This window comes from Aythya ferina (assembly GCF_964211825.1).
Source record: "Aythya ferina genome assembly, chromosome: 1".
Taxonomy (NCBI): Eukaryota; Metazoa; Chordata; class Aves; order Anseriformes; family Anatidae; genus Aythya; species Aythya ferina.
Window position 1 is genome coordinate 125,421,683 of NC_140296.1, and position 70,943 is coordinate 125,492,625.

General features: G+C 39.6%; 1 protein-coding gene and 1 long non-coding RNA gene across 5 annotated transcripts; one reads left to right on the forward strand and one right to left on the reverse strand.

Annotated features, from left to right (window-relative positions):
- Positions 1-23,235: 23,235 nt before the first annotated feature.
- Positions 23,236-56,371, forward strand: LOC311437899 (transient receptor potential cation channel subfamily V member 6-like). 4 transcript variants are annotated; one of them, XM_084521728.1, is made up of 17 exons: positions 23,236-23,339; positions 23,692-23,874; positions 37,710-37,807; positions 38,234-38,356; positions 39,319-39,459; positions 39,980-40,078; positions 40,292-40,467; positions 41,324-41,470; positions 46,873-47,085; positions 47,384-47,470; positions 48,623-48,699; positions 49,013-49,178; positions 49,442-49,508; positions 50,114-50,382; positions 51,430-51,536; positions 53,061-53,319; positions 54,164-56,371. In XM_084521728.1, exons 2-17 carry the CDS (start codon positions 23,744-23,746, stop codon positions 54,227-54,229), a joined length of 2,226 nt encoding a protein of 741 aa, XP_084377854.1. In that variant the 5' UTR covers positions 23,236-23,339; positions 23,692-23,743; the 3' UTR covers positions 54,230-56,371. The 4 variants fall into 4 exon arrangements, with proteins under 4 accessions (XP_084377854.1, XP_084377855.1, XP_084377856.1 ...); XM_084521729.1 differs by having other exon boundaries at positions 23,236-23,874; positions 55,232-56,371; XM_084521730.1 differs by having other exon boundaries at positions 23,236-23,874; positions 46,873-46,911.
- LOC311437925 lies at positions 51,025-59,240 on the reverse strand. Its single transcript, XR_014693834.1, has 2 exons — positions 58,891-59,240; positions 51,025-51,942 (listed from the first exon to the last, which is right to left on the reverse strand). It is a non-coding gene; the product is annotated as an uncharacterized lncRNA (long non-coding RNA).
- Positions 59,241-70,943: the final 11,703 nt, after the last annotated feature.

Here is a 70,943-nt window from a genome sequence, read left to right on the forward strand (position 1 = left end):
AGCAAGTCCCATGGACTTCTGCATGTTCAGGTTCCTTAGTTGGTCTTGAACCTGTTGTTCTCCTACATCACATCGTTCATCATTCTCCCAGTCCCTGCCTTTGCCTTCTGGGACTTGGGCTACTCAGCTAGAGCTCTTGCTCATGAAGACTGAGGCCAAAAAGTCATTGAGTACTTCAGCCTTCTCCATATCGTGGGCAAGCAGGTCTCCCATTTCCTTCTGGAGGGGGCCCACAATTTCCCTAGTCTCCCTTCTATCACTGATGTACCTCTAGAAGCCTTTCTCACTGCCCCATGATGCAGATATTAATATTTTCCTTCACTGGTGAAGTGATTGATGGTCTATGAAGAAAAGATAAAAATTCATGTTTATTTAATTAAATACGTAGTAACTATTATTTAATAAATACAGTAACTTAATATATATCATGGCAATGGAATGAAGCCTCCAAATGGATGAAAGCTACGTATACCTAGGGTTCTTGGCAATGAGAAAGTGAGGCAACTCTTCATGTCCTTACAGAAAGTGAAGAAAACAGGAATGATATAGCTCCCATGGGAATGCAAAAACATTAGTTTCATTGTCAGGGCATTCCTTTCTCCTCAGGCAAAACATCAGTGACATTCTTCTGACATGTTTTCTTTATGAATGGGCAATTATACTAGATTCTGTCTTAATTTCTCTTGAACATGCTCCAGAGCTGACCTTATGATGTAGCTATTCATTTGATAAGGTACACAAATCACTGATGTAATCTTCCAGGCTGTAATTTAGTTTGGGGTAAACAAGGGTTGTACAATGATAAGACAGAGAGCCAAGGCAGTTAAGCTGTTTGGAAGAAAGACTGCGAAGGTTCACTGCTGTCAGAAGTGTTACTGTCCCTGAAGCTGCATGATCTCTACCATGCAATACATATCAGTTGTTCTTAATAGCAAAGAAGAATATTTAGTGTTCAAAGAGCTACATAAGCATGTAATTGTTTAAACAATTAAGATTATTAAGAAAATTATTTTTATTTCATTCTTATTATTCTAATAATGTTTTCTAAATAGCCATAGGACACTATATTTTAACCTCAGCGAATTTCACTTCTGAATTTGCCATGGGATAGATATAATTATATTCCCAGTCTATTCAGAGAAATTCCACTCTTCTCAGTTTCTTCCTAGGGTATTGCAAGCCTGTGTTTGCAATACTGACTTGCTGTAATGGACTAGGCAGATGTAGGGAACTGCATTTTGAATATAACCGTATTCTGATTTTAAAAAGAAGGAAGTTACGAAATATCAAAACCTTCATTTGGAGACAATATTTTGCTTAAATAGTATCTGCATGTGTAGTACCTACATGGGAGTATTACAATGTGTAGCTTTCAAAGTGTCTAACACAGGTAATCAGACAATACGCTGCTCTAGAAATTTTAGAGTTTTTTTTTTAATATATATTTTATTTTATTGTTTGCTTTTTTTTTCCTTTTTTTTTTTTTTTTTTTCAGTTTGCTAAGACAACAATAATTAACCCCAAATTTAATGTTTCAACATTATTGCTTGGTAGTTTCTTTGAATCATCTAAACAGAGCTGTCTGAGGAGGGAGAGACAAGTATTAGTGTCCCACTGTGAAACATTTTGAATGAGGTGACTGTGTGGCAGGATGGACTAGACCACTAGCAGATGCAACTCCAAAGATATGATTTCAGATGCTTTACCCTATCTATCTTCTGTAGATGTGCTTTACATTCTCTTTATTTACCTCTTTAAAGCTGGGGACATTCCCCTTTACAGCTATTTCGTCAAAAATGACCATAGATTTATGCTGCTGGCAAACTGTATTTACTGTTTATAAGGCAAGAGAAAGTGCTCTTAAAGTGCAGTTGTGGCAGAAATACTCCCTAGTAATAACCCTGTCATGCTTTCTCAGAATTGCAACAAAGGGCAGAATTTGCCAGAATGTACATTATCCTCATAATACCCTTGATAATGTGACACCCAATCTGTAATGCGATCTGTACATTTTGGAACCTGACCCACTACTGTAGCACCTGGTCTGAGCCCTATGTTGAGTTTATTTGTGTGTGTCTTGCTTTGTACTTTGTGTGTGTCTAGCCCTAGGCAACAAATAGCAGAAGTTGTTTTGAAGATTCTTTTTGTTATTCTTCCCTCATTCCAAAGATAGCAGATTCACAAGTGTATTTGAGATGAACCCCAAAGGTGGGGAAGTTCAAATGTCTCATATTTAGTAACTTATGCGACCGTCCTCTGAGCTTCATTTCACAGAATCATAGAATGGGTTGGGTTGGAATGGACCTTAAAGATCATCTCATTCCAAGACCCCTGCCATGGGCAGGGATGCATTTCACTAGACCAGGTTGCTTTAAAGTCCCTTCCAAGCTGTCCCTAAACATTTCCAGGGATGGGACATACGCAGCTTCTCTGGGCAACCTGTCCTGGTGCCTCACCAACCTCATAATAAAGAATTTCTTCCTTATATATAATCTAAATCTACCAGTTTTTAGTTTTAAACCATTACTCCTTGTCCTATCACTGCACTCCCTGACAAAGAGTCCCTCCCTATCTTTCCTGTAGGCCCCCTTTTAGTACTGGAAGTCTACTGAGAAGGTCTTCCCGGAACCTTCTCCTCTCCAGGCTGAAAAACCCCAGCTCTCTCAGCCTGTCTTCACAGGAGAGGTGCTCCAGCCCTGTGATCATTTTTGTTGCCCTCCTCTGGACTCATTCTAATACATCCACGTCTTTCTTGTACGGGGGGCTCCAGAGCTGAATGCAGTACACAAAGTGGCATGTCACTCAGGTGGGATACGCAGAGACAAGTAGAGGGGGAGAATCACCTCCCTCAACCTGCTGACCATGTTTCTTTCAATGCAGTCCAGGATACAATTGGCTTTCTGGGCTGTAAGCACACATTCCTGGTTCACATTGAGCTTCTTCTCCACCAACACCCCCAGGTCCTTCTCCTCAGGGCTGCTTTCAATCTATTCTCCACCCAGCCTGTATTTGTCCTTGAGATTGCCCCAACCCAGATGCAGGACCTTGTACTTGGCCTTGTTGAACTTCATGAGGTTCGCACAGGCCCACCTCTCAAGCCTGTCCAGGTCCCTCCAAATGTTATCCAGTCCCTCCAACATGTCAACCACACCACACAGCTTGGTGTCACTGTAAAACTTGCTGAGATTGCACTCAGTCTCACTGTCCATGTCACTGAAAAGATGGTAAACAGTGCTGTTCACAGTGTACTCCAGCTTTTCACAGACATAGGGGATGATGTCCCCTCCTCATCTCCCCTGCCTGTCCTTCCTAAAGAGCTGGTATCCTTCCATTTCAGCGCTCTAGTCGTGGAAGCCATCCCACCACATCTCCATAATGCTAAGGAGGCCACAGCTCTGCAGGCATGTGTACATCTCTAATTTCTCTTGTTTATTCCCCATGCTATATTTGTTAGCATAGAGACATTTAAATTGTGCCCCTGATGGAGCTGGCTTACAGGCTGGAGTGCCTGGAATTCCTTTGTGCTGGTCTTTTCATGTTAAACTACATAGTTAAGAGGTATATTCTTATGGTTCTCTCTCCATGACCTCCTAGTCATGGTGTGGAAAGTTTGTTGTTTCTACACAATACAATCGATATGCTATTAATATAAAGATATTTCATATAGTTTTATAGGAAAGACTAAAACTACAAAGAGCATAGACAATAGTAAAGAACTGATGCAAAAAATGAAAGCTGATTTTAAGATGGTAGAAATTATATTTTCTTAATGGTAGTGAGAAATATTCTTAAAACTGCAAAATGATTTATCTTTCCTTAGCCCTACAATAAGGGTTTTTTTAAAGTTATTTGTTCATTTGGGTAAGGTTTCAAAGTATATCTTTCCCCTAACATAGATAGTTGGGAAAAATTGTCTGGACATTTAGATTTTTTTGGATTTAAATTATAATTTATTATTTCTCTGTTTATAATAAGGAAATACTTCTCACAGAGGTAAGGCTAAAAAGAAACGGTAGCTGAATAATTGTCCCTGCTTCTTACTTCATACAATCAACACCACAGAATCTTTATGTAATACTCGCTGTTTGGCAGCATGTGAACTAAAATACAGCTAAAAGTTTGTGCTCATTATACCATGGCACAGAAGTCAGTATAGATAGTTGGAGACATAGTTGCAGTAGTTGAAGGAAACTACCAGTTCAGATATATTTAATGATACAGTTTAAATTTGTACTGTTAGAATCATTGCTTCCAGTTACATATATATATATATATATATATAAAATGAGAAAGTATCAATTCTAAACTTCTGCTTGATCATGATGTACTCCTTCAACACAACTTTAACTGAAAATGGTATGGAGCTAGAAATGTCCATGAAATAGCTGTAGAGCTGCACAGAGCTCACGGCTTTGCAAATCAGCAGTTTTGTGAGCTGTGGGAATGATCTGGCAAAGTGGTGCCTACAGGTTTTATAAGAATTAGTGTGGTGAGTATATATACATGCTTCCCACACTCCAAGTTCTGTTTACATTACTTCTGACAAAGAAGCAGGCATAAGATTTCCATTACATGAAGGTGGAAATGAAAATGTTTCAAACTGATGAAAAAAAGAAATCTCCAAATGGAAAAGGATTAAAAACACTACATTGCCTAAGGAAGAAGAGAGCAAGAGGTGACAGTATACTTTGTACAGACTGGAACCAAAACACTAAACCAATGAGTGGGTCTGTGATAGAAATAATTGGTTTTCAGATTAAGTTTGCATGTGGCATCAGGTGAGAATAGATCGGGAGTCGATATTTATAGTTGTCTTCAGAAGGGATTTAAGAGGCAGAGAAACTTGGATATTTAACATTTTCCCTGGCATTCCTACCTACAGGAGGAACTAAGTGAAATAGGTTTGTTCAGACAGTATTTCTTTTTCAGTAAACTTCATGACTCCAAATGGCAAATTATGGAAAAATGCCTTGGGTGCACAGAGGATGTTCACATGGAAAAATACTTTGTGGTCTTTTCCTCAGGGTTTGGATGAAGGTCAACCAGATACAGTGTTCTTAAAGTGGTTCTAGAGAAGTGACCTCTCATCTCATCACAGGCTTAAAATCAGAAGATGGGCAAAGCTGTGAGTCCTAATACTCATTACTCTGCTGTGGTAATGTAAAATCGGTTATCTAAGAGCTTTAGCTGACCTGATCCAGAATTTGTGAATGTCCTCCTCTAAGAGGGAGGTTTGACTGGATAGCACCAGAGGTCTCTTCCCAAAACTGTGATAAAGCTACATTTTATTTTCAGGAAAATTATGATCTTGGCTTCCAGCAACTTGACTCTGAAATCATGAGAAGTAGGGGGTAAGATGCTTCTTCCTAGTGAAAACTGCAGAGATCTCACACATTTCAAGAGATAGCAGAGTGAGAAATAGAATGGATCATAGGGAACTCTTGTGTACAGAGGAAGCTAAAAGGGTCTTTTTTGCAGTACATTTACACTTCAGTCTGTAGTGCTGAGATACATGAGCTATCACAAATCTTTTAGCTAATACACAGAGATATTGTGACTACAGTGTTGTTGCACCTTTGGTGTTTATATATTCCAAATAGATAAAGATTAAGATTATTTGGTAGCGAAACTGAGGTTGGATACCTCACTATCTTGTAGAATATATAGTAATATACAAGTTGAACTGTAGTTTTTCAGGTGCTATGGAAGTCAAACTCTTCCTTTTGCAACTCAAGACCTTGCCAGCTTATTTTAGCAAAATTCAGACCTCCCAAACCTCATATATTTCTTTGAAGAAAATAATTAAATAAACAAATGCTACAAATCTATATTTTTCTTGTTTCAGAAGGCCATTTTAAAAAAAATATTTTTCAGCAAAAACAGGAGATGCAGCTTTTGCTGTTTGTTACTCATAAATACAATCTGTTGATTTAGATATAACTTCACTCATGACCATATCACAAAATGAGTTAGTATTCAGGTCTTAAATGTTGAAAATACTAGCACAAATAAAGCTGGTTCGCAAACACGAAAAACTGAAGGACAAGAGAGTCACATTTCTTGGACGTTTATTCACTTCCAATAGCTACTTTGATTAATGTTTGAAAAAGATGCTAGTGATGTAATTTTCATGGCTCTACAGCTCTAGCATGCATTAATGTCAGTGAACAGGTAATGGTCAGATGCAGGAATTTCACATATTAATTAGCAAAAGATAATTTTTAAAGAGTAGTCAAACTTTTGGTCCTTAAAAACACTTCAGTAGAATTATAGCCTCTAAAAGGCTGTACTGTCTCCTTGTTCAAAACAGCACTAACAGCAAAATTAGATCAGGCTTATTTGCAGTTTGTTTAACTGAGTTTTGAAAATCTCAAAGAATTAAGATTTTACATCCTCTCTTTGGCAATCCATACAAGAACCACCTTCACTGCAGTGTTTAAACTTTTTGCTTCTTGTCCTTTGTACTTCTGAGAAGAGTCCGTCTCTGTCCTTTCTATATACTCATTTAAGGTAGTTAGAGATTGTGATTAGACATGTGTTCCCCTCCCCCAACTCCCTTAGCTAGCTCCATTGTAAATTAACTCAGCTCCTTCAGCCTCACCACACACAGTGTTGTCTGTCTTAGTGGATCTCTGCTTGACATGCTCCAGATGACCATCCTCTCTTCTGTACTGGGAGCCCCAGCACTGGACATATGATGTGGTATGAAACCTAACCCAACTGAAATGGATGGGAATAACAGTTCTATTGATAGACTGGCTAAGGTCTTGCTAATGCAGCCTAGTATGTGGTTGACCTTCACTGTTGCAAGGGCACACTGCTGGCTTATGTTCAACTTTCTTCCCACATGAACTCTCAGGTTCTTTTCTGCAGAGATACTCTCCAAATAATCTTTCCTGTAGCCTGTACCAACAAGTAGAGCTTTTTTTTTCTTTTTTTTTTTTTTTTTTTTTTTCCACCAGGTGTTAGTTGAACTCCATGAGTATCCTGTTGGCTTGTAACTTCATCTTACCAAGGACCCTCTGAGTGTCAGCCCTGTTATTCAGCATTTCAACCACTCTCCGTGATTTTGTAATCTGTAAAATTACTGAAGGTACCCTTTGTACTTTGAATGCATTCATAAGAAAACCATTAAATATTTGAGCAAACTTTCATCAATCCAGTAGAGAGCAGTCAGTCTCTGCGTATTAACACATGCAGGACAGAGGAATGTCAAAGCATACATACCACCTCTATGTCAGCTCTCATTATGTTGAAAAGATAAGTATTTTAAATACTAGTGCACCCACTACAGGGACTGTTGGGAATACCTAAAGTAAAACATGCACTTATGTTTGTTATTCAGTTGTTGGATGTTACGTTGAGCCTTGAGCTTGTGTTTAATGATAGTTGATGTACAGTAAACATAGCTCTGTACTGGGACAGATGGACTGAACAGGGAGAAATGAGGTGCCTACTGAGTCATCTCCTAATGTCATTTTATGGTATCAAATTTGTACTGCTTTGTTAAATTGCAATGTTTGAGTCATATCACCTATACTCTTCTCAGAGCAGGAGAGATATTTTTGTTGATCATTCAAGAAAAAATGTTATTTTGGATCATCTAAACAAAAAGTAAATCCTTAGTTAAGAGGAGTTTAAGGAAAATGTAAACACATTTAATTGTTTGGTCCATGACCACTGACAATAGGAAGCTTCACATGAGCCTCTGCCTGCAATGTGTCATGAATCATGCTTGTAAAGGGAAAAGTAACTTTTTATTTCAAGTTCTATTCACAGAAACCTTCAGAAAAACAGAATGTTTGTTCGAAATTTTTGTTTGTTTGTTTGTTTGTTTTTCTTTTCTAAAATTCTGTCCTATTCAGAGTTATATAAGTGAATGGAACTTCTTTCCTCTTAAGAGCTCAGTTACTGATCACTACCAAGATATATTTCAAAGTGCTTCAGGACAATCTTCATAATAGAAAAATTCAACTGTTCCTGGTGGAAAAACAAACAAACAAACAAAAAATCCAGAGACAACAATTCAGCCCAGGCAGTGCCTAGAGTATGTGCATGTACCTGGAGATTTAACTTTTGAGAATAACTTCTGTTCTGTACTCATTTTTTAATCAGTGCAGACCTATTTCAGAGAACAGCTTTCTCATATTCTTCATTTTCTGGGGAGGAGAGCATAATGTTAAATTGTGGTGATTCATCTTGGTCTTAATTATGTGTCTGTAGTGACTATTTTTCTGTTATAGAGTAAAATTTTCAACTACATAGGAAAAGAAAAACAAACAAACAACAAAAACAACAACAAAAACAATGCAAATACAAGACTTTACAATACAATACAATACAAACACAAGTTTTTTTGATGTCACGGTATATCAAGTTCAAAACTTGTTAGCTAATGAAGTCTAATTGGATAACATGAACATGAAGAAAACCTCAATATATTACAAAAAGTGCAAAAGAATGACAATGAAATAAAACCTTCTGATCCAGCACAGTGCTAAAGAAGTTAAAAGATCTCAAGCTTTTCATTGTGACAAGGCACACAGAGAAACTGCAGCTAAAGACTCTGAAAGTTCTTGCTGTTATCATGCACTCATAGACCGTTTTCTTCATAAGACAAATTCTGCATTATTAAATAGGGTAAAACTGAGAGAATCCATGGAAAAACAAAATTAGAAACAAACAAACAAAAAATCTCAACCAGCAACTTTTTCAGTGGACTGGGGAAATAACTAGTTAATAGCTAATTTTAAAAATATGTTATCTTAGTTTTAGTAGCTACTTGAATGTATTAAATAGAAAATAACTAGTTCTGTTCTACAGGAGGCCTGTCACTTTTTTTCTCAGTGTTGTCAAAATTTCATTAAAAATTTATCTCATTGCCTTCTTGAATAATTCTACTTTGTGTACAGCAGCCTTCATTATCTACTTTTTTTTTTTTTTTTTTTTTTTCTACTCTGACTGCTTGGAATCAAGCTCTGATATATTCACTTAATCAAAGGCCTTCCAATGATTAATGCAATAAACCACTGCTCCTTTGTCATTTCTCTACTATGCAAATTCTGTATTTGCTTAAATTCTATAAGCAGCCTTTCAGGTACTATAAGAGGACGCTACAATTTTTCAATTTCTTTTTTACTCTGTTGTTGAAAGCAACAAGTTCACATAGGCAGATATATTTATTTCTACTCTAAGAATCCTTCTGGAATAGTGAGTTGACCAAGATAATTTTGCAAAACAACCAGTCAGATCTGGCCTCTTCTGGTGGTCTCTTACTACTGCCAAAGTTTTCAGGAGAAGTCAAGACTTCACTGGGACAATGTTCAATACTACAATTTCAATACTAATAAGTGCAGTGGTTTTTTTATAGGACATCTCTCAAATTGTGAAGGAAATCTAAGGGAGCAGCAAGGGCTGGTCACACAGTAAGGGGCAGGGAGCTAAGCATTATCACACGCCAAGAAGTACAGGGGTCTCATGACTCAGGGTCCAGCCCCACAGTACCTTTGTGAAGTGAGCAGACCTGATGATAGTATCCAGGTTCAAGTCCAGATCATCAAGTAATTTTGTGGTGATGATGCACTTCTTAGATAAAGCTATAAAGTTAGTCCATTGATCAGAATGATGTCTAGTGATGGTAACCAAGGTCCACTTATCATTTGGAAGGCCCATGGTGACAAAGCAAGTTTGAGGTCAAGTTGGAAATCTGACTAATTGGTCCAGATAATTGGAACCCATGGTCAAACATTAACATAACTGTGACGGTGGGAATGATAAACTCCCAACCAACCCTGAATGTGTGTGGGATTTGCAGTGCCACGTGGACCCATACAAGTCCATGGGTCTGGATGGGATTCATCCCCGGGTGCTTAGAGATCTGTCTGACTTAACTGCAGGGTCTCTCTCAATTATTTTTCAAAGTTCTTGGAAATCTGGTGATTCCAGATGACTGGAAGATGGAAAATGTTGCACCAATTTTCAAGTAGGGCAAGAAAGAAGACCCTGGCAATTACAAGCCTGTCAGTCTCATCTCAGTGCCAGGTAAAATTATGGAGAAGATTATCCTTGAAGTTATTGAAGCACACCTGGGGGACAATGCAGTCATTGGTCCCAGACAACATGAGTTCACGAGCGGTAGGTCTTGTTTGACTAACCTGATTTCCTTTTATGATAAGATCTCCCATCTAGTCAATCAAGGGAAATCAGCTGATGTGATCTTTTGGGATTTCAGTAAAGCTTTTGACACCATTTCCCATAGGATCCCCCATAGGATCCTACTGGACAAAATGTCCAGCATATAGCTAAACAAAAACTTAACATGATGGGTGAACAATTGTCTGAGGGGTAGAGCTCAAAGTGTTGTGGTAAATGGTTCAGCATCAGGCTGGTGGCCAGTCACCAGTGGGGTACCCCAAGGCTCCATTTTAGGGCCAGTTATCTTCAATGTTTTTATAAATGTATGGAGGTAGGGCTAGATGGTGTTTTGAGCAAATTTGCTGATGATATTAAACTTGGAGGAATTGTTGACTCTGTTGAGGGTGGAAAGGCCTCTCAGAGAGATCTGGACAGATTGGAGAGCTGGGCAATCACCATCCGCATGAAGTTTAACAAGAGGAAGTGCTGGGTCCTGCATATGGGACAGGGCAGCCCTGGCTATATGTACAGACCGGGTAATAAGATGCTGGAATGCAGCCCTGCAGAGAGAGATCTGGGGGCTGTGGTTGATAGCAAGCTGAATATGAGCCAGCAGTGTGACCTGGCAACCAGGAGGGCCAACTGTATCCTGGGGTGCATCAAGCACAGCATTGCTAGTCGATCGAGGGAAGTGATTGTCCCACTCTACTCTGAGCTGGTGCAGCCTCACCTCGAGTACTGTATGCAGTTCTGGGCACCACAGTACAAAAAGGATGTGAAACTGTTGGAGAGTGTCCAGAAATTGGCTACAAAGATGGTGAAGGGCCTAGAGGGGAAGACGTATGAGGAGCGGCTGAGGTCACTTGATCTGTTCAGCCTGGAAAAGAGAAGGCTGAGGGGAGACCTCACTGTGGTCTACAGCTTCCTCACTAGGGAGAGTGGAGGGGCAGGCACTGATCTATTCTTTTTAGTGACCAGCGATAGGACCTGAGGGAAAGGTGTCAAGCTGTGATAGGGGAGGTTCAGGCTGGATATCAGGAAGAGGTTCTTCACTGAGAAGGTTGTCACACACCGGAACAGGATCCCCAGGGGTGTAGTCACTGCACCAAGCCTGTTGGAGTTTAAGAAGCTTTTGCTCTTAAGCATATAGTCTGAATTTTTTGTGCTCTTAAGTCATATCATCTGAATTTTTGGGTAGACCTGTATGGTGTCAGGAGTTGGACTCGACGATCCTTATGGGCCCCTTCCAACTCAGGATATTCTATGATTCTGTGATAACTGTAGATAAACTAAAAATGTATACTTCTATAGCATAGCTCAGGCAGAAACTGAAGGCCTGAGACAGAGCTTAAATAGAGCTCTTCTGCCCATGGGCAGGGCATGTGTGTTCACCTGTGAAGTACCTGGGTAAGACAGGTTAAAGCCATCAAAGCCTATTAGGGCACTCAGGGACCTGACAGTAGCCTTCCATCCTAGCAATGTGTGTACTCTCACCTTATGGGGATCTGAAGTTAGAAAGAAAATTCTGTAGAGTGAAAGTAGAATAAAAATAAGCAAAATATTTTGACTCTGCCCTCAGATTTCACAAATCACAGGATGTTTGTACCATACAGTGTGACCTGTGATGTATAGATGAATGAGTCTACTAAGCCATCAGCAAGCATTGGTTCTTACTGACAAAATTTTAATAGGGCCCAGATTTCCCATGTTAGCTAGGACCAGAGCTGAACCCATGCCGTCAAGAGCTACCTTTAAAATTGTCATTTCTCTATCAAAAACTCATACTAGGGAGATTGCTAATGATGCTTTGGAACACAGAGTAACTCAGAGGTGTGTGTGCTCCAAGTATTGTGTCCTCTGCTGTCACCCAAAATAAAACACTCACCATTTCAGTTTAATTCTCTGTCTGCTATCCTGACAGAGTAGAAAAACTATTACAGGCTAATAAACAAAATGTGCAGGATGTATTCACATAGTGGGTTTATGTGACAAGGTTTTGGTAACAGGAACCATAGGGGTGTCTTCTGAGAGAAAAATTCAGAAGCTGCCCCTTGTTAGATAGGGGCCATCTCTGCTGGCCAGTGCTGTATCAATAAGTGAAGTTGTTTGTGTCTCTCTGAGAGCATATTTAAGAAAGAAAAAAAAAAATGCTGTGAAAGAGCAGCTGGGAGAGAAAGGAGTGAGAAGCAGCCTTGCAGATGCGAAGACCAGTGAAGAAGGAGGGGGAGGAGGTGCTTCAGGCACTGGAGCCAAAGTTCCCCTGTGGCCTGTGGAGAGGACCATGGTGAAGCGGGTTGTCCCCCTGCAGCCCACAGTGTACCATGGTGGATCAGGTTTCCATGCTGCTGCCCGTGAAGGAGCCCATGTTGGAGCAGGTGGACCTGCACTGATGGAGGTTGCAGCCTGTGGAGGACCCCTGCCGGAGCAGATTCTGGGCTGGAGCTGCAGCCTGTTGAGAGGAGCCCACACATGAGCAGGTGACCTGGCAGGAGCTGCTGCCCGTGGGGGACCCATGTTGGAGCAGTTTGCCCCTGATGGATGGACCCCATGGTACGAACCCAGTTCTTGAAGAGCTGTTTCCTGTGGGAAGCCCATGCAGGATCAGTTCAGGAAGGACTGCATCCTGTGGGAGGGACCCCATGTTGGAGCAGGGGAAGAGAGTGACTGAGAAGGAGCAGTGGAAATAAAGTGCTATTGACTGACCGCAGCCCCCATTACCCATTCTCTTGCACCATTTGGGGGGAGGAGGTGGAAAAGAGTGTAAGGGGGGGAAGGTGTTTTTTGCTTTCTTTCATTTGTTTCTCACTTCTCTAGCTTGCTAGTAATAAGCAATACATTTTACTGTCTCCCTACTCTGAGTCTATTTTGCCTGTCACCATAATTGTTGAGCAATCTCCCCATCCTTATCTCAATTCTTGAGCTCTTTGTATCATATTTTCTCCCCCTTTCACTTTAAGGAGGGGGAGTGAGAGAGCAGCTGTGGTGGAGCTCAGCTGCCCACCCAAGTAAAACCACCATAATCCATTTATCAGACATCTCTGAGATTTTTCCAAGGCTGATATGAGCAATGAAATAAGGAGTCAGAGTATTTAGGCCATCTTAATTCAACATTGTAGAATTTGAACAGCAAACAGCTATCACGCTAGCTTCTTAGAATCATAGGAAGCCCAAGGTTGAAAGGCATCTTGAAAAATAGTCTTGTCCAAGCTTTTGTAGAAAAAGGGAGCCTAGTTGAGATAATCACATTCTGTACAACAGCATCTTGAAGACCTCCACTGACAGGGATTCTAACACATCCCTGGGGAGGCTGTTCTAGTGATTCATTGTTCTCACTGTAAAAAAATTTCTTTCTTATAACAAGATGAAGCCTATGCTACTGCAGCTTGTACACCCTGCCCCTTGTCTTCTCCATGTTGTGCCTTGGGAGGAGAGAACCTCTTTAAGTACTGCAATATTATAGCCAGGACCCCCGTGAGCCCTCTCCAGGGTGAAAAGACCTTCAGGCTATTCTCATAAAGCAAGTTCCCCAGCCATTTTTTTGTCTTTGAGGCCTTCTCTTGTACCCTTTTGAGTTTCTATGTGTCTTTTTTGAATTGTGGGGACTAGAACTGGACACAGTACTTCATGTGTGGCCTCACAAGCACTCAGTAGAGTGGGATGATCTTGTTTTTATTTCTGCTAGTAATGCCACTGTGGATGCAGTCCAGGATCTGATCTGCCTCGTTGCTGCAGTGGTGCACTGCTGACTCACATTCAGCTTGCTGTCCACCAGGACCTCCAGGTCTCTTTCAGCAAGTCTGCTCACCATTCACACAGATCCTAACATGTATTGGGCTGTATGGCTGCATCTTCCTCTGTGCATGACCTTGCACTTGTCTTTGTTAAACATCTTACAGTTTTTGATTGCTCCCTCCTCCAGCCTATATAGGTCTCTCTGTAAGATGGCTCTCCTTTCTGATGTAACCACCTCACCATTTGGTATTACCAGCAGACTTGCTGAGAGTGTCTTCAATCTCATCATCTAGATCATTCATGAAGATGTTAAACATCATAGGGCCCGGTATGATCCCTGGGGAAGCACACTTGTGAAAGGTTGCCAGCCTGAGTAAAAAACACAGATCACCACCCTTTGAGTGCAGCCTGTCAGCTGATTTCCCACCCATTTCACAGACCACCTATCTAATCTGTACCTTTTCAATTTTTCCAGGAAAAGGTTGTGGGAAACAGTGTTGAATGTTTTGCTATCTGCTGCTCTCTCTGTGTCAATAGAAAATACTGTATTGTCATAGAAGGTGATCAGGTTAGTAAGGTACGATATGACTTCGGTAGATCTGTGTTGGCTTTTTCTAATCTCCTGCTTCATTTGGCTTTTAATACTTTCTAGAAGGACTTGTTCCATTATTTTCCCACTGACTGAAGACCAATGTGCCTGTAGTTTTCTGGGTCTTTTTTTGGGGGCCCTTCTTGTAAATGTGTATGATCTTTGCCCTCCTCCAGTCATCAGAGATATCTGGGCCAATAGATTTATGTGTGTTAAGACCTTGCAAAAGGCTTCTGACCAGCCTTCCCTCTGCAACTGGTAGGTCAAAACATGTGTTGTCATTGCCACTAGATCGTGGTCTGGCATCCAGCTACTCTGGTAAAGACAGAGGTAAAGAAGGTAGTGAGACTTCTGCCTTGTCAACATTATTAGTAACAAGTTTCCCTGCCTTGTTCATCAATGGGCCTATATCTTCCCCATTCTCCTGCTTACTGCTCACATACACGAAGAACCCTTTTGTTCTTGATGTTTTTGATCAATTTCAGTGCTAGCTGAGCTTTAGCCTTCCTGACCACATCTCTGCATGCCCTAAGAAGTTTCTTATTTCTTCCAAACTGCAAAAATGTTGCTAGCCACAGAGCTGGGGTTAACATTCCTTTGGATACATCCCAGATACATGCTTTGAAGCTCCTGTGTATCTTTAGGAACAACAAGATCTTCTATTAAAAAATCAGGGTCTACCAATTCCAAAGTTTGCACAGAGAACTTCATGGTTACTGAATTAAAGACAGGTATTCCTGTGGCATGCATGACCACAAGGTAAAACTAATTAGTGAGGTCTTCTTTTAAGATAATGCTTTCTCCCACTCAGTTATGGGCTCCTACTGGCTGCTAATAAATGGTTTAAAGATTCCTAGCAACACCTTTGAGCTGTCTTAAAATCTTTGAGGAAATCCAGGTGAGAATACTTTCATGGCCTGATTTCCATATCTTATAACTTTAAAATCCTACTGTTTCAATTTTTGTTAGTATACAGTTGAGGCCAGATTCCATGTTCTTTCCTACTTTTTCTACATTTATTTTTTTTTAATGTTAGAACCCACTCCCAGTTTCCTACTTGTGGGACTAGGTTGTCTGCTTCATATTCACTAATTTCATATTTTCCTAAAGAACATACTTCTGCTTTTATTGAGTGCCTGACTCTCTGAGGCACTCCCCCTCTACAAGAGCCATGGGGATTTTTCTCTTACCTAAACTGACAGTAAGCTTCCCAACTCTCCAACAGAAAGTTTTTTATCTTGTTCAAAGCACAACAGTTAGAAAAACTTCCTGACCACTTACCAGAGCTTCCCCAGTGAGGTGGAATCCTACTTACCCACTCATTCAAGGTTACTTTTATCTCAGGTAGGAACTGAAGGCCCAAGACAGAAGTTAAACGGGACTCCTATGTCCATGGGCAGTGTGTGTGTGCTTGATTGTGAAGCAAGTTTCTTTGGTGACCCTATTTCAGCAAGAATTCTCCTATAACTGCCAATATAGCTGCACCAGAGGTCTTCAGTTCTTACTTTTTTCTCTTGTCTTTTTTTCTGGAAATCACAGAATCATAGAACAGTTTGGGTTGGAAAGGACCTTTAAAGATTATCTAGTCCAACCCTCAAGTACTATGGAGTGTTCTGTAAATGTTGGTGTGGTCAGTCTTACAGAATCTAGTGCCATTTTTGTGGCTGCACCAGGAGTTTCTATAACAGTAGAGAGAACTATTGATGATACTTTGTCCAACTCACCAAGACTTTTGGAATGTATCCTTCAAAGTAGTTTGTACCTCTGCTGCCATTCTCCACCACAAGTAGTTGGCCTTTCTTCCACTACCCCAAGTCAAGAAGTGCAATTTAAGTCTCTTCTTAACCAGGCTTACTAACCACACATCTACACACAACACACACACACTATTCATTAAGATAATTCAGCTTACTGTTGAATTAAAAGCAAGCTTGCCTCCAGGATTTTTCAGTCTTTCAGGCCAGGAGAAAGATTACCAGAATTATACATGAAGGCTGGTTGTGTGATATATAGTAGATCCTTAAAGGACACCAATGCCCTGATATGGTTTATAATGCATTGTTAATTATTTCTATTTCTAACTTATCTGCAATTTGATGATGGTAAAGTAATTCATATTTACATAGTAGTTTAGATCTTGTGAAGATAAGAGTTTCTCAAGAAAGGAGATAACAGTACTACTATGTTTCTCCTGCAATATATAGTCATTTTCCTCTGTTGTTTAGCTTTGATTTACATAGATATGGATCAACATTCAGTTGCGTGATATGAAACTGTACATAATACTGTACATTTGCATACACTCCTCTAAAACTTTGTTTTGCTTTGCTACTCAAGTAAGATGCTGTAACTTGAATGACTGGAAATATCACAGTCCATCAGGATTCCCTAACATATCTGTAATACGCTAAGCAGTTGCTGGCTAGTTGTTATTACAGCCTTTTCAGATAGAAGATTATCCATGGTATACATGGAATACCTGCACTACTACTTACTGCTGGCCTCACGAGTTGCAGGATCACAGAATCACAGAATTGTAGCGGTTGGAAGTGACCTCGAGAGATCATTGGGTCCAACCCCTCTGCCAAAGCAGGTTCCCCAGAGCAGGTAGGCATCCAGTTGGGTCTTAAGTATCTCAAGAGAAGGAGACTCCACAGCCTCCCTGGACCACCTGTTCCAGTGTTATCTGCCCCTCACTGTGAAGAAGTTCTTTCGCATGTTGGTGCAGCTCCTGTGCTCCATTTCATGGCCATTGCCCCTTGTCCTGTCCCCACAGACCACTGAAAAGAGTTTGGCCAAAACCCTCTGTCTCCCACACCTCAGGTATTTATAAACATTTATAAGATCCCCTCTCAGTCTTCTTTTCTCCAGGCTGAACAGACCCAGGTCTCTCAGCCTTTCCTCATAGGAGAGATGTTCCAAGCCCTGTATCATCTTTGTGGCCCTCTGCTGGACTCTTTCCAGGAGATCCCTGTCTTTTTTGTACTGGGGAGCCCAAAACTGGACATAGTACTCCAGGTGAGGCCTGACCAGGGCAGAATAGAGGGGGAGGAGGATCGCATTTCTTGACCTGCTGGCCATGTTCCTTTTAATGCACGCCAGAATCCCGTTGTCCTTTTTGGCCAGCAGGGCACACTGCTGGCTCATGGCCAACCTGTCATCCACCAGGACCCCCAGGTCCTTCTCTGCAGAGCTCCTTTTCAGCAGGTCATCCCCCAGCCTGTACTGATACATGCGGTTGTTCCTTCTCAGGTGCAAGACTCTACACTTGCTTTTGTTAAACCTTATCTAGTTTCCTCCTGCCCAGCTCTCCAGCCTGTCCAGGTCTCACTGAATGGCAGCACAGCCTTCTGCCATTTTGGTCACTCCTCCCAGCTTTGTATCATCGGTGTACTTGCTGAGGGCAGACACTATTCCCTCATCAAGGTCATCGATGAAGTTGTGAACAAGACCAGACCCAACACTGGGAAACACCGCTAGTCACAGGTCTCCAGACAGACTCTGTGCTACCAATCACCATCCAGTGAACTCAGCCAGTCAGCCAGTTCTCAACCCACCTTGCTGTCCACTCATCTATCCCACACTTTCTCAGCTTTGCTAGTAGGATGTCATGGGAGACAGTATCGAAAGCCTTGCTAAAGTCAAGGTAGATGACATCCACCGCTCTCTCCCATCTACCCAGCTGGTGATGCCATCATAGAAGGCAACGAGATTGGTCAAGCGTGGCTTCCCCTTGGTGAATCCATGCTGACTACTCCTCATAACCTTCTTCTCTTCCAATTGCTTGGAGATGGCATCCAGAACAAGCTGTTCCAACACCTTTTCAGGGACAGGGGTGAGACTGACTGGCCTGTAGTTTCCTGGATCCTCCTTCTTGCCCTTCTTGAAGACCGGAGTGACATTGGCTATACTCCAGTCTTCATGCATCTCTCCTGTTCTCCAAGACCTTTCAAGAAGATAGAGAGCGGTTTGGCGATAACCTCTGCTAGCTCCCTCTGCACACGTGGATGCATCCCTTTGGGGCCCATGGATTTGTGTGTGTTGATACCACTCAGAAGCTCCCAAACCACGCCCTCCTCAAACAAAGGGGCTCTCCATTTCCCAGACTATTTCTCCTCCCTTCAGGGTCCAGAAGTCCAGTGGGAGGGAGGGGGTAGTCTTTGAAGCAAAGACTGAAGCAAAGAAGGCATTCAGTATCTCAACCTTCTCAGCGTCCCCCATTACCAGGATACCCACCTCATTCAGCAGGGGACCCACATTATCCTCAGTCTTCCTTTTTCTGTTTACATACTTAAACAAAACAAAACAAAACAAAACAACTTTTAATTATACTTTATCTCCTTTGCTAGCTTCATCTCCATGTGGGTTTTAGCCTTGTCACATCCCTGCAGGCCCTGACAATACTCCTCCCAAGGGGACAGGCCCTTTTTTCACATTTCATAGACCTTCCTCTCCCTTTTGATCTTGTTGATGAGCTCCTTGCTTATCCATACAGGTCTCCCGCCCCACTTCCCTGATTTCCTACTCAGGGATGCACCAATCCTGATTTAGTACACCCCCACAACAGTGTCCCCCATGCCAGCCCACCCTTTAATTCTCACCCACAAGCTTTCCACTCATCCTTCACCCTCCCCTAGGTGGAGCTGGGTATGCTGTAATTGCTCTCTCACATAAAGGGCAACTCCTCCCCCTTGCTTCCCCAGTTTGCCTTTCCTAAAGAGGACATAGACTTCCATGGCAGCATTCCAGTCATGCGAGCTGTCCCACCATGTCTCCGTGAGCAATGAGATCGTGGCCCTGTGACTGTACACAGATCTCCAGCTCAATTGTTGGAGTCCAATCCAGTTCTTGGCTTTGTGTCCTGGGTTCTGTGCTGTACACAGGAACTGTTACTTTTCATTGCTTTTTTATATATTTATGCTTCTGTCATTCTTTTCCCTTGCAACACATATCTGAGAGCTTTTCTTAGGTGCTACTGTTTCAGACAAAGAATTACAATACAAGCAGAAATGTACAGAGGGATGTTGAAAGACAATATAGCTGTAGGCTGCACTTCCACTCTTGGTCTTAAGAAGGTAGCCTAGATGTTATTATGCAGATACATGCACTTTGTTTTGCCAGTGTTGAAACAATAAATTTTCTCTTGTGATTTTTGAAGTGGGAATTTTTTTTTTAGAACAAACTTTTGTTAGAGGTAAGGTGAAAGATGTTTGTGAATTGGAACAAAAAATAGAACATTTTATTTTTAAGGTTTATGCATACTTATAAGTCAGAAAGAATATATGGAACAAGACAGAAAGAAATGTGCATTGGAAGAATAAGAGCATCTGAAATGACCTTGCACTTGTGGTTCTGAAGGTGTCCCTAAGACAGCAAACCAGACAAATATTTGTGCTGAAATTTGTCCAAGCAGAAAGTCTGGGACAAAGTTTATCTATAGACAACATGGGTTGGCTAGACCAGTCAAGACAACTTGGCTTCTCAATGTCTGTAATGTGCTCTAATCATGCTACTTAAGTTGTTTATCAGATGCTTAACATGGATTTGGGTGGCAAATATGGAAGGAAATTTCAGGTCATCATAAGCAATATAAAAGTTGATTTTTCTTTTCTTTTCTTTTCTTTTCTTTTCTTTTCTTTTCTTTTCTTTTCTTTTCTTTTCTTTTCTTTTCTTTTCTTTTCTTTTCTTTTCTTTTCTTTTCTTTTCTTTTCTTTTCTTTTTTCTCTTCTCTTCTCTTCTCTTCTCTTCTCTTCTCTTCTCTTCTCTTCTCTTCTCTTCTCTTCTCTTCTCTTCTCTTCTCTTCTCTTCTCTTCTCTTCTCTTCTCTTCCTTTCTCTTCCTTTCTCTTTTCTGTCACTTTGTTTAAGTTTTCCTGATACTATGTATTAATTACATGCATTTCTGTGCTTAACAGAAACATTTAAAATCTTTCCAAAAGATATAAATGAAGGATTTTACCATGTGCAGCTAATATTGTTATTCCCTTAGGATGAACAGTGTTCTTTGTTTTTATGATGCCTTTTATAATCTCTGTTTCCTAATAGTCATGGTTCACATTCTTGTGGATTTTGTGAAAGATTAGGATTAGATATATATTTGTAGTAACTTTAAAATACCACACAACTCTTATAGTTTTCCCACTCTAAGGAAACGCTAAGTGAAAACCAGAGAAAGAGAAAAAAGAACACACACCTATCCTGATTTATCACCAGACAAACACATTGTATTAAATCCTACATATCTTCAGCACTCAAAATTTCCAGGAGGTTTAACAGGAGTTTTGTGAGAACATGGAATATAAGGGTCAAGGCCATTCTGAAGGAAAGGAATCCATGCCATGTACTCTGCAAATCATGCCAGTCTCTACATTAGTGCTGAAATTACTTTTATAATAGGCTAGGTAATAGACACTTTGATTTATATCTTAAACAAACAAGGAACTGAAGAGGTGTGCAGAACAGAGGAAAAAAATGGAGACTATGTAGAAATTATTCCTGTAGTCTTTTCAGGCATGCTGATAGAAAAGGCTAACTTTAGATCTATGGTCACCAGAAATCAGTTCATTCGTATTTGGCTATTCAGATTTATGCTGTCATTGTTGAAAATATAGTATGATCTAAAAACAAAAAAAGCATGAAGCAGTGCTTGTGGCAACATGACAATACCCAGTGGTCAAAACAAGGTTCTTGTTTTCTTGTATTTGTAGTAAGTATGTTAGAAAATGGGAGTTCCCTGGATGTGGTTAAAGTATTTCCATGTATTGGCTTACTTAAACAGTCTATAGCTCTAGAAAAGATAATACATGCTAACCATGCCATATGTAATTCTGACATATCCCCTAGAACCACAGAGTGTCTGAACTGTACAGAACCAGCATTATTTCATTGTTGCTACTTTGTTCCTAATTTTGTGTGTTTAGACACTGTGGTGTAAGAAACACATTTATTCAGATTGTGTTTGCATTTGTGTGTGTTTGCGTTTTTTCATGCTTACTTGCTACTCATGGCCTATAGAAAAGCAGAGAAAGTGTATATATGAGATTTTCATATCAACTCGCATATTCTTTTGGTAGGGCTAAGCTGAAATCAGGACATTCCAGTAATCAGAAGTATCAAACAGGAACAGTTCAAGTCAGAATCAAGAGAAGTCAAGACACTAGGAAAAGGCATGACAGACATCCAGGATAAAGACCCATTTTGCAGTTGGAGCTTGAAGCAAGGAACACCTATAGAACAATGTAGAGCTAGAATGATGTCAGGAGCTAAAGGGAGGCCTTGAGAATTAGAGTCACAGTATGACTCAGGAGCAATGGAAAGGAATACCAAGAGTTATAACCTAGCTCTTGGTTTGAGAAACCATGTAGACAAAAACTGTATAGGCTTATACAGACCCATACAGTGGTATGGGAAACCACATACACAAAAAATGTACAGACTTGTAATACACCCCTCAAATACTACACCTTATCAGGTCCCTAGTTTTTATTTATTAAATAATAATAATAATAAAAAAAAATTTACAGCTTAGCAGTACTTAAGAGGTATGGCCATGACCTACTAGAAAGTCTTAGGCCCAGTATTCTTCCATATTTCAGCTATCTTCCAGCTCTGCATTCTCCTAACTTTGGAAATGACTTGTATCATGAATTATAAAAAGCACTATTTTGCGGTATTAAGATTTTGTATTCATATTGGTGGGTAAAAGAGAACTGTTGAGTCAGATTTACAACAGCCTGAAGCATGTGAGCTGTAATGAGCTCTGCCTCTCCCCTATCATGACAACTTAGGGAGTCCACCAGAGACACTGGTTTGCAATTGTTTGAATTACATTGACTGCTGCAACTGTTACCTTCATGACTAGTTGAGATCTGTGTTCTCTACTGGCTAGATGAACGTTATTTACATCTTTTATCTTAGAGAAGCTATCTAGGTGACAGCAGTACTGCTGGCCACAAGAGGGAATAATGTGTGACTGCTTGCCTGCCCTGCTCATAGCAGTCTTCCAGGGTTTTTACCCTGCAAGGAGAGACAATAGAAAATGTTCTGTGCTTGGGAGAACAACCCAGGAAAATAGAGATTGTGTTTGTTTTACCACAGCACTTAACTTAGTTATTCAGTATCTAAATATCTTGCTCAACTTTGAGTGGAGTTGCTCCCTGCCCACACCCCCCTCCTATAGTTTGCTCCCTCCCCCCCCCAATGCCAAGAATGCTAGAAGGGATGTATTAGTGATATTGTTTAAAAAACAAAGTAACAAAAAACATTTTGCTTACAACATCTGGCTGGTATTGTGCTTTGACCTCTTGATATAGCAAGGAATTCATTTTTCCCATAATGACAATTTAACCTGACACATTCTCCTAAAACTGGATAATTCAATGAATCTTACATTTTTGGATGAAATTCCTCAAGTTTGCATTGAAGCATTGTTCTTTTTCATTGTGGTGACTTCTGTTTCTACAAACAAGATATATCATGAGCTTGCAAAAGTTTAGATGTAAAATCTGGCATGGTAATAAATAAACCAAGAGTTCTGAAGAGATGACTGTTTCTCCTCGAATAATAGCATGGAGAAACAATGAGAGATTGTAGAAAATCAAAGGAAAATGAAATATGAAACATTTATGCATTAATCTATATAAACTGTCCTTCCAACTTGTGAAGTGATGTGATTTTGTTTGACACAGAGAAGGTGGAGTCTGTAATGACTATGTCTTTAATGGGATTTGCAGACAGCTGGGATGAGAGGTGTGTCCTCCTCTATACCGCCTTCCCAGTACACAGTATCTTTTAGGGCAGGTTCCCACATGTTCACTCGGCTAAAAGGTGTTTTGCCTTACACGTTTAGCTGTTTATTTTGAGATTGCTTTCCAGAGGAATTCAGAGGTACATAAGGAGAGTGATTACTTCTGAATTCTTGCCTTTGGAAAAAAAATAATAGTAGAAGCATGGGACTTCAATGCTATACTGATTTCCTCAGTGCTGTGTAGGGTCTTTGTGAGGTGTAGGCTGCTGGTGAGCTATTACTAAATCAGACACACCTTTGGGTTGGGCTATTTTGGAAACTAAATACTTGATCAGGCTTGAGGTCTGGTCTGCTAGGGAGAAGTGATTTTATTTTGTGTTTTTACATGTACTTTGATGAGCCGATGCAGTTGAAGGACAGTGTCCTCTGTGTAACAGATCAAAGGCAGACAAGTGGTGCCCTGTAGGAAGCCTCACCTGACTGTTTTCATAGTGAGGATTGCTGGCTTTCAGACAACTAGGCAAGAAAGAAAAAGTGACATCCAATGGGGGTACCTTTATTTGGTGATAGCAAGCCCTTCTATTACCGGATCTGGAATGGACTAAGTCAGAAGCTGCAAGGCAAAAAATCCTGGGATAAACATCTGGATGAAATCTACTTACTCCAGCAGAAAAGGTACAGTGTATTGTAGCATTCTCACCTTCCCTTTCTTCTGCTGCTCTCTCCCTGTAGCTCATTCTTACTCTCTTCCCTTAGGCATTTCTGCCAGTAAATAAGCTTTAAAAAACCTTGGAGCACTGTTCTTTATCAGACTTCTTCTTTCAAAGTGGAATGTTTCTGGAGTTCCAATCTTATCTGCTTTCACAAGTGGATTTACTAGATCTCCATTGAATTACCCTGAGTGCAGGGCTTCACCCACAAATTAATAACATGTGTTTTTTACTTTCCTTCTTCACTGGTAAAGCTCACATGCAGTGTTTTTTGTTTTGTTTTGCTTTAACTGAGAGTGTGTGTGGCATTTATACTTCAGTCAGCTTTGTTTGAAATTATGGCTTTTTGCAGGGATTCTGCTTTCTGTCTCTCTGAAGGTTGCCCTTACTGTTTGATAGAATGGGTGCAATATTGTTCCACAATCTGATGGTCATTCAGTTCCTCAGTTTGACTGCTATTTCTCATTCCTTCAACCAGGTGTCATTACCTACATCTCACAGAGAGAATTCTCTTAGACTGTATGGTTATCAAGAAGATTGCTTGTGTTTTCACATGTAAATACTGGATCAAGGCTGTTTGTTACTGTTGTGTAAGGTTGCTCCCTCCACAGGCAGGGATGCAGGAGCATTCACAGAAATCCAGCTGTATCTGTTTTTTGTTGTTCCTTGTTATTTCTGCATGCACAAAGTCTGCAGTATTCAAACAACAAAAATTGCTTCCAGTAGCTCAGCAGTAGACACAACGCTGGTGTGATAACACTGCTGTTCCAGCTACAAGTACAGAGTACGGCACTGAATGGGCTGCTGCCGGGAAAGTTAACATTCCAGCCAGACCCAGTACACTGTACCTATCTGTCTTTAGGGAAAGAAATTCCACATCATCATTTAACTTCTGACAAAATAACAAAGGCCCGTGATGTTTTATTTCAAAGCAGTGAGACATAAATACACTTAAAATGGAAGGGAGGGTGGGAACATTATTTTCTCCATAGAACTCTGAAGTGTTTAACTTTGTATACATTTATGAATAACATCATAAGTAACTGAAAAATACATTCTCAGACTCTGTAATCTCCAAGTGAACAGATACAAGATAAAAGTCTAAAGACATTAATATTTTTATATTTATAACATTATCTTCACAATTTTATATCACAGAGATGTGGGAGACCTCTGGAGGTTTCTAATCTAACTACCTACTCAAAGCTGGTTTATTGCCAACACTAAATCGCACCACTTTGGCTTTGTGTGTGTCTTGAAAGCCTTCCAGGACAGAGATTTTTTAGGAATCTGTTAAAGTGTTGTAGTATTCTGTCTGCTAAAGGGTTTCTTTGTTTGTTTCTTTATTTGTTTGGTTTTTGTTTATTTGTTTTTTCTTCCTAGTGTTCAGTCTGAACTTCTGAAATCATCATTTGATGTTGTAGCCAAACCAAATGGTTTACCAATTAGCTATTACCAAGAAGGGTTTGGCCCCTTCCTCTTTGTCACTCCTATTCACGTAGGCTGATATTGGATTGCCATTCAACCTTCTCTTTGCCTAACGAGCCCAGCTCCCTCAACCTTTTCTCATAAGTTGTATGCTGCAGGCCCATGAATATCTTGTGCATTGCTTCTGACAGCGAAAAACAGAAAAATCATAAATTTCTTATCAATTATTATGGTGAAACCCCAGTGGTCCCCAAAACAACATTTATGTGTTTCTTTCTAAAAATCTATGTAAAAACACGTGTACTTCATATGATTTCACTGTCCATGAAATGAGGCTTGCATGGAAACACATTTTTTCCCTCCAATTTTAGGTGTATGTGTTTCCCAAAAGTAACATGGTGCCAATATGTGATTTTTTATTTTTTTTTTTTCCTTAGGAGGGACAGGACCATTTCTTCCCCTTGTCTTACTCTTTCCTTTCTATATTTCTGTTTCATCCTAGGCAGCCATGTTTTTGTCCCCAGAGATACTCAGATTTTGAGAAAGCAAAAAGGAGCATTTTGCAAAGGACTAGAATCACTTTTATTGCTTTCATATTCTTAATTATGTACAGGTAGAAAGACACAAAAAGAAAACTTCCTGTAGTGATTTATGTATGGATCTACTCATAGAAAACCTGTGTTTATATGGAAACACTGCTGTAAACAAAGACTGTTTTTACTTCATCTTGTCATTTTCTTCTGGGGAACTGCAGTGTTGTGACATCAGCTTGAATTCACCTAAATGTTAATGGCACTAACACAAGGAATACACACTGGAATAAGCAGCAATTACATTCCACTTTTATCATACTGAAAGCCAGTGGCAAATATGGTACTACTTTTCTACTGTGTTCTGAATTCATAATTCTGCGTGTCATGATTCTGCACTAGAAGAAGAATGCTTTTTACTGTCTCACAACTAATACTGATAAAACCTGGAAGCTAACTGTTTTGGTAGTTCTCACCTTCACTGGTGTTGCTGTTTATTCTCCTTCGTCATGTGTATTAGTTCATTGAATCTTACTGGAATTTGATCTCAGCATTATCCACAGTGAGGTATTTTTTTTTTGGCTTAATCCTGCACTGTATAACATTTCCCAAAGTGACATCCAAGTTCAGGAAATGTGATACAAACTCCTTCTAATAGAGAGGACTTTAGAGGTTATTATGCCTTACTCTACTGGTCTTCTCCAATTCAAGAATCTCCTTAACAAGCTTGTAGCTCAGTGAGGCATCCTGAAGATGGAGGTCACAGCTCATATGTGTATTCTAGAATTTGGAATTAAAATATTGGATTTGAATAGCCTGGAGCATATGAACATTATGAATATTAAAACAACAATAACAATGAAGAACCAACATGGTTCATAATCATGGATTGAATAAAGAGAGAAAAATTTTTGAAAATGCAGGCCTGATAAAGGTGAAGAGGAGTCACGCGCCTGTCACAGCTTAACACATCTCCCAGAAACTATAAGAGTCTTTGGTTGGATGGCTTTTGTTTTGTTTGTTTTTATCTGGCTTTCAGTGTAAAATGTTCTAAGTAAATATGAACAGAATCTTCCTAGCGTGTAATTTTTTAAACTCCACAGTATAAGAATTACACTGTTTATCAAAAATAATCAAGCGATAAATTAAAGCAATTGAATACATGGACCCATACTATTAAGTTTTATTTTTCTTTCTGCTATTGCCTGCCTCTGTAATTTGGATTGATATATCATCTATTTCATGTGTGTTTCCCAGCTGTTTCTCAGGGATTACTGGTATCACCTGACTTTCCTGGGATGCTGTGAGACTTAATTATTCTAATAACAATAAAACATTTAATTTGTGTGATACATTTCAACAGAATTATCAAAGCCCTTTTACACATCAGTTAATTATAGAAATCTGTGCTATGAGAAACAATGTATTAAAGGAGCTTGGACCAATTCACATAACTTGCAAGGAGCTAGCTTTGCATAACTGGCAGAAGTCACTCCAACCATGCTGAAATGAAAGCTTTATAATCCCTTTAGTTGCCAAATCTTTTTGTGGTTGTTCAGTCTCACAGGTGCTTTAGTAAAGTGCTTTGACTCCTGTGAAAACAAACATGGCACAAATAAAAGTTAGGTCAGTTTAATGCTGTTGAATTGGTTTGCTTAAGAGTTGTATGGAGACACAGAAAGCCTTCATCTTCTAGACAAATCTTTGCCAGGTGGGTTGTGCATAAGAGATGTTTTTTCTTTTCTTTTTTCTTTAGTCTAAACAACATTACTGAGTTTTCAGCGCACAAATTAACATACAACTCTCCTGTCTTAAAATCCACAATGCCTGTCAATATTAATTGGTTCCTTTGCTTCAAAAGATGTCTTCACAGTGAAAAGAAGATTCCAGTTCTACCTGTAATACTGTTCAGTAACAGTTCTGAGTAGTCAAGATGCAAAGAGCAGTCTGTTGAAAAAATTTTGCTTCTACATGTAAAATTAAGTCAAAGGCATGAATTTTTTTTTTTTCTTATACTATTACACCTTCATCCTGATGGAATTTTTGAGTCTAATAATGGAAAACAAAACACTTCAATTGCGTTGGTGTAAAGGTCCTCCAGAACTCTCAATATACAAACAAGTGCGCATTTGGCATGAGTGCCTAAGATATGGCTTAGACTCATTGATTTTTGGAAGTTATTTACCTATAAAAAGAACAAATTAAAAAATAGATAGAGAAAAGCAGTTAGACACAGGGTGAGGAACAAAACTGAAATAAAAGAAAAACATTCCTGAAGAAGGTTGGAAGTTCTGATGCAGGGAGAGGTTGTGTTTCAGATAACTTTTTTTTTGTTTTGTTTTGCTTTTAAAATAAATAACTTAGTGATAATAAAAAGTAACCTCTGATGAACTATTAATCCAATTCTAGCAAGAGAGTATTTTTGGGGTGCTCACAGACACAGATTTAAAAAAAAAAAAAAAAGAAAAAAGAAAGATAGGAGATAGCCTTGCTGGAACTGACTGAACAAGATTGCTACTCAGTGAAGAAGACAGCTTAAATATCTTTTTTTTTTTTTTTTTTTTTTTTTTTTTTTTTTTTTTTTTTCCTAGTGACATTACTAGTTAGTAACCCATTTCATTTATTTCTTTTTATTTTACTGACAGCTGAAAGGGCTTCAACATAGATGCACAAGAGTTTAAAATTTGCTGTCCCTGCTTCTGTATTGCTTATCCAAGCCCCTATCATCTGTCTCTTGTTCACTTTGTACTGTTACTTTATATCTCAGTCTTTAGCATCCAGTTAGATTGATCCTCTTTCTGGCAATCCACTGCTCTTGTAATGACGTGCATATATTCACAAAAACATGCAGCAGAAGGGAGTGTGAAGATGAATTTTCTTTGGCCATGCCATAATGAAGTGTTTAGCGTGGACAATCTGAACATGACAGGGGAAGTTGAAATAATATCCTGCAGATGAATTTATAGCCAAGTTACAAAGAACTGCTTTAGAATCTCTGTAGCTGACATAGGTGTAGGGATAACGCATGAAGCTAGCAGATGTCAATCTTAAACTGTAGCAAACAATAGGAAATCTCCATAATGGGAATGACTTAAGCAGTAGAATCTGAGAAGGGAAGAAAGGAGGAGAAATAAATGCTTCATTACACCTCAAGTGAGCCCAGTTTTGAAAAAGGCAGTTTCAGATTGCGGGTTTTCCAAAGAGTTCACATATTTAGTATAATTCTTTAATTTTTCAAACGATAACCCTATGAATCTAAATTCCTATTTTTACAGTAGAGATAAGATTTATGGAGTTCTTGTATTCCTCTTAAATGCAATTAGCAGGATGCACTCTAAAAGAAGTACTTAGGAAGCCATTAATCCAGAAGGATACATGTTGCCATCAGAAAGTGTTTGTGAAATCTTTAATCTCATTTAAAACTATTTTACATGACTCTCTCAGTCAGCAGATGACCTACATTCTATCTTCCCTTTGTTTCACAATGGATTTTTGGGTGTTCCTGATTTTGGCCTTACCTATATTGAAAAACAACTCACAGCTTCCTGAGCATCTCACTATCTATTAAGAAAATTGACTTATAGTAATCATAGAATACTTAGGGTTGGAAAAGACTTTTAAAGATCAGTTAGCTCCATCCCACCTTCCATGGGCAGAGACATCTTCTACTAGATTAGGTTGCTCAAACCCCTATCCAACCAGACTTTGACCACTTCCAGGGATCAGGCATCCACTACTTTTCTGAACAACCTGTTCCACTGTCTCAACACCAACACTCACCAAGTGTCTCAAGACAGCTACAGCTTGGCTCAGTAAGAGGAACCTGTGTGTGCTTCCAGACAGCTACTATTGTAGTGTATAAGGCAACATCAGCACTACTTGGTGTTACATATCTAAAGTAAATGGATAAAGTAAGAGCTTAGTGTCCCTTGATTCCATAGTTGATTAAAGGAATGATTTAGAACAGCAGATTCACTTAGATGTGCTGAATTATCTTCTCTCTAAATATGTGTCTAAATATGCCTCTGAATCATCTTTGAAATCTGTCTGGTGGCATAATGGTACTTTATAGAATCTAAGCATGTACTGTCAAAAACTCTGTTAAGAGACCAAGTTATTTATTTATTTATTTATTTATTTATTTATTTATTTCCTGCTGCTTTAACACAGAAACTAGAGTTGTAATATGTAAAATTCATGCTGTTCATAATGGATCAGGAATAAAATTGGCCAAATATGCAGAACTGCAGAACTGTTTTTTTAAGCAGTTCAATATATTCAAATGTTTGAAGGTTCTAGGTTCATTTGTATTTTTTTGTGTTTTTTTTTTTTTTTTTTTTTTTTTAAATCGGCATCATCTATTTGTCAACATTTATATGCTCAGCACATTGCTGTAATTCATTAAACTTATTAAAAACGAGTTGACAGTTATGATAGTATGTTTTAAATGAGAGTAAAATACTTCTCCAATTAGAGGTCTGAAAACTAAATGATAATAGAAGCATATGGTATAAACATATGTCATGGACTTTTGAGGCATCACAGGCAGTGTGCTATGACATTTACCAACAATCCTGGGTTCATCACCAGCTTGCTATTTGGCCTGTGATCTCCAATTCTCTGACCCCAGTTGGAGATCCCTACAAGTAGGGAGTTTTGACAATTTTCCCCTAGATTTCTGAAAGCTGAGTACATTGTTTATTAGGTGTCAACCTCTTAGCAGGCTTCTAATTTAACTAGTTGTTTACATGGGCTTTGGAGAGTTTTTTGAGAAAGGTATTGTGTTTGCGTCCTCCCACATTGTCTCTTGCCCAATCTTTCCTCCTCTCTGAGGTCATTTGAGGGATAAATGCCTACCCAGTAAAGCATCAACAAATTAATTGTAGTGTTGTTTATACTATGGAAAACCCCACCTTCTTCCCACTTCCTGCCTCTGAAAGTTAAGTTCTCCAGGAAAACAGTCTTCCTCAGCCAAAATACTGGCAGAGGTGATGAGTTTGCTTTAGTGACATTGAAATTTATAACATTTGCTCAAAGTGTTACTTTATTTTGTCCCTATTTGCCTGATCCTGGATGTCATGTTCTCGTCATATAATTAGCAGCTAACGCAACTAATGCATGAGTAAGCTAAATAAGTAATACTTCTCAGAGCAGCAAGGCCAAGAATTTGAAGGACACCAAAAAAATATGTCAGAATGACTCCATGGTTTGTTCAGTTTGGTTCTTTATATTCTGAATTTCTTAACTTCTATTCTTTAGAAGTTAAGAATTCTTCTATTCTATTTCTTCTTAACTTCTACTGTTTTTCTAGCCTAGTTTCTACTGATTTAGAAAATAGGATGCTATTGGTAATAGGAAATGTTACTTTTATTGTATTTTATTGAATTTGTTCTGACTTTACCTATAGCCTGTACCCATTAGTTCACAGTTATTCATATGATTCCTATTTATCTGTGGATTTCTGATACTTCTTTTTGTTTTGCTTTTGTCTCAGTGTTTCAGTCTCCTTCTGCTGTAAAGCTGTGCTGAATTCAAATATTTCAGGTGGATTAAATTCAGAAAAAACTGCATATCAAAGAATTATTTCTGCTTCAAGAGTCTATAGTATTGCATTTAAAAGAATAATCTAAAGCAAGAAATATATATCCATAAGCCACAGAATTTATGTTGCTTGTTTTTCTATGACTTTGTTATTAAATTATCCTAATAAGCACAAGTTCTGATAAAACATCTTATGCCATAGGCCTCTCTCTCTCTCTCTGATGTGGGCTATCTTGTGGCTTACAATAGAGTTATATTCATAATGTATTCTAATGTCAGTGTAATCAACTAAAGCAAAACGCATATTGTATTTGCTCTGTAAACTACATGTCCATAAACTACAGCTAAGTAATACCAGAATGCAAGGAAGAAATTGGTGGCATCACAAGGAGAAAGCATTGAATATTTCTTCAAGTTTATGGGTTTATGGTTTGACCAATGTAGTTGTCCCACCTTTTTTTTTATTATTATTTTATTTTTTTTTTTTTTTTCACGTGTGTGTCCTAGTATGTAGTCCGCTGTAGGTTGTTATTATACTGTGGTAAAAGAACATAATGTGGCTGGTAGGAAAAAGAGGGCTGAAGTTAGACTTATTCCACTTCACACATTACATCACCTGAGCCATGCTAGGTGATTAAGAATAAATTAAAAATCTGTACTTTGAGATAGCAGAAACAAGATCACAGAATCACAGAATTGTAGGGGTTGGAAGGGATGTCAAGAGATCATTGGGTCCAACCCCTCTGCCAAAGCAGGTTCTTTAGAGCAGGCTGGCCAGGTAGGTGTTCAGACAGGCCTTGAATATCTCCAGAGGAGACTCCACAACCTCCTTGGGCATCCTGTTCCAGTGGTCCATCACCCTTACCGTGAAGAAGTTCTTTTGCATGTTGGTGCAGAACATCCTGTGCTCCATCTTGTGGCCATTGCCCTTTGCCCTGTCCCCACAGACCACTGAAAAGAGTTTGGCCAAATCCCTCTGTCTCCCACACCTCAGGTATTTAAAAACATTGATAAGATCCTCCCTCAGTCTTCTTTTCTCCAGGCTGAACAGACCCAGGTCTCTCAGCCTTTCCTCATAGGGGAGATGCTCCAGGCATCCAGGTATCATCTTTGTGGCCCTCTGCTGGACTCTTTCCAGGAGATCTCTGTCTTTCTTGTACTGGGGAGCCCAGAATTGGACACAGTACTCCAGGTGAGACCTGATCAGGGCAGAGTAGAGGGGGAGGATCACCTCCCTTGACCTGCTGGCCACGCTCCTTTTAATGCACGCCAGGATCCCATTAGCCCTCTTGGCCATGAGGGCACAGCGCTGACTCGTGGTCAAGCTGTCGTCCACCAGGACCCCCAGGTCCTTCTCTGCAGAGCTCCTTTTCAGCAGGTCATCCCCCAGCCTGTACTGATACTTCGGGTTGTTCCTTCCCAGGTGCAGGATTCTACACTTGCTCTTATTCAATCTCATTTGGTTTCTTCCTGCTCAAATATACCACGTGTTCAGTGAACAAAGAAAAGTGCAATTCAACTACTGTACTGGGTCTGGCTGGGATGTTAACTTTCCCTGCAGCAGCCCATACAGTTCTGTGCTCTGCACTTATAGCTAGAACGGCAGTGTTATCACACCAGTGTTGTGTCTGTTGCTGAGCAGTGCTGGCACAACATCAGCACTCTCTCTAACCCTCTTAGGGGGTGCACAAAAAAGTGAGAAAGGAAACATCACCAGGGCAAGATAAAAGCACAAAACTTATATCTGAACACAGATCTAAAGCTGGACTTAACCCATTTGGAGAGAGCATTCTCTTGCTATTTCATACTTAAAACTCATGAGACATAGCCTGTTTCTTTTGGATTTGGGGGTCTTTCATTCCCTTAAATCTTTAACTCTTGAACTTCAGCTACTTATTTTTTTTTCATTTAAAAGAAACAAAAAGAAAAATATCAAACGAATCTATCCTGGACAGCTCTTATGAATGCTCTTTGTCTTCTATGTCAGCTCTTTGTCTTCTATGACAAAGTGACGCGCTGGGTGGATGAGGGAAGGGCTGTGGATGTGGTCTACCTTGACTTCAGCAAGGCTTTTGACACCGTCTCCCACAGCATTCTCCTCAAGAAACTGGCTGCCCTAGGCTTGGACTGGCGCACGCTTCGTTGGGTTAGAAACTGGCTGGATAGCTGGGCCCAAAGAGTCGTGGTGAATGGAGCCAAGTCCAGTTGGAGGCCAGTCACTAGTGGCGTCCCCCAGGGCTCAGTGCTGGGGCCGGTCCTCTTTAATATCTTCATCGATGATCTGGACGAGGGCATCGAGTGCACCCTCAGTAAGTTTGCAGATGACACCAAGCTATGCGCGTGTGTCGATCTGCTTGAGGGTAGGAAGGATCTGCAGGAGGATCTGGATAGGCTGGACCGATGGGCTGAGGTCAACTGCATGAAGTTCAACAAGGCCAAGTGCCGGGTCCTTCACCTGGGGTTCAATAACCCCAAGCAGAGCTACAGGCTGGGAGATGAGTGGTTGGAGAGCTGCCAGGCAGAGAAGGACCTGGGAGTGATGGTGGATAGTCGGCTGAATATGAGCCAGCAGTGTGCTCAGGTGGCCAAGAAGGCCAACAGCATCCTGGCTTGCATAAGAAACAGCGTGACCAGCAGGGCTAGGGAGGTGATCGTCCCCCTGTACTCAGCTCTGGTGAGGCCACACCTCAAGTACTGTGTTCAGTTTTGGACCCCTCGCTACAAGAAGGACATCGAGGTGCTTGAGCGGGTCCAGAGAAGGGCAACCAAGCTGGCGAGGGGCCTGGAGAACAAGTCCTACAAGGAGCGGCTGAGGGAGCTGGGCTTATTCGGCCTGGAGAAGAGGAGGCTCAGGGGCGACCTTATCGCTCTCTACAGGTACCTTAAAGGAGGCTGTAGTGAGGTGGGGGTTGGTCTGTTCTCCCACGTGCCTGGTGACAGGACGAGGCGGAATGGGCTTAAGTTGAGCCAGGGGAGTTTTAGGTTAGATGTTAGGAAGAACTTCTTCACTGAAAGGGTTGTGAGGCATTGGAACAGGCTGGCCAGGGAAGTGGTGGAGTCACCGTCCCTGGAAGTCTTCAAAAGACGTTTAGATGTAGAGCCTAGGGATATGGTTTAGTGGGGACTGCTAGCGTTAGGTCAGAGGTTGGACTTGATGATCTTGAGGTCTCTTCCAACCTAGAAATTCTGTGATTCTGTGATTCTGTAATGAAAAGATTAATCTGAATATATTGTAGGATAGCAGAGATAATAACCCCAAATTATTAGTTCATTTGTTCTTGTGTGTGTGTGTGTGTGTGTGCGTGTGTGTAATTTTTAGTTGCAACTCATCATTTTGAAAACAGTCAAAGCTTATTTGGTCAATGACTAAGCACACATGGCAAGTAACTAGTACAGCAACAATTTAATTAAAAACAATTTTTCCATTCTTCTCGGAAGGCAGTAAATAAGAAAACTGTAAATAAGTTTTTATTTATGAAATATTTTGCATGATATTTTGGCTAACTTATAGGAAGAGATGGAACCCGTTGTTCAAGTTTTCCATACCATTTTAATTTTTCCCCCTGCAAATACCTCTTTTATTTATTATCTAGAAAACATTTGGTCTCTTTTGGTTCAGGGTTTTCCTAACTCCTCTGGGAAACTGGATGCTGCTTCTTTTTTTCCTGAAACTGAAGCAGGTCTGTGACCCAGCTCTGTCACAATGTTAACTCCTCCATCCTCCCCAGAAGAAACCAAAACCAAGACATCAGCAATATAAGTTGTACTCAAGTACACTCAATATTGTGCCAAGGGTCTTTCTTCAAGCATCTCAAGGTTAGACTTTCCTGCTTTTTGTCCTTATACTTTGGGATAACAGGGCACATTAAAATCCTAAGTGGCAGGTTTGAAGGGTGTTCCTCATCACCTATAGAACCGGTTTATTCTTTGTAATTTAAAAGCATAAGTATGGTCTGTGTTAATGAGTGCAATAACCCCATTCAGGATCTGTGAGGCCTGGGGATGAAAGCCAGTTGCTCCATTCATATGTGTCTTAGAAGAGACTTAACAGCTCCTTCAGCTGGAGTTTGCAGATAAGTTATGCTGAATTATTCACCAATCATTCACCGTGATTATTCTTTTACTCTTTTGCTTGTTTTACAGATTTTTTTTGTACTTCATTTGCTAATTAGACATTGCCACAAAATCTGAGGCCGCTGGCCCTTCTCAGCCTGCTACCAAGGGTAGCATGGGCAAACAGGGCAACACAGGTGGTAATACGTAAAAGGAAGTGTAAAAATGAGTGGCATATATGGCAGAGGACTGAGTTTGTTCAGTTTCCCAAGCAAGTGTAAAGCTCTGCAACAGCTGTATTTTATCTATGAAGAAGCAGAATTCAGTACATCTAGAATCACGTCATGCATGAGGTTTATCTTGCCTAACTTACTTGTCTAAGCCACTATAGACTACATAGTCAGTCTCACTAACTACAGTGCATTATAGGTACACTTCTATCCACTGATTGTACTGAGTACCCAGATGACCAGCTCAGGTTGATCACCTAAGTTTTAGACAAATTAAGTAGACTGAAAGAATGCCTGTCCAAGGCATTCAAACCTGATGCACTGGACATATTTAAAAACAACAACGACAACAAAAACACATAACGTATTTACGTATTTAAAATGTATTTATGATTTGGAGATGTGGTTTTCAAGTTTAAAGATTCCTGTTTTGCCATTTTTACACTAGTAGTTGAGGGCAGGTAGCTTACAGACATCATGTCAGAACAGAAGCTGAAGAAGCATTGAATATTGCAAGGGCTACACTAAATTAAAAGAGTTGATTGTCTACTGCTGTGATTTCTAGAATATTACAGAATGGTTGAGGTTGGAAAGGACCTCTGGAGGTCACCTAGTTCCAATCCCCTTGCTCAGGCAGGATCACTTGTAGCAGGTTGACCAGGACCATATCCAGATAGCTTTTGATTACCCCCCAAAATGGAGATTCTACAGCCTGTCTGGGCCATCTGGGCCACCTGTGCCTGTACTCAGTTGCCCTCACAGTAAAGAACTGTTTTCCTGAAGTTCAGACAGAACCTCCTGTGTTTCAGTTTGTGTCTATGGCCTCTTGTCCTGTCACCAGGCTGCACTGAAAAGAGCCTGGCTCCCATCCTCTTTATATCCTAGCTTCAGATATTCATGCACTTTGAGATTTCTCCTGAGCCTTCTCTTCTAGGCTAAACAGTCCTAGCTCTCTCAGCCTTTCCTCATATGAGAGATACTTCATTCCCTTAATCATGTTCATTGTCCTTTGCTGAACTCTCTCTAGGAGCTGCATATGTCTTTCATACTGAGGAGTGCAAAACTTGACACAGTACTCTAGGTGTTGCCTCACCAATACTGAATAGAGGAGGAGGAGAAGCACCTCCCTCAATCTGCTGTTTGCATCAACAGACCTACTTGAATTTTGGTGACTGTACTTGTAAATTCTTAATCAACACCAAAGGAACTACTAAAATAATCCAGTCTGGTGGAAGTGCCAAAGGCATTCTTCAACTATAAATGAATAGTTTGGTCTGGAACATGTCTGATTACATGCTCTTTTCTAGCATTGGCATACATTTTAGTTCCTGTTAATTTCCTTGATTTTCTCAACATCAGAGAAAAAATAGTATAACTAAGCTTTTCAATTTTCCTCATAACTTTGTTTGATGAGTAACTATTTCAGATCTTCTTCCATGAATTGTCCCGTAGGAAACCTTATTAAGACACACAGGGAATGCTTATTTGTACTTCTTCTTTTCTATTAATTATGGGAGAAGTTCAGATGCAGATTTTTTTAAAATCATTTAAAACATTATTATTTTCAAAACTTTTATTTATTTATTTACCTACTTGTTTTTCTTCTGGGTCTTGATATAACTAGCTTACTGGCAGGAAGAGTATCATATGACCTGTCATTCCGTATCTTCTGGGCCTCAAAATGTGGGCTATATAAACCAGAAACATTTCAGACTTAGTTACGCATTTCTCCTAGCTTTCCCTCTGCTGCCACCGTATGGTTGAGCATCAGTAAGATAGGAGATAATGAACTAACTACCTGCCTGCTTGCTTGCTTGTTTTACCCCTGCATTTGTTTGCTTTTGTTGGTTCCTTTTTTTTTTTTTTTTTTTTTTTTTAAATTCAAAAATACCTCAAATGGTGCATTACTTGTCTTTTAGGGAAATTTTTGAAAGTTCATACTCTCTCAAGAAATGTTCTGTAGACAGGCACCATGTGTTTCTCTGTGTTCCTTAGCAGCCACTTTTACTTGACTGCAGGATCTGTGAGTCCCCGCTCCTCCAGGCTGCCAAGGAGAACAACATCCCAGCCATTAGGAAACTTCTCATTGATGGAACATGTGATATCTACCAGAGAGGTAATGCAATTATTTGCTCTAAATTGTTTTCTGGGCAAAGCAAGAGACTGCTACAATGAGCATAGTAGTAAGTTAGTTTGTTACAATATTTGCATTGGCAGAATCAATTGGCTTTAAATGTATGTCAGCAGCCTTGCAATAAAGTGAGTTCTCTAACTCCTGTCATCAAATCCTAAATGGTTGGTGAAGTTCAGAGTTTTACAGCTTGAACAGGCCTTTTTTTACATTTTACTTGATGTGTGAGTCTGCTGCTGCTTGCACTTATGTGGCCATTACCATGTATGATGAGGTGGCACCTGGCAGTACTCAAAGGAGAACTTAGCATTCCCGTAACTCTCCACCCCAATATTTCCATATCTTATTTTGTCCCATCTAGCTTATGTCTAAATGTCTATATGACTCATGTGCTTCCCTTACTGTTTCTAGGTGCAACAGGGGAGACTGCCCTTCATGTAGCTGCCTTGTATAATAGCGTGGAGGCTGCAGTGGCTCTAATGGAAGCAGCTCCAGAGCTTGTCAATGAGAAGATGACATCAGAGCTCTATGAAGGTAGTATCTCAAGGAATGAGAATGGGAAAAGGTTCCCTGCATGGGGAGGGAGGAAGTATTAGCTGTTTCCATTTCGGAAACTGGCTTATACCATGCTTTGTTCAATATATTACTGAAGTGTTACATTGCAAAACCAATATACAAATGATTCCTGACACTTTGTGGAAGGTGGGACTATATTAAAACTAGCATGCAAATGCACAACTCACAAACCCTTAAATACAGGTGGGCCTGTTGGCTACAATGGGATGGCAAAAATATGTAGAGTTTTGCTTTCTGCTATAGACACATCTAGTCAAGTTGGAAATTTCAGGTTGGAAATTAAGAGAAATTTCTTCTCAGAAAGAGTGGTTAGGCATTGGAACAGGTTGCCCAAGGAGCTGGTAGAGTCACCGTCCCTGGGGGTGTTTAAGGAAAGGTTGAGGCCATTTCCCCTTGTCTTAACACTTAGTGTTTAGAAGAAGAGCCTGATCCCCACCTCACTGCAGCCTGCCTTAAGCTACAATAAGGTCTCCCCTGAGCCTTCTTTCCTCCAAGCTAAACAGTCCCAGCTCCCTCACCCACTACTCATAAGACTTCTTCTCTCAAGAGTTTCATTGCCCATCCTCGGACATACTCCAGCAACTCAATGTCCTTCATATGGTGAGAAAAGAACTCTGAAATGACAAAAAACAGTTATTTCACTGACAAATAATGGGGATTAAAAACAAATGTGGTTGCTGTTACTGACTGCATCCTGCATATTTTTGGCAGTTTATAAAATCATTTTTCATTAATTCATAAAAAAGATTTAAGTAGAACAAGACTACTGGATGTCTCCAGTCTGCAGGACTAACTTCAACAGGGCTAACTTCAAAGCAAAATCATATTCCCCTTATGGATGCAATCCAAATAAACTCGGATTTACTATGTGTTAAATGCTGCTTTCTTAGAAGGCAAGGTTTTATTTCTGTGTTTTACAGGGCAGACAGCTCTCCACATTGCAGCAGTGAACCAGAACATCACTTTGGTGAAAGCTTTACTCAAGAGAGGGGCCAATATCTGCACAGCCCAGGCCACTGGGCACTTCTTCAGACGCAGCTCCCAGAACCTTCTCTATTTTGGTATATCCTTATCTTCTTGTCTTGTTGCTGTGGGAGGCAACCAACAGAGTGATGAGGGAATATGGGAGAGACTTGCCTTGCTCCACATCTAAACTGCATAGGTGGAGGCTTCTGTCTTCAGGGGTCATCATTCATGCACTTTTTAGCTGATAGTAAAGCTCCATCTAAGTATGTAAATACTACTTAAATACAAGTACCTAAATCATATACATTTTACATATTTGCATGTATACAAAAATTATATATCACTTAAAAATATAATGTAATTTCTTTGTAGCAGCATCTACTGTAACACACTTGTCATCCTTTTTATGGACATACTCTTCTGAAAAGAATACTCTCCCCTTTCAATGTTGTGTGAGACAGGTGCTTTCTGAGTAGGATGAGGAGTGATGCAGGAACTACAGATTGCTTTTATACCCTCTGGCTTTGTGACATGAATAGATTTTCCTCAGAATGCTCCAACTTCAGTTGCCTGCTAGGGTCTTAATATTGATCCCCCCTATTCCTTTCTTTGCAGGAGAACATGTTTTGTCTTTTGCTGCCTGTGTGGGAAATGAGGAGATTGTGCAGTTGCTCATTGAAAATGGAGCCGACATTAGAGCTCAGGATTACCTGGGTATGTGCCTAGTGAATTACATACAGTGGATCTGGACACTTTAAATCAGATCCTATCATCTATGTACACACATATTTTTCTCTCATTACAAACAGATTTGGGATGAGGGTTGTGAGGAAAATGAAAGCCATTGTTAATAGCATCAGTCTATTGCCAGTCTTTTCACAGGTTTGGGCTATTTAATGTATTTTATCTGTTCTGCTTCCTTCACAGGTAACACTGTTCTTCACATCTTGGTTCTCCAGCCTAATAAGACATTTGCCTGCCACATGTACAGCCTGATACTTTCCTATGACAGGAACAAAGAAGGACCAGGATCACTTGAATTGATTCCTAACAATGAGGGGCTTACTCCATTCAAACTGGCTGGAGTTGAGGGCAACACTGTGGTGAGTTTGTATGATGCAGTTGCTTCTATTATAAAGATTTTATTCAGAAACGGAGAACTTAAAATAATATTACACAGAGTACAGGAGTTTCTGCATACTGTTAGTGGGTAGAAGATACAAAACAAGTCCTTTCATTTATTTATTTATTTATTTATTTATTTCCCCTGGAAATCTTATGTAAGACCAGATAACCTGTATAAGAAATTTCTTCATCCTAATGAAATAAACTAATGGTTATATAATAGATCTTTTGATCTAAGTTTTGAAGCATTTCAGTTAAATAACTATTAACAGAAATATCCACCTCCAGCCATATTTTAAAAGTCTGACTGAAGTTGTTTTTGTTGTCAATATTTTGTTACCCTAAATGTAATGCAAAGAGAAGTTCTCCAGATATCTACAGACACTTATTTGGAGATAAGATCTCAATATTAAATATAAACTCTCATCTTTCCCTTTAACAAAAAGATGAAGATGGTCAGTGTTGCTTCTGTAGATCCACAAAAGACAGTATCCCTTTCCATACCTCTTTCCTGACAACCTGTAGAAAAGTATAAAAGGATTTATTTTTTTTTCCTAATCAACACATGAAATCTATACTTTGGAGACATTAATGTGTCAAATAACTTCAGCAGTTTGAACATGAGCTGATAATCAAATGGGAGACTGAAGTTCTTCCCTTTCCTAACCTGCTGGAAGGTATAATTGTCTCAGAGAGCTGTGAGAACCACAATAACAAAGTTCAAGGAAAATATTTTGTAATATATAGCTTTTACACACTTCAGTGTATATGCAATAAGAACAAATACTTACTGGAAATCTTCTGATATCTTCACCCCACTTCTTATCTCCCCAGATGTTTCAATACCTCATGCAAAAGCGGAAGCACAATCTCTGGTCCTTTGGACCCTTGACCACTGTGTTATATGATCTCACAGAGATTGACTCCTGGGCTGAAGATCAGTCCTTTCTTGAGCTCATTGTCTCAACCAAGAAGAGAGAGGTACTGTGGGCACAAAATGCTTTCTATGTGCATACCATGGTGATTATAAAACGAGAAGAATGAGTTTGAAGACTCATACTCTTCCATATTCTCCCAAGCACCAAGTGATGACACAAGGGGAAAACAAGCCTCAAATTGCTCCAGGGGAGGTGTAGGTTGAAAATTAGAAGAAATTTCTTTACTGAAAGGGTTGTGTGGCATTGGAACAGGCTGCCCAGGGAAGTGGTTGAGTCACCATCCCTGGAGGTCTTCAAGAAACATGTAGATGTAGAACTTAGTAGCATGGTTTATTAGTGGACTTGTCAGTACTATGTCAAAGGCTGGACTAGATGATTTAAAGAGGTCTTTTCCAACCTGAATGATTCTATGATTCTTTGATCCACAGGGCAAGGACTTTGTACTGTATATTTCAGGCAATATATGAAATATAGCAGCTTTTTAATTATGTGCTTATATTTCAAGTTTTAACTTTTTTTTTTTTTTTTTTTTTTTTTTTTTTTTTTTTTCTGAGATGTGGAGCTTGCAGATGATTGAAAGAATTTCATATTAGCAAGCTACAGGAAATGTGATTCAGTGAAGGTTCTCTCTCTTTTCCCAGCCTTAAAGATATAAATAACAAGTAGCTCTAGAGTAGCTCTAGCAAGTAGTTTCTGTAGCAGTGATACTGATTAACTCTCACAACATTCCTGTGAGGCAAACTATGTTCAAAAATCCTAAATTGGAACACATTTTAAAAATGCTCATTATTGTTTTCTTCATTTAATGGCATTGCTTATCCAGGTTATGACACAAAACAAAATGGGCAGTTTATCTCTGCTGAATCAGAGATGAATCAGAAGACACTTGAGCTATTAAATAAATGTTTTAGTGCAATGCTCTCAATCATATATTATCTCACTTTATAAAAAATTAAGTTAAACTTCTGTAACAAAAGTTTCAGCTATTGGAAAGCTTTGTACTATGAGGAGGAAGTTCATGAAATTCTCATTTGTTTATGTTTAAAAATCCTCTGAGCTACTATGTATGGTGATACATATGGAAATTCAGAGGAAAGCAGTCCATGTCATAAAACAAAACAACTTTAGAAGTCATCCAGAAGGCTAAGCCATAACCCTAAAAAAAAAAAAAAACAAAAAAAAAACAAAGAATATTGTGCATCTGTTTTTTTTTTTTTTTTTTTTTTTTTTTTTTTTTCCAGAACACATAGTAAATGCAGATCCAACATTCTCAGTTTCAGAGGGTAAGGTGTCCCCAGAAACCATCAGACTTCTTTGTTTTCCAAAATGCTCTTAAACATGAGTAGCTGCAATTTTTGCATGTATAGCTTGGAATTCTTTTCTGTATTTTGTATACCTTTGGCCCAAAATATTTCCCATCTTCTCTGGACTTCTTGACTTATATCTCCTTCTTGCTCATTGCAGCAGTCCTCTAAATGGTACAAGAAGAAGTAGGTCTAGAAGAATTTAGTTGTATGGATCAATTTCATTAGCATAAGTCCTACTTATGCTCTAAGTGTCAATCTTTTATCAGAAATTTAAGATTTGATATAGATGATTCGATTAAGTACCACCCAGTTCATAATTCAGAAACCTAAAATGTTATAATTTTATATAAGCTATAAAGCTTTAGACAAGTACTAATCACATTTGAAAAAGAAGTTCTTATTTTTTTATCCTAAATAATCTGAGAAAAAAAATACCCGTATTACTGTACTAATGGGAATAGTCTGCTTTCCTTAGTTCTTTGTTTGCATACATATCAAAAACATTTTTTAAGTTTATCAGAAACTTTAGTTGTTAGTCTTTTGTTTTATCTTCAAGGATCTGTCAGAAATGGGGTATTTTTCAGTGAATTATATATATGTCTTTGTCTCCTTTCTACAGAAAAGTCCTTGTTGACTATTTGGTTCTCAGCTAGCAAACTCAACAAGGATTACTGGAAAAGTAGCTTACTGTTCTTGCAAACCCTACATTCCCTACATACGTTCTATAAGAATAGCCAGTCAAATTCTTCCCTTTTCATAGGCAGACAAACTGCAAATGAAATAACACTGGTTGTCTTGAAGTAGACTGAGCCCCTTGACTTACAAAGCAAAGTTTCATCCTTCATAATGTTCTGATTTTGACTGGGATAAAGTGAATTTTCTTCACTGTAGCTGGTATGGTACTGTGTTTTGAATTTACGGTGAAAATAATGTTGTTAACACACCAATGTTTTAGTTGTTGCTGAGCAATGCTTGCACTAAGTCAAGGACTCTTTGACTTATACTGCCTTGCTGGTGAGGAGGCTGGCGGTGTACAAGAAACTGGAAGGGAAAGCAACCAGAACAGCTGACCCAAATTGACTAAAGGTATATTTCATACCACATGATGTCACACTAAACAATAAAACTGGGAGAGGGGGTTACTCTTGCTCAGGCACTGGCTGGGCATCAGTCAGCTGTTGGTGAGCGAGTGCATTGTTTTACATCACTTGTGTTCTGTATGCTTTACTTTTCTTTTACTTATTTTTCCCCTTTTCTGTTAAGCTGTCTTTATCCCAAACCATGAATTTATTTATTTGTTTGTTTGTTTATTTATTTATTTATTTATTTATTTATTTATTCTAAATCTGCTCCCCATCAGTCTCTGGGGAGCAAACAGCTGTGTGGCATTTAGCTGTCTGCCAGACTAAATCGCAACACAAACATACCAGCTGTAGTCCTGTTTCTAGTTCTTGAATATTTCCATCAGTGTTGAGATCAACAGAAAATACACACAACGGGAAGACGGATGAAGGACTGCAGGTTAGCACTTCAGTTATAGGAAACCAGTATAAATACAAATTCAGCTCAGATATACTAATATCTTGCAGATTGGGAAGGTACCCTAAGCAGCTGTAATGAGGTGACAGAAGAATACATTTTCTGGGGTTGCAGGCTCCAATAGACAAAATGCCTTTCTTTAACTTGAAAATAATACAGCTTAAAATTGAATGAAAAATAATAATTTCTTTTGAAAATATTTAAGGCAACTTATTTTATTATATAAAGTAGAGATCTGGCTCTTCAACTACTGCAGATTTTGGAGGCCATAAAAATGATAACCTGAACCGTCATCATCCATCCACTCTGCAAATAACATTTGCCACTTCTCTTATACTTATTTCCTTTCAGTGGGACTCTATGTAATTTATGGCTACTAAAGAATCATAGAGCTTTTTTTTTTCTTTCTTTTTTTTTTTTTTTTAAATGACCCTAATATTATCTCTTCCATTTTATTCATGTCAGTATAGTGCTCTTGTCAGTACAATGTAGAATGTGTTCCAGTAGCGTATTGCATACAAAAATATAACTTGATTTCCCACTTGGTTCATTCATTCTTCACAGAGTAGTTTTCTAAACAGAACATCTAGTTTTGGATGAGCTTTTGAGTGATTTTTTTTTTTTTTTTTTTTTTTTTTTTTACACAGTATTATGTGTTCACACTGGAAAAATTAAGGTAAAGAAACACAGTTAGCCTAGATTCATCCCATCTTGAATATATGCGTTTATATATATATATATATATACATGTACATATGCTCAGGAGACATATTTTTCCCATGTAAAATTCTTCAGTCTTAAGTCTTTTTTTAACCTAGAGCATTTGAAGAAAGATTGACACACCATTACTGGGAAGAATGATATTTCCTTATCAATGAGGCCACAATTTCATCTTGTCTTAGGGAAACAGTTATAAAAAGTGGAGTAACTTTGATCTTTCCATGTTTAATAATTGCTAGTGTAGCAAATCAATGGATTCATCCAGAGGTGTAAGTTAGCAATGCTTAACAGAGAAAAATGGTGATTTTTTTTTTTTTTTTAATAACATCTCCCTGTATTTTCTTTGCCCTTTATATGTATGTGTGTAAACATACCAGATCAACCATGAGGGCACTTCAGAAAATTTCTGGATTCTTCCTGTTAGTTTTGTAAATTGTATAGTAGGAGATTTTTCACTCCAGTGTTTATAACTCCACTCCTCTAACTTTTTGTAGAAGCTTTTATTTTTCTAAATTTTCTCAGCTGCACAGTATGTACGAAAATATATAGATCTTTGACAGAAGCACAACTGTAAACTATGTAATAGTGCCATTTTTCCTATTGTGTAAGATGCTCTCTGAAGCTTCTATTTACTCCTGGAAGTACACAGTCTTCTAAATATACCGGAGCTGCACCACTGATACTTTAAAAAGAAAGGCCAAAACTTTGAATATGATATAAACAGTCTAAAGGAAGTAAGCTGAAAGAGACTGTAGGGTTTGTGTGTTTGTGTGTGTGTTTTGTTGTGTGTTTTTTAACAGTAGTCCCACTGGGGATATACTTCAGTTTTTATCATCGTAGTTGAATGATGAAAACTTGAAAATCCAGGCCATTAATAGTCTGTATTCAGACAAAAATAAATGAACCTTCAAAATCTTTCTGAAGTCCCCTTAGTTGCCTAGGTAATGTCAGAGATTTTTAAAATGTCAGAGTTTTTAAAAGAGCATTAATGATCTATAGGACCTTTTGATGTTTCCTAGAGATACAGAATTTCCACAATTTCAAGTTGATAGATTTAGCTGTTGGAACATAAAATAAAATAAAATAAAAAATAAATCCAATTCAGAGAAAAACATCTAAGTGAATTGTACAAGATGCTTAGAAGCTTCTTTTCCATAGCTGGAAATAGAATTTAAAATATTCTATTTTCAATTCTGTGTTGTAATAATGTTGTATATTTTAAACAGAGGAGAGCCTGGTGTGAAGTGCATTGTGCTGTCTTGCTTAACACAAAATATTTTTCAAAAAGTATTCCAGTTACAGTGAAAGATAATGCATTGAAATATACATGTATATTCAAATACATCTTCACAGGTTTTGTAAACTTTCTGACACTGTAAAGTTAGCCCAACCGTTCTGTATTTGTATCTTATTCTCTATGGATATCCTTGTAAAAGGTAATGGGATCTTTCATAAAGGTCGCTATCAAATTCTATTTTAAATAATACCTTTTAATTTCTATAACACAGATTCATATATCCACATTCATGGACCTAGATCATAGGTCTGTCTCAAGTGTTTATGTGGAACCAGGTCTACAGATATGGAAAATGTATTCAAGTCTAACATACTTTTCTTGTTATTTCCATTGGTGCTCAAAATCTGTTCTCTGAAAGATATACTTTTTTACATTTCCAAAATTCTGCTGGTAAACTGAAGAAATACAAACTCACTTGAGCGTTCCCATTTTTTGGGAAATAAAAAAAAAAAAGTAAATGGCTTCCTAAATCTGAATAGCGTAGGTAAGAACAACTTGTTAACATACACCCTGGAAACTGTGAATGTTGCTCATAAACAAATACCCTCACAGTGAATAATTCCTTCTTTGTATCTTTCTCAGGCACGCCAGATCTTAGACCTAACACCTGTGAAGGAGCTGGTGAGCCTGAAGTGGAATATGTATGGACGGCCCTATTTCTGTTTCCTGGCTTTATTCTATGTCCTCTACATGGTCTGCTTCACTATGTGCTGTGTCTACCGGCCACTGAAAGCCCGAACAGGCAACAAAACAAGCAGTAGAGACAATACAATCTATGTCCAGAAAATGCTGCAGGTACTGTGTCAGTAGTAGTCAGGGCCCCACAGGCAGCATTGGGCAATTCCAATAATCACCTACTTAACTGGAAAGTCGAAGTATTCCCCAGTCCCCAGCTTTTGCAGCTGTTCTCCTTTTCTCTTGCCATCAGCTGACCTTCATCGATGAGGAACTCTGGGTATGGTCTGTTCTCTGTTGTTTGGCCTGGGATGGTTCCTGTGGTCTTGTAAGGCTTAGTCACATTTCTTACACTAACATTAGGCCTTCTTTTCCTGCCATCTATTTTAATTTCTTCTCACTCCTTTTTTCCTTTCAGGAATCATATATAACATATGAGGATGAGTTGAGGTTGGTGGGGGAGCTGATCACAGTGATTGGAGCTGTAGTAATTTTGATCCTTGAGGTAAGAGAAACAGTGAGCTCTGCAGTTTTGAACTTAATCTAGGCAGATTTTACCTACTGGACAAACAGGAGTTTGTCCTCAAAACTTGGTAAGGATTATTCAATAAGTCTAAATGCTTCAATATACATCTATGGCAGTTGACACTGTCAACAAAATCTATTAGGTGAAACAGATGGTGAGAGATTACTAGTAAAACTCCAGGTACAGAAGGAGTAATTAGATGGACTGGTTGCTATCAGATACTATCTGCAGGGTAATGCCAGAGATCCCATTAGCATCATCTGCAGTTCCAGATGAATCCCAGCTGTTACATGAGATTCTTAGAGACTTTTTGTACTTACGTATTTGGGGATGCTGGGTAAAGTGATTCCTGTGGTTACATAGGAAAGTCTATATTTAACTGGAGATCAGTGACTACTTGAGCCTATAAAAGGAGCCTTACTCAAACAGGGTTCTGCAGAGGCCATGTCTAGGTAATCTTACCATGATTTTCAGAATTGTGATTTTAAAATTAAAAAAGAGATGAAGTTTTTAAAATGAAGCATATGACAAACACATAATTTTATTAGAATATGAAACTGTTATATAGAGAAAGCTCAAATGATGATCTCAGGGAGAACTGAAATAAAATGGAGTTTACAAACCCCATTGAAAAAGGAAAAGAGAACGATTTCTCTCTGCTCATATATGTTCCAGAAGGACAGGTACTTATTTCCATGCTTGGACAGGACTCTATGGCTCCCCTACAAGTAACACAGTGAGTCTGAAAAATACCAAGCTCCTCTGAGTTTACAAGTTTTTTTTTTGTTGTTGTTGTTGTTTTTTTTTTGTCTTTTCTGAGGCTCAGCAGATCTGGTCTCTTCTCAGTAGTCCACAAGAACTTCGAGATCACAGCATGGTGATCTTCATAGCAAAGTCTCTCAATCTGCCCAAGCATTCTCAGGTTTTCCAAGAAAAGAGCAGTATCTGCCTTATTCAGAAGGGCATCTGATTAATTCATTCTGTTTTTAAAGTAAATTTTCAGTCAAACTGTGAAGCAGTAAACAAAGCAGATACCGCTGGCTCCAAGACCCTTTTAAAATTGATGGTTACCATTATGTTTAATAGTATAACAGAATCTAAGTCCTAAAGTCAATAGGATGTCATTCTTAGATCCCAGATATCCTTAGAGTTGGAGCAGCGAAATACTTTGGACAAACCATCCTAGGAGGGCCTTTCCACATAATTGTGTAAGTACACCACCTTTTAAGTTCAATAAACTTACTGTTTCTCATTCCCTCCTGCACCTCCTACCTCCACTCCTCCAGTCTTCTGCCAGATGAGCAACCTTCTCCATTCTCTTAAAGTATTGTTTCTCTTGATTTCTTTCTCTTACTGTGTATAAGAAGCCAGGTGAGTGTACAGGTAGATTTGAGCATGCTGACTGGTTTCTGCTTATGAACTTATAGCTGTATGTGCCTGTCTTGGAATTTTTGGCAAGAAAAGATAAGCAAGGGTAAAAATTATTTACCGAAATATTTTCACTCTCCTCTTCCTTTGCAGTATCACATATGCTTGTATGATTCTGGTAACCATGGTAATGCGTCTCACCAGCACTACTGGTGAGGTGGTGCCCATGTCCTTTGCCCTGGTACTAGGATGGTGCAATGTCATGTACTTCGCACGAGGCTTCCAGATGCTTGGACCCTTTACCATCATGATCCAAAAGGTATAAGAAACAAATATGGACTCATTGTGTACATCTTAGCACCTCTCTGCAGACAGGGAGATCTGAAAGAATATTTTTTCTCCCTCTGGACTTGCATTAATGCCAATTGTAAAGTCTGCATGAAGCATTTGGGAGTTTTGCTTCTCTGTAGTGGAGAAGCTTCCTTTAATACACTTATGGTCTTTGGAAATGGTTTACATGGGATTGCATGGTAACTTGGTGAAACAGCTGAGCCTTATGGCGGCTCTATCTTTGCTCTACAGATGATATTTGGAGATCTTATGCGCTTTTGTTGGCTCATGGCTGTGGTGATACTAGGCTTTGCATCAGGTGAGTCTACAAAAGGAAAACAGTGTTATGTTACCCTCACAAATTCTTTGATAAGAATTAAGTGCAGTGGATTTTGGATTATTCTCTGGTCACCCCCTTAGTTATCTGGCAAAGGTGGTGATGATGTATAGTTCCTGTTTCTTTGAGTACGGTCTCTTTCCCAACACTGATTTGTGTTTGGTTTTCAACTCTTGCTCTTTCCAGGATAGTATAAATTAGGACAACCCAGATAAATCCACATATATGTAAGTCAAAGTTTAAAAACACATTGCATTTGTGGTATTTATGTTTGGAAAATGGGATTAACATACATAGCTTTCTTCTATCCATGAAGAAGAAAAGATTGATATTTTTAAGGCATTTTGAGAGCAGATAAATAGAGTAATTCAGAGTAATTTTTAAATGGTGACCAGTGATTCTAGTCAGGGATTTGCCATTGTTATGCTGCATAGTGTGCACTTACATAGAAATATATGTAGCTCTTTCCCAGAACACCTAGTGTTGTCAGTTTTTGTTATAGGACCCTGTTGTTGCTCTTGGAATGTTATTCACATTTTAAAACTATATCCTTATTTTTTTTTTTTTTTCTCCTTGGTCTACTTTAGCTTTTTACATCATCTTCCAGACAGAGAACCCTGAAAACCTTGGGCAATTCTATAACTATCCCATGTCCTTGTTCACCACCTTTGAGCTGTTTCTCACTATAATTGATGGCCCTGCAAACTATGATGTGGACCTGCCTTTTATGTACAGTGTCGTATATTTTTCCTTTGCCATCATTGCCACCCTCCTTATGCTCAACTTGCTAATTGCCATGATGGGTGACACCCACTGGAGAGTGGCCCATGAGCGGGATGAACTCTGGAGAGCCCAGGTAATCTAGGTAGGGGGGTTTCTCTGAATAAAAATGGGGAAAATTTGTCCAGAAAAAATGTGCTAGACAGTGCAATTACTTACTTTACTGTCCCTGCAAAGAGAGAGGTAATTTAAAACCTTTCCCAGGTCTTCACTTTGTTTGCGGACTTCTCATGTCTCAATAAGCCATGTCCCTTTAATTCTATCTAACAGCTTCTGTACATCAGCCCCCAAATGTCTTCCATCCCTTTTATCAGTATGAACTTTCTGAGTGCAAAACCACTCGTCTGCAGATCTTCCCATGTGAAGCTACCTTCCAGTATATTTCTGTTATAGTAATATTTGTACCTTGTTTTACATAACAGAAAAAACCTCATCCAGCCTTTCTTGTCCATCTTGTGTCTCCCTATCTGTTTCTTCACTAAGCATGGAATCAATCTCTTCTTAAATTGAATTGATGTTGCCTCTTTCTTACAAATCACATTCCCATGTAACTGAGAGTTAAATAATATAGAGATTGACTGGGAGAGAAATACAATGAAGGCTAATGGTTACAGGTAGGTAGGTTATGTCTTTAGATCCATTAAGAGAAGTTGGTCTGACTTGCTGAAGAGGCTAAGGATAATGCTGCCTTTTGATGAATTAAACCAGATCAAGTATATAGCTGCTCAAGAGGAAAACCATTTCCTACTATTTTTATGAAAGAAAACACAAATCAAAGAGTTAACTGTAGTTGAGTGTTAAGGGTACTAGGTTCTGAAAATGGTTAAGGCTGATATAAACATTTTACTCTTATCTAGGTTGCAAATTAATTATCCTACATGTTGCCACAAAGTGTAAAAGCAAACAAGTTTAACAATGTTTGAAAAGCACCATTGTTTCCTCAAATCATGGCACAGTTAGATCTAAAATTGTGAATTGTCCTATAATAAAGAGTACTGGTTCTCTGTTTTTCCTTCATCTGCTCAGTACTCATAAAGCTGATAATTTAAAAAGAGAGAGTGATTTTTTTTTTCCTTTTTAAGTCATCTTAGTTATTGTTTTGTTTGTTTTGTTATTTTTAAAGGTTGTTGCTACTACTGTCATGCTGGAACGGAAATTGCCACGGTGTCTCTGGCCTCGCTCCGGGATCTGTGGCCGGGAATATGGGCTAGGGGACCGATGGTATCTCAGGTGAGTTTTCTTCTAGTGCACATAAGGATCCCAGAAGAAGCATTCAATGCATGGATACTAAAAAAGAGCCATTCCAAGTGCCTGGAGAGGAGTGTTTATAGTCCTTTTCTTCTAGAATACAGATCCCAGTCCATTTTATGTCTATTGGAGACAAGCAGTGTTCCCCTCAGAAAGTTCTGTTGTGCAATTCCTTGCATGAATTAGTGCTATCCAATAATCCCTGTAGACATACTTCAGAAACTGCATGTCATCAGGCCTGATTTTTTTTTCAAACTCTTTATAATGATTACAACAAAACAGTACTGTTATGCTTTGGTTATCTGTCCTTATTCATTGGATGCATGAAACAGCAGAGGCAGAAGCAATCAATTTGGTGTTCAGCAGAAATGAACTGCAATTCAGATGACTGAAAAATAGGACAAGAATAATTAAAGATAAGCTTTCTTTCTGGTGTGAACCTGGTAACTATAATATACTTAGCAAGGACTGCATCTGGTGACAAAGTCTCGGGTCCGGATTTCCATTTAAGCCCTGAAATAACAGGCAAACTGTCTATAATCTAAATAACAAAAGATTGTTCATCATTTCTGATTTTACTCAACATTTCTACCAGCTTGAGAAAAGAATAAACATTGGTCATGCATCCTTTCCCAGGGCTTCATCTTTTGCTGATAAAGCCAGAAGGGGGAGTGGTGGCTGTATGAAACAGGACTTCCTTCAGGTTTCAGCAGAGTAGTGAGCCTTGTGGATTTTCAGGTTTACTGGGCAGAACAGAGAAATCTGGTGTTAACAATAAAGGCTTTAATTGCAAGGTGCAGAATATCACTTTGCAAGAGCAATATACCAGCAGCAATTCTTCATGCGATGCAAAAAGAAAGGAGTGTTAGTATGATCTACATGTAGTTCTGTCAAATTACATGCATGGTCTTTGTATATGGTATATATATTACATGTAAGTATATTGTATTCACATGTCCCCATGTATATAGGGACAGTATGTCCAAGTTATAAGTAAAGCAGAGAAGGGTTGGTGGAAGTGGAACAGATAAATCAAAGTTCAGTAAAGGATAAATGACATCCTGAGCTTAACAAGTATCAAAGAAGGAAAGACAATGACAAAGGAAATAGATTAATATATTTGTATAAAAAAAGGATCTGGAGATGGAGTCAAGTGGTCAGTTGCTTACAGCTGTCAAAATGCAAAAGGCAAATCATGACTAGGTAACAAAGTAAAGGACAGAAAATAAAAATGGATAAGAGTACTGAATTCAGTGTCACGAATGAAAGCCTAGAAAGGAGATTATTGTGCTGGTAATAACTGAGACGGTGAGGGTAATTTTATGAAAGCACATGTTAAAGAGAGAAGAAAACTAAAAGAGCTATGCCTATTAATCATTTTCCTGTTTCTGTGTAGATGTTTTTGGGGTGGCTGGGTCTGTAAGCATATATCTGGAAGAGGCCTGCCTCATCATTTTGTTGGCACAATTGTACTTAACTCTGTTTATGTTTTTTATCCTCTCACAGAGTAGAAGACAGGGTTGATCCCAACAAACACAAGATGATGCGGTACACAGAAGCGTTTAAGGCTCATGATAGGGATAACTGTGACAAAGGTCCAGAAAAAATAGAAATCGACAGTAACGTCTTGTACAAGAAGGAACTGCCTGCTCTGTCATTGTCACGGAGCACATCAAGGATGAATTCTCACAGTGGCTGGGAAATCCTGAGGCGCAACACCTTCCACTCAATTCATGGAGAGGTCAATCATGCCATGGAGGAAGAGGTATATGATGTCTAAACCTCTCTTTTTTTTTGTTCCTTTTTTTAAAATTGTTTTTATTTTTCCATTCCACAACATAAATCTCATTTGCCACAGCAGTTGTCTCCTCCAGCTGTTCATACACACTCAAGCATGCTACAAATTCAACAGCCATGAAGAACTCTGCTTGTGCATTGTGAATAGTTCATGGTGACTATGCTATGAATACAAATGCAGTCTTTTCTCTTCTACCTTTTAGGTGTCCCTGTTGTTGCACTAATATTTGCACCAAGGTGGTGGGCTTGTTGATCTAGGGCCTGTGGTTGTTTGCAATTCTTTGTAATAACCTAGAGAAATGAGCAATAGAAGCCAGCACTGGGATTTCAACTATTTACAAAGAGACAAACAGTAAGACCTCTCCCAGAGTATAACATTTAGTATAATCTCTCCCTCCAGTCTTACAATATCCCTCACAATATCCCAGAGCTCTCATTGCAAATACACCTGACTGAAGGTGTATTTGTATACTGTTTTATGATTTAGTACAGAAATGGAAAACAAAACAACAAAAAAACATCTGTAACTAATCTCAAGAATGAAGGTAGTTTCTGACACTGTGATGATTAGAAGGCCTGTAACTATTCAATCGGCATTCAGGCCTGCACAGATTTTGCCTTCTGAAGAATGGCAAACTCTTCAGAGAGCTGCATTCTAGCTGCATTTTCAACATTGCTATCGTAGTAGGACTCCTGGTTTATGATTTTCATTTTTTATTTTATTTTATTTTATTTTATTTTTTTCAACATAGGAATGCACTTTAAGCTGTGTTTTTTTTTTTTTTTTTTTTTTTTTTTTTTTTTTTTTTAAGAAAGAAGTGATTTCTGTTCTTGGAAGGATCCTGAAAGATCTGAAGTGGGATTTTGTTTCCTATTGAGCAGATATAATGAGATGATCTCTGAAGGTCCCTACCAACTGAACTATTCTATTCTATCCTGTTCTAGACCTGGTTAGGTGCCTTTCAGCAGTGTGTTATCAAGCCCCAAAGTGAGCTGAAGCTTGCTTTTCCTTTCCTTGGAAGAGTAGGGTTCTGGACCATAGTGCTTTGACTTACTACTGAGCCACTGAATTCAGTCGTAGTAGTGAATTACAATATATCAGTGAATGAAATGAAGAAGAAATTTTGGATAGACAGATAAGAGCTATTGTGAAAGGAGTTCAGAAACTGGTGTTCTCACACACACATGAGAAGCCTCAAACTATCTAATACATATCTAGGTCATCCATACAAGCATGATGATGTTTCAGTCTGTCAGTATGTCATCTGCCTAGGGCCACTTTAAGAAAAATAGAGAAATGCTCGGAGAAGTGGACTATCATTCCTGGGGTTTTAGCTTTTTTAGGAGTGTAGAGTTTCATTCCAATAGCAGAAGTGAGTGAAAAGCAGCAGATGGTCTTAACATTTCCTTTCTGACTGTACCAATGACAGAATGTTTGTTTTTTAAGAAACCCTGGATTGTAATCTAGCACTAGGCTTTGAGTCAAACCACCTTGTGATAAGCAAAGCAGACAACAAAAAAGCTGAATCCAGTGGATTTCTGATTGTTCTGCAATATCACTGCAAACACCTCCCACATCTCCTCTATTGCAGGTGTTGTAATAAGTGTCATGATCTTTGCAATTATGTGTATTTATTTAAATGTTGTCTTTCTATTTCTTGAATGTGTAGTTATATGAGACTGTCTCTCTGTACTTCAGCTGCATACCTTCTGAGCTGATACATTTTGTTGAATTGAAAGTTTTTTTTTTACTTAAGTGTTGTCAGCCCTTCCCTAAATATTTGGGGTTTGCACTGATGGTCTATGGATATGGAAACAATGTGGAGCATTAAGCAAAAATATGAATTGTTGCTCTAATTTTAGATAAATTTTCTTTCCAGTGAATGGGAAATAACAGGAAGGAAAGAACTGATGGCTTCCCCTCTACTCTCACAGTCTTTTCACTAGCTTGAAAAACTACAGAAATACATTTAAGATGGAGCATTTCTGCACAAGGACTCCTCTTTGTCATTATTTAACAATATAATAATAATAATAATAAACTAGTTTGACATATACACTGTGTAAACCCTGGTTCTGAGAATGCATTTGTGTTCTTCATCACTTTAAACAGTAATGAAAATTTTGACCATAGAACTCATAACAATATATTGACTTTGCAGGAGGCAAAACAGAACTCAGTTAACAGTGCTAGGCTTTTATAGACTTCTGTATTTGCCTTCCATAAGGAGAAAAAAAATCCCATATTTTTAAGGTAGTGCCTTTTTAAAAATTGCAGTCTGTAAGCATTAGATTTCAACATTTTTGCATAGAAACCATGCACAAAACAGCATTAAATCCGTGTAATTTATTTACCATATTTGGACTTGCTTTATGTCAATAAGTGTAGAGAAAATATGGTAATTCTTGTTGTGTTTTAGAGATCAATTTAGACCAATTCTATTCAAGCTCAGAGCTGAACAACAGCTATTGGAAAAAAATTCAGGTGGTAAAGGTCAGCAGAAATAATGAAGATAAATATATTAAATTTAATTTATAAATGTAGAATATCTACCCTTTTCTATTAGGGCATATACACACTTGCTGGGCCTATATGAATGTCAGGAGGCACCAGAAAAACATTGCATTGCTGGCTCAATGCAATCTATCTCAGACAGGGAAACAACAATGACTGTAGTAACACAAAAGGTAAAGCACTTTTGCTTTAATATTCTGCATGAATGCTCCTTCAGGATTTGATCCAGTGTTTTTCATTTTGTGATGTAGATATAAACTAAAACTCCAAAGCAGTATTGCTCCTTCTTGCTGTTGAAAGGTATCTCCCTTCTCCCTCTTAACAACATTGCAATGATTTCAAAACAAACATTCCTACCCTCCTTGAAACTGTTAACCTCAATCTATCTTCCAAACTACTGAAGTAACTTCTGAGTTTATGATAATGTATCAAGAATGAATGTTCTGATCCAGCTGCATGTATTAAAATGACAAGTATTTTGCTGAAAATAAAAAATTTAAATACATGGACTGTCTTGTCTACTACTTTGTGTCTAAAATAAATATCATGGGATATATATATATATATATTTAATAGCAGTCACAGACATCAACTGACATAATATTTGGATCATCATGTTTGGGTCCAAGTTAAATTTTTGGATTAAATCCCTTTTTCCACAGCAATCTGCTTTGGAAATTCCATTATACAAAATCTGTGCAAAAGTTTTCACTGCAGCGAAAACTGCAGTACAAGCTCTCTTTGAAGAAGCCATGTCTTTACATTGGTGTAATGATGTATATCAGAGGGTGGTGAGGCAATAGTCCTCAAACGTATAGTGAGGGGGAGGCATAGTCCTTGCTATAGCTGCTTACAGTAAAAAATTGTTAACAAATTGAAACATATTAGATATGAGTAGAATTGTTAACAAATTGAAACCGTAGTTTAATCAGGTTTGTATTTGCACTTTTTTTTTTTCTCATTTGCAATACCTAGCTTTACTTGCAGTAATATGTACTATGTTTCAGATTTTAATAATAAATACAATAACAAAACCATCCTTATCCATGTCTTAATAAACAAGAAAATAAGAAATAAACAAGTTAAAACAAGAAAACAAGAAATAAACAAGTTAAAACTACATGTTACATTTTTTTTGGAAACTTTTCCAAATGAGAATAAACTAATTTAGCAAATACCTGGTTCATATAAGATTGTGATAATACTTACAGCCATTTACTATTGATTTTAAGAATTAGGTTATTTTTATTTCTGTAATGCTAGCATTTTAATCAAAGTCTCCGTTGTGCACAAAGAACTCTTTGGCAAGAGTTTTGAGCCTGCCTTGAGAAAGCTTGCAATGAAATTTGAGAGAAGAAACCTGTGATGATGTAAGCAAGAATTTCTGAGATGAGCGTTATGATCAGCCTCTGGTCTTGCTACTCTTTTGTAATGGGTTGAAAATTGCAAACTGTGTAAGTTCTGCTGCTATTTTTCCCCTGCTGCAATAGAAGCATCTGTCTGCATACATGAAAAACTTGTTCTTAAGACTCATTAACAAAATACAATCTCAGTTAATTCTTTGCAAAGAAGAGGGACTTTAACCAACTAACATATCTCAGAAAGATGTGGAACTGGGAAATGAAATATTACCGTGTTTCTCAAGCTCAACCTATCTATAATATCAGAATGAATGATTTAAAAAAGAAAAACAAAAACACTCTGAGATCTCTAAGCTGATCTATGAGTTTTCATATAATATACTAATAAATTAAAGCTACCAGGTGGACAATATTTGCAACATGTCCTAATTAACTATATTACTGATAAAATAAAGCTGGAGTGACAGCCACCTGGCAAAATCATTCTGTGCATTAATTGTAGCCCCACTTCTATCTGGGAGAAGGAAGGAAAGTTGAAGAAAGTGTAGTAGTTCCTAGACTTTCCAAGGGGGCAGCTGGGAAAATAAAGCATCAACCAGATGAAAAAAGCTACACATTCATTGTCAGAAACATTGATTTCTGTAGCATCTTGAAAAAGAAATTATCAAACTGCCCAGTTACTTAAATGCAGAATATCGAAAGCTTTGCTTGAGATGAATGAAGAATCTGCTGTAGATGTGGATTAAGGCTTTCTATAAACACATCCAGTTATAAATGTATTAGTTACTCTCTCCTCACTGTTTCTGGCTATGTTCATTTAGAAAAATATAAATTTTTATATCATAGGCAAATATGAGATACAATTCTGCATCAAAAACAATTTCATGGCAAAGGCTATGGATTAGAATAAACAATTGTGCCTTTCAGGAAATAATAGTAAATTACAGAGAGTTCTTTCCTAGTGTAATTCTCATTTCTGTTGTAAATTCTTCTCTGGCTTTTCCTACTATGTGTCCGATACATAATAGAAAATTCAACAACTTGCCATGAAAACCACTGAAAACCAGTTAGAGAGTAAACTGTTTTTTTAAATTGGTAAATTATCTCATTTCTGACCTTCAGAAATGATCATGACTACGAATGACAAGCCTATTATAAGATAAAGAGTGGCAGGTTTGCTTTGTTTTTCCCTACTGCTGTGGAAAATAATCAGTTGTGTCTTCTCACAAATCTAGTCTTTTTAGAATTATGCACAGTGAGGACTACAACAGATGTAGTTTAGTTTGTCTCTTTTTTTTTTTTTTTTTTTTTTTTTGAGTTAGATTCCCTTGCTTATTATTTTAAGCCTATATGTACTATTTTGTATAGCTTTTGTGTAGGGATCGGTGCATAAGTGAAGGTAACCCATAGACAAATACAGTTCTAGACTTCTGAGAACTGTATGTTATTTCAGGAGAAGCCTGTGACTATAGATTAAATTGATGAGTGTAAAGGTATGTGGAAGAAGAATACCTGCTCCTTTAAGGGTAGCTGGTTAAGGGCCTCTTCCAAGGCAGCAAGGGATAGTAAGAGAGGCAGGAAATTATGAGAACCAAGACTGGTCTATCACGCTAATTTACAAGAGCAGGTGAGAATATAGGAATGTTCATACCAACAGGGTTACCTGACTGAGGATTTCCAAGGTGGGAGACAGTCACAAGAAACAAGCCTTCCAGTCACAGTAGTTGATGGTCTAACAAGCTACAGGTGCCACTTCCAGGAAGGATGGAACTTGCAAATGTTGAGATTGCTCACAAAGGTGCCCTGGATTTGAAGGGTGCTGAAGTTATAGAACTCTGAAAAGCCCTTAGAGGGAAAAGGGGGGAAGGACACGGTGGTGATTCCAGAGGTAAGAGGTAGCAGGAGGAACAAAGAGGGGGTACAGGTAGAAAAGGGTACAAGAGAGATGGTGTGTGTAAAAAAAGACTGATCAGTATCCTTCTCTGCCTGAGCCCTGTGCCTTATCACCAGTCTGTCCTACCTTCTTATGTCTCTCATTAAATTGTTTTCCTAACTATCTCTCTGCGTATTTGTACTCTTTCCCATGTGTACATGAGCTGAAAGGATTAAGTGCCAGCTACTGGTAAGACCTGGATGTGAATGACTGAACCTCAGTGCCAGCTACTGGGGCCAGGTCAGGGAACAAACACCCTGCTGGCCTGTGGTGCCAGCTACTGGAGTGAGTGTGGGGGGTCTCAGCACCAGTCGCTGTGGAACCTGTGTGTATGTGAGTGGAATTGTTGCCAGCTACTGGAGTCAGACTAAGTGTGTAGGCACCCATGGACTGTGGTGCTAGCTACTGGAGCAAATGAAGGTCATAACATCAGTCATTAGAAGGACCCTGGTTGTCTGGATCTGAAAGGGGTCCTACAGACTTTGAGTCTGGAGTGCCAGCTACTGTGGGGATTGGTGTGACTGAAGTGAATGCCAGCTACAGGAGTCAGACTAGCAGAGTAAGTGCCACTGGCATATGGTGTCACTGAAGCGAGTAGCAGGGTCTCAATGCCAGCTACTGGAATGATCCTATTTCAGCCACTGGGATGGGAGCAGCGTGTGTTCCCAGACCAGCTCCTGAGGGGAAATGTCATAAGTAAGGTGAGTGAGGGGCTCTACATTGGTGGCTGGACTAAGGCATGGGTCACAGACTGGATGCCTAGTGATAATTCCTGGCAGGGAGATGAGTGTCTGTATCTTCCACAGCCCTGGTGTATATGGTTTGTATGTATATATATATATATGTATATATATATATATATATGTGTGCTAGCAAATTTCAAGCTGGACTAGCTGGTGAGTAGCAAAGGCCTGGGGTCTGGGCCAGAGTATCAGCAGGGCCAGAGGTGCTCCTTGCTTGTATGCCCAGGGGGACTTGCAAAAGTGGTGTGCATGAGTGCTAAGTGTATGCTTGTTTGCAGCATACTTTATCTCACTTAACATTGAGATCAAGAGGCAGATATAAGATTACGAGAAGACCCAAGGGTATGTATATGAGAAATAGCTCAGAAAAAATTAGACTCTTTTTTGATTGTTTTTTGTTTTGTTTTGTTTTCTTTTTAGTTTCAGAATAATTCTTTTCTATGAAAGCTCTTTTTCTAACAGTCTACGCACATTGGTTTTATTATCAAGTTCTATATGATGAAAAAAGCAGCTTGTAAGTCATACAATAAAACTAGCAAACATCAGGATAATATATTTTCCTGTCAGGAAGTGCCCTCAGTGCTAATAAATTGTCAAAAGGTAATTTTGGATAAAAATGGAGAGTTTTAAAAGACAAGCATGCAGATTATTCAATACTTAAAAAATTATCTGGAAGTATATAGGGAAGGAACTGCTGGAGTATTAAAGAAAAAGACTAAAATATTGAAATAATAAAAAAAAAAACTTCACTCACAATGAATAAAATGAAGATATAAAGAGGTTAAAATATTAAGACATTCACATGTAGAACTATTTTTTTTCTGAATAGATCAGCAAAAGGGCTATCAGAACTACTAATCACTGACAACACTGATGTGTGTTGTGAATTAAAGCTAATTAGCTATTATCAATATTGTCTGACCAGACAATAGGAAAGCTAGTCTCACATAAGTAGATACATACAAGCTAATAATAACAATAACTTCAGAATTTAACTAATTCCATGTATGTGGGTCTTTAAATCTTCATAAAAAAATGTAATTTTTTAATTTTTTTTTTTTTTTAAGAAAAGATCTTCTCTTTAGTTATGTAGAAAATCACTTTTCATTATTTATATCTATCCAAGTTTAAATCGGTCACTTGTTTTGTATTGCAAGGAGGTAGTTCTGACACAATATCATTTGGTTTGTACAGATTTTTCTGTTAATAGGAGAAGCACCATTGTGACTGCATTTGTATTTTTCTTAGGGAGTGCTCCTCAAGCTCTTCTAGCACCCACTTCACTGACTACAGGCATTGGAAAGTCCTTGAAATGCTCTTCAAAACACTCTGAAAAGTACATCTAATGATGTTTGCTTTACCTAAGCAGTTTTCAAGACCACAGATCAGATATTCATGTAGAAAAAATGTTGAACAAAGCCATAATTGCAACTCATGTTTGGAATGGCAAAGTGTTTGTAAAAATGTCTGTAAAAAACTTTTATAAATATCTAGTCTTTGCCCTTCACAGAGAAAGGGAAGAAAACATCCAAGCTTGCTGTGAAAAGGTGGTGGCTAAAGATCTTAGCACATCCTAATAACCTGGACTGACCACATGCCTTCTTTGAGTTTGGATTCCACCAGACCATGCATCTGGTGAAACTTATGCTGTAAGTGCATATGGGTTTGCCATATGCAAGCTGGTGAGCCACTCCTTCCATCAGCCCCTCCCTAGTGAGATTAATGTTTGTTAAAGGTCACCTGCTTTTGAATTGTGATTGACATCCAGGTGTGTGTGCAGCCTGCCCAGAGCCAGTGTTGGTTGTTAGCACAACGCCATGAAGGTGACCTTTTGCACTTTGACATTTATGATCCATTCCTGATCCTATCATATGTGGACTATCATGTGGTCTTGCCAATGGGAGTTGGTGAGGCACATCCCAAATCTTGGGACATAGGAGGAATAAGCTTGCCAGTGTCCTCAGATATCTCAGCTACACCCCCATTGTATTACATTAGAGCAAGTAAGTCTCTACCACTTCCACAGTCAAAGGAACTGTCCCCAGAAGACAAAGCGAGGTAATATTACCAAGATATAGTCTTAATAAATAACCCATATCTGAAACAATTAGGTTGTGTTTCTTATCTGATGTAACAAGACGTGTTGAAGCAGCATGCAGCTTGTTTATCTCTGCAGAAGTTGCATAGATTGAGCTCTGGTCAAATTATGAGCAGCTGTGATCTCTTTTCATTGAAAAAACAGTGGAGACTTAGAATTGTAGTTCAAACCTCTTCTTGCATCTTCATAATATCTACTCAAAATTATTCTTGTAATTTTATTATCTTCCAGTTCAAGTGCAAGACAAATAATTATATTCTACTTTTTACCTTTGAAATTTTTGATTTTGTCACATTTAGTTCAAGTTCTGGCATTTGCTATGTAAGTCATCATTGTCTACAGCTAGAACTTTACAGTATGATTCTTCAAAAATCTAGTCAGAACTCACAGTTTATAAGCAATTTAAACAAATGTTTGGAAAACTTTCAGCCTATGATGCAAATTTCCCATGGATTTAGTGTGAAAATTGCTTCAGGAATTGGGTAGCTGTGATACCTTTTTTCCTTTTCTGACTATAGCAGTATTATCAAAGTCCTTCTCTAATAAGAGAGTAAAAAGCCTTTAAGGAGGTTCAAACCTCCATTTCTTATAAAAGCAAAGTGACCCTATGCACCCAGTACCCCTTGCTCCTGAGCCCTGGCAATAAGGTTACTATAACCAATGATAAGACAAATTCTCATAATATGTAACTAGGATGTTACTGTATATCCATGCCCCCTTCTCTCTCCCTGCTTCTGGTCCCAGGGTGTGGGGACACCTGTTGTCAGGGTGATGAGGGTATTGACATTATCAAGACCCAAGTGCTGGGTTGCCAGGATATGGACAGCTGTCCTGGAACAGGGAAGCATAACAGCACAGGGAGTATGGTCTATAAAGTCAAACAGATACAAGTCCCGAGTGTGACTTACACCAGAACTGCTGCTGAATGGCAAAACCTGTGATCCCATGGTGCCCAGGAATGCCTTTGTTAAGTGAGGCAAAAAAGAATGACAAGAGCGAGTGCAGCTGCCTCCTCCAGCCGCTCCAGCCAGAACTGCTCCTGTATGGTTGCTGGGGCCCAGCCTAGTGAAAGGAAACCAGGGTCTCTACCCAGGCTGTGGGACGTGGCTGCTGCTTTCACAGAATCACAGAATTTCTAGGTTGGAAGAGACCTCAAGATCATCAAATCCAACCTCTGACCTAACACTAACAGGCCCCACTAAACCATATCCCTAGATACATCTAGGGATCGTTTAGATCTACATCTAAACGTCTTTTAAAGACTTCCAGGGATGGCAACTCCACCACTTCCCTGGCCAGCCTGTTCCAATGTCTAACAACCTTTTCGGTAAAGAAGTTCTTCCTAAGATCCAACCTAAAGCTCCCCTGGCTCAACTTAAGCCCATTCCGCCTCGTCCTGTCACCAGGCACGTGGGAGAACAGACCAACCCCCACCTCACTACAGCCTCCTTTAAGGTACCTGTAGAGAGCGATAAGGTCGCCCCTGAGCCTCCTCTTCTCCAGGCCGAATAAGCCCAGCTCCCTCAGCCGCTCCTTGTAGGACTTGTTCTCCAGGCCCCTCGCCAGCTTGGTTGCCCTTCTCTGGACCCGCTCAAGCACCTCGATGTCCTTCTTGTAGCGAGGGGTCCAAAACTGAACACAGTACTTGAGGTGTGGCCTCACCAGAGCTGAGTACAGGGGGACGATCACCTCCCTAGCCCTGCTGGTCACGCTGTTTCTTATGCAAGCCAGGATGCTGTTGGCCTTCTTGGCCACCTGAGCACACTGCTGGCTCATATTCAGCCGACTATCCACCATCACTCCCAGGTCCTTCTCTGCCTGGCAGCTCTCCAACCACTCATCTCCCAGCCTGTAGCTCTGCTTGGGGTTATTGAACCCCAGGTGAAGGACCCGGCACTTGGCCTTGTTGAACTTCATGCAGTTGACCTCAGCCCATCGGTCCAGCCTATCCAGATCCTCCTGCAGATCCTGCCTACCCTCGAGCAGACCAACACACTCACCTAACTTGGTGTCATCTGCAAACTTGCTGAGGGTGCACTCAATGCCCTCGTCCAGATCATCGATGAAGATATTAAAGAGGACTGGCCCCAGCACCAAGCCCTGGGGAATGCCACTAGTGACTGGCCTCCAACTGGACTTGACTCCGTTTACCACGACTCTTTGGGCCCGGCTATCCAGCCAGTTTCTAACCCAACGAAGCATGCGCCAGTCCAAGTCAAGAGCAGCCAGTTTCTTGAGGAGAATGCTGTGGGCGACAGTGTCAAAAGCCTTGCTGAAGTCAAGGTAGACCACATCCACAGCCTTTTCCTCATCCACCCAGCACGTCACTTTGTCATAGAAGGAGATCAGGTTCGTCAAGCAGGACCTGCCTTTCCTATTTGAAGGTTCAGCTGGTAGCAAAGCTGAGCACATATCATAGAATCATAGAATGGCTTGCATTAGAAGGGACCTTAAAGATCATCTAACTCCATCCCCCCTGCCATAGAGAGGGATGAATCCTGGAGACACACAGAGAGAGACAGGACACTGACCTGATTGGCCACAAAAGTTGCCCCAGCCAAGGGTTGCCTTTTAACAGCAGCAGGACTCAAGCAAAACAGACTGAGACAGCTGAGACACCTTCTTTCTCTCTAGCTGGTAGGGGTACAAGTTCACTACTGAAGGCACACATATATCACTCTATATGTTCAGAAACATGCACACATTTTCAGATATTCAAGTAGCTGGCACAGACCTTCTGTCTGCCCTGTACCCCCCTGGATCCTATGAGCACTACCATGGCCCCTCTATACACCCTGCACACCCGCTCAGATCCTGGGCCCTCTTACTCACTTAATTCTTTCCCTACTCACCAGCTAGTCCAGCTTGAATTTCAATGTAAACACACATTTGCATCTCATTCCTCATTCACAAGTCATCCTGGCTATAACAGCATGAACGCACCACCTGCCCGATACACCAGCTCAGACCCGAGGCCTCTGCTACCCACCAGCTCACTTACCACATATATCTTGATAATAAAAACAATATGCATAGGATGTTAGAAAATGAGCTTTCATAGGAAAGCGAATATACCTGTAGAACCCATGCACAACAGGACTGTGGATATCACAGAATCACAGAACTATAGGGGTTGGAAGGGACCTTGAAAGATCATCAGGTCCAATGCCCCTGCCAAAGCAGGTTCCTCAGAACAGGCTGCCCAGGTAGGCATCCAGACAGGCCTTGAGTATCTCCAGAGAAGGAGACTCTACAACATCCCTAGCCAGCCTGTTCCAATGCTCCGTCACCCTCACCCTGAAGAAGTTCTTTCGCATGTCAGTGCAGAACTTCCTGTGCTCTAACTTGCAGCCTATCCCCACAAATGACTGAGAAGAGGTTGGCTACATCATTCTGTTCCCCACCCCTCAGATATTTATATACATTGAGGAGATGCCCTCTCAGTCTTCTCTTCTCCAGGCTGAACAGACCCAGGTCTCTCAGCCTTTCTTCACAGGGAAGATGCTCCAGACCCTGTATCATCTTTGTGGCCCTCCACTGGACTCTTTCCAGGAGATTCCTGTCTTTCTTGTACCAGGGAGCAAAGAAAGCATTCAGTATCTCTGCCTTCTCAGTGTCCACCGTGACCAGGACACCCCCCTCATTCAGCAAGGGACCCACCTTATCCCTAGTCTTCCTCTTGCTGTTTACATGCTTGAAAAATCCCTTCTTATCTGTTATCTCTTTTGCAAGCCTCATCTCTAGGTGGGCTTTAGCCTTCCTCGTTGCATCCCTGCAGGCCCTGATAACACGTCTATACTCCTCCCAAGAGGACAGGCCCTTTTTCTACATTTCATAGACCTTCCTCTTCCTTTTGATCTTATTGATGAGCTCCTTGCTCATCCACGCGGGTTTCTGGCCCCCTTTCCCCGATTTCCTATTCTTTGGGATGCATCAATCCTGAGCATGGAAGAAGTGCTGCTTAAATGAAGCCCAGCTCTCACAAGCACCCTTGCTTTCTAGCAACCTATCCCATGACATACAGCCAAGCAGGTCCTGGAAGAGGTCAAAGTTGGCTCTTTGAAAGTCCAGGCTAGCAATCCTGCTTTTAGCCTTACTTCATTTGCCTAGTCCCATCTGGAACTCCACCATCTCATGGTCGCTGCATCCCAAGCTGCCCCCAACCTTCACATCCCTAACAAGCCCATCCCTGTTGGTAAGAAGGAGGTCCAGGAGCACCCCCCGCCTCATCAGCTCCTCCACCACCTGCATCAGAAAATTGTCCTCAATGCATTGTAGGAACCATTTGGACTGCTTGTGCCTGGCTGAGTTGCTTACCCAGCAGATGTCTGGGTAATTGAAGTCCCCCATGAGGACCAGCACTCATGATCGTGGGGCTACTAGCAGCTGCTCATAGAAGGCCTCCTCCTGATCTGGAGAGTTGTAGTAGACCCCCACCACCATGTCTCCTACACCAGCTCACCCCTTAATTCTTACCCACAAGCTCTCCGCTTGTCCTTCACCCTCCCCCAGCTGGAGCTGGGTACACTCTAATTGCTCCCTCACATAAAGGGCAACCCCACCCCCTCGATTCCCCAGCCTGTCTTTCCTAAAGAGGACAAAGCCCTCAATGACAGCATTCCAGTCATGCAAGCTGTCCCACCATGTCTCAGTGATTGCAACGAGATCGTGGCCCTGCGACCGAACACAGATCTTGAGCTCATCGTGTTTGTTTCCCATGCTCCGTGCATTGGTGTACAGGCACTTTAGGGAAGCAGCAGGTGCAGTTACCCCTGGGGGGATGCAAGAAGATACTGGACGGGGAATCAGGAATGCTACCTTCTCTGAAGAGCCCTCAGACAATCCTATGGGAGAGCTCAGAAGTTTTTCCCTGTCTTCAACAGTGACAGTAGTGACGAGTTCCCCCAGCCCTTCTCTGTCACCTTTAGTTCCCTTCCCCCATCAAACCTAGTTTAAAGCCCTGGTAATCAGCCCAGAGAGCTTGCTTCCCAACACACTTGCACCGCACTTGCTCAGTTGGTGTCTGTCTGTAGCCAACATACCCGGCCTCTCAAAGGATGGCCCAAGATCAAAATACTCAAATCCCTGGTCCAGACACCACCCCCTCAGCCAGTCATTTACCTGCCCTGTTCTGCTCCTTCCATCTGCATCCCAGTCACCCAGCAGGGGAACAGAGGAGAACACTACCTGCACTCCCAATCCCCTCAACAACCTCCCCAGGGATACAAAGTCCTTTTTAATGTTCTTCATTTTTCTAATAGCAGCTTCCCGGGATCCAACCTGAATGACTACGAGAGGATAGTAGTCCTCCGGTTTAATGAGTCATGGCAGAGCCTTCCTAACGTCTCTGACATGTGCCCCAGGAAGACAGCACACTTCTCTGGCTAGGTTATTTGGGTGGCAGATAGGAGCCTCAGTGCCCCTCAGCAGAGTCCCCAATCACCAGGACTCTCTGCTCTTTTTTTGTGGCACAGGTTACAGTGTGGTGCTCCATCTGGACCTGATCCTTATGTTTTGCACTTCCCCCAATCTTGACTCTCTTCTCGGGGTTGAGAAGAGTGCTGATAACATTCTGATGTTTTAATTGTTGCAGAGTAGTGCTTACACTAAGCCAAGGACTTTTCAGCTTCTCTCTCTGTCCTGCCAGCGGGCAGGCTCGGGGTGCAGCAGGAGCTGGGAGGGGACAGACCCAGGACAGCTGACCCAAACTGGCTAAATGGGTATTCCATACCATCTGATGTCATACTGAACAATATATAGGAGTGGCTAGCTGGGGGGGGGAGGGGGGGGGGCAGCTGCTCAGGGATAAACTGGGCATCGGTCAGTGGATGGTGAGCAATTACATTGTGCATCACTTGTTTCGTGCACATCATTAGTAGTAGTAGTACTACTACTATTATTATTACATGTATTATTATTATTGTTATTGTTATTATTATTATTATTTTCCTGTCTTAATAAACTGTCTTAATCTCAACTCACAGGCTTCACTTTCCTGTTTCTCTCCCCCATCTCAGAGAGGGAGAGTAGAGGGTGAGCGAACAGCTGTGTGGTGTTTAGCTGCTGGCCGGGTTAAACCACAACAGCCTTCTGCACCCAAAAAAATTTTAGAAGTCTCAGAGTAGTCAAAATTACTTATGTTGCATACTAGTTAGCTCAACATCTGCAAAACACATTTGAGAAGCAGCTGCGTGCCCTTGCCAAACATCAGCTTAATCAATGAGTTGGTGATATCTTACTATTTTGGTATCACATTACTTAGTACATATCAAACATTGTCTATCCAAAGCTTTATTTTGCTGAACTGGCAGATGTTTTTTATTGTTGTATTTTCTTCCAAAATAATGTCATAGTCATGGTCAAGATCATCATCCTACGCAGCTAAGAACTCCAAAAGATAAAATAAAAGTCATCCTTCACTAAGCTAAAAATCACAGCTGCCCGTCAGGCAGGTACTTCTGGGATGGCATTGCTTAATATCTCCCATATTATTCCATGAGTACAAATCTCTGTAAAATGTGATTCATACCACCACTACCTATTTTTCTTCCAGCTATAGATGTCAGATGCAGAATTGCTCTAATTCTTATATAGTAGAGTTTTGTCATTCTGGTCATTTGCAGCTCTGCCTGGGGGGGATGAAGTGTGAATCAAGAGACTATGGGTGAGGATTAAAGGGCAGGCCAGCAGGGGTGACATTGTGGTGGGTGTTTACAGGCCACTGTAAACTGGATCAGGAACAGAAAGTGCATGAGGCCTTCTACAGGCACCTGCAAGTTGCCTTCCATTTGCAGGCCCTGCTTCTTACTGGGGACTTCAGCCACCCTGATATTTGCTGGGAAGACAACACAGCTCAGAACAAACAGTATAGGAGGTTACTGCAGAACATTGTGGATAACTTGTTGACGCAGGTGGTAGGTGAGCCAAGGAGGAGAAGCGTGCTGCTGGAAGAAAGAAGAAAGCATACATGATGTGGAAGAAGGGACAGACCACTTGGGTAGAATATAGGAACACTGTCCTATACAGTGTTCCTATACAGTGAGGAAGGCCAAGGCCTGGTTAGAATTAAATTTAGCAAGACACATCAAGGACAACAAGAAGGACTTCTTCAAATACATCAGGCGCAAAGAGTTCTCACCTAAAGTTAGCTATCTCATGATAAAATCCTAATTGAGAGATAATTCTTGCTAGTGTTAGTGTTAAGAGGTAGTACCATATCCCACTTAGGCTTAAATTTTCCTTGTTAACTCCAGTGCAGACTGTAACATCCACAAGACTACATCCTTTCTTCCCCCTACACACTGCAATAGTTCTTAACTTCAGAACAGCAAATTCATTATGTAGTTATTGATATTCTTTCTGTGCCTTGCATGATAACTCTTAGCCTTTCCTAGTATCACTTGCCTACAGAGAAATTACAGATGTCAGGGTCTTAAAAGCTGTTTCCCGTAAAGGTATTTGAAATTATCATTGAAGATTGGGATCTAATTTGTCAGACTAAGATTAATTAAATTTTTGTTCCCGTTTTGCATACGATGAAGTTGAGATACAGAGGTGAACTGCCCAGTGGAATAGTATCAAATAGTTGATAGCACAGCTGTAATGTTAAACTTTATTAATGTTAAACTTTAGTATAATATCTGAACTGCTATAATAAATATAGTACATTGTGTAGTAAGTAAAAAAGTGATCTTTTCCTCAATTCAACCCCCCCCCCCATATACACAATACATATTGTGTGGAACCAAATCAAATTTTTTTTTTCAGTTGCACTTGTTGGATTGGTGCTAAAGACACATAAAAATTTGAGCACTTAAATCCAAACTCTGATATTAACTGGAAGTTTAGCATAATTATCTTACAGTTCTGAGATGCACAGCTGTGAGGGGGAACGTATTTTAGATGACCAAGAATAGTACTGTATAGAGATCACAGAATCACACAATGATAGGTCATTTCATTTCACCAGTATTTTTCAGCTTGATTTTATTTCCATCATGACTTCCCTCTCACTCCAAACATTGAAATTCTCATTAAAAAGTATGCCTTCTCACTCAGTCAAATCGATTCATTAGGCTGCTGCAAAACAGAATTTTCTAGGATGAGAAATAGATGTCAGAAAAATGCTCTACAATACGGAGGAAAAGAGCTAACTGAAACACTGTAAGGACAAAAGCCTGTCTGAATTCAAATAATTAGAACATTTTTTGAAAACACTAGAAAGATATTTTAATATTCTTTATTTTTTTCCCCACCAACTTTAGGAAAATCAGTCAAACAAATAGTCACCTAAGCATTTGCTACATAAAATTCCTGTTTGGATAAAAAATGCTTCAGCACCATCACACTCTGTAGGAGTTCAACTTTAGTATATGCACCAATGTGCTGTTTACACTATGACATCCAAACCTGTTCATATCCTTTAAGTTTGTTGTTTGTTTTGTTGGCTGTTGAACTGTGTGGAAAACAAATTTTATCTATCTGTTGTCTGATTTGACTATTCTGAGTAAAGATAATAGGCCAGCTCTTTCTAAGCACCCAAATGTCTGATAGGGAGTGAGAGAGAATTTGTCCTAAGAGGACAGTATAGAATTTTACCCCTTCTAAGCCTTTTTCCTGTCAAAAATCAAGTCCTTTATATTTAACCTCTTTTTAAAAGACTACACCTTGAAAAATTGCTGTTTGCCTGGTATCTTTAATATGTGTTCCTGAGAACAAAGGTATTACTGCTGTCCATACGGGGAAAGCTGGTCACAGTGATCAACAGACGTTATATGTAAAGTAAGTTTGTTGGTGTTCTTATCTAGCCTGTACCCACTTGTGAGACCCTCACATGAGAAAGATGATAGCCAACTATATAGAGTGAGTTACTTTTGTTCTCCACACCTTTAAAGCCATTCATCTGTTTGCATGAAGACAGATCACTCATCCTGAGTGTCCTT

Excerpts from the sequence above, each read along its gene's own strand:
- LOC311437899 (XM_084521728.1), top strand. The coding sequence starts at position 23,744 with ATGGGGGTACCTTTATTTGGTGATAGCAAGCCCTTCTATTACCGGATC. Across the intron at positions 48,700-49,012 it reads GGGCCTTTCCACATAATTGT|TATCACATATGCTTGTATGA; the intron begins GTAAGTACACCA and ends CTTCCTTTGCAG. Across the intron at positions 53,320-54,163 it reads ATCATGCCATGGAGGAAGAG|AAAGAAGTGATTTCTGTTCT; the intron begins GTATATGATGTC and ends TTTTTTTTTAAG.